Source organism: Lycium barbarum, chromosome 1 (genome assembly GCF_019175385.1).
Source record: "Lycium barbarum isolate Lr01 chromosome 1, ASM1917538v2, whole genome shotgun sequence".
NCBI lineage: Eukaryota > Viridiplantae > Streptophyta > Magnoliopsida > Solanales > Solanaceae > Lycium > Lycium barbarum.
Window position 1 is genome coordinate 141,128,167 of NC_083337.1, and position 72,089 is coordinate 141,200,255.

Consider the following 72,089-nt stretch of genomic DNA (forward strand, 5'->3'; position numbering starts at 1 on the left):
ATTTTTTTTTTTCCGATTTTTGCTTTGGTTAATGAAGAATTTTGAGATCCAAATCTCTGTAGATTGTCTACGAGCTATATTTGTTTGTGTGTTGCTTGGCATTCAATAGTATTGAGGTGTTTGTGTAATCGGCACAGGAGGCAGTTTTGAATAATGGACAAGAAGAAATATATGATTGGATCCTAGCTTTACCCATTCTATGAGGAGGTAGGGGAAGGAACAGGTGCCTCAGTTCATTGCGCTCTTTGTATCATCTGAATGAGATTGTTGTTGTCAAGATCCGACTTCAAGCGCGATAGTTGCGATTTGGTAATATTTCTTCATTTCTTTTTCCTTATTTTGTAAACTGCTTTATCTAGAAGGTTAAGTTTTTGTTAGAAAAGGGACATACATTTATTTATTTGATAGATGGAAGTAAAGCTCTATGCGTTTGTGTACTTCTTCCTTTTCATATTCTTAAACATTTAACATGGTGTATACCAAAAAATAACAATGTTAGAGTTATGTATCAAATATATGGATTTAAGCGAGACAACAATCCAAGAGTTTTTATAAAATAACAAATTAAAATGAAAGAAAACTAGGAAAAAAGATTAGATTATTAACAAAAAAGATCAACTATACGTAGAAAACTCAATAATACTACAATGATGAAAAATTAGAGAAAAACTTAAGTTATTCGATAATTATAAGATTGATTGAAACTTGAAATCTAATTGAAACTTGAAATCTAAAATTGATTGAAACTTGAAATCTAACATATTTTGATTTGATGGCCAATTCTAACGTTCGAAAATTTCAAAAATAAGTTTGTAATGATCGCGCGAGTAAATTAACTAGTATTTATATAGATTTGAAGTTTAACTTTTTAAAAATTGATAATATTTGTTTGATTTAATTTTAGTGAAAAAGAATTGATCGAGAAATTACATTCTTAAGGTTTGTACTCTAGTTATACTCATATGCTACAATTAAATTATTTTATATACTTTTTATCAATTTTATCTTTGGGTTAATTTTATCTTTGGGTTAATTTTCTTTACTAGGCTAGTCGCCCTCAGGCCTTAAGTTAAGACATATTTCTTAAAAAAGAAGAAATTTAAATCCAAACCAATTTCAAAAATAGATAATCTGACCTCAAACAATTTTCATTTTCCTGTTTCTATTTGTCTGATTCCAAGAACTTCATGATCAGTAGAAATAAAAAAGATTGTGAGCATGTACAAATTAACTTAATAGCTTACTATATCTGCTTAGTTTTACATACTATTTTATCCAGTCATGAATATGCATCGACAACTAGTCTATTGTTTATTGATGACAATCCTGAATAGTTTGCTAAAATCAGATTTTGATACATGTTTCAACGTTGGATTAAGTATCTAATTACTTGTTATTTATTATATTGTTAGTTGCTAGTTAAAAATTTAAGTTGGTAAATATAAACAAAAAAATAAAAATGACAAAACCCGACAATAATAAGCAAAGCGATAACAGTATTGTTTGATTTGGTTGAAACTAAAAAGTTGACTAATTAAATTACTTGTTTTTTATTTTAACAAGAAAACAACTAAATTGAACATGAACCCCTTAATAGTAGCATACTAAATGAAACAAAAGAAAAACCAAAACATACAAAATTATAGCTTCTCCAGTCTAACTGGAACTAATTACAAAGACCTCATTCACAGAGTTTCCAAATTTTGATTTCCGAATAAGTCTTATTCTCAACACTTATTTCTATTGCACTTCGAGAGTTGCCAAATTTTGATTTAGAGTTTTACTATTAGCTAAACTTCCACGCTATTGTAAAACAATTGCAAAAATAAGCTAAGCAACTCACCCGGCCTTCTCATTTTATTTCTCATGAAAAGCTTGTTTAAGCATTTGTATTTAATGAAAAGATTTTAACAATCACACAATTACATATTATATTATAGCACCTTTAAGGTCACAAATTAAAAAGTTCCATAACCATACAAATAATGTCACATTTTAAACCACAATTTTAGAAGTCCACATTTCCCCCTAATATAATTAATTCAAAGTAGCAGTATATCACAGCGAAGAGTGAGTGTGTCTACTCTCGGAAATAGACCTTTTTGTCATGCAATTGTCTTCTTTCCTCATAGTAGGTCCTTTTTTTTTTGTTTTTGTCTTCATTGATTATGGAAAGCATTTTTTCCTTGTAAAGAATTAGTAAAAGAGAGTGGCGTGAGACAAAACCGGTCGATTTACCCCCTGCGCCCCACAAGTATAGGTGAGGCCTAATTCAAATGAACAACCGATTACCACAATTTTGTATCCTGTCGGGCCGAATTCGATCGAGGCCGCAGTACCGAGTGTTGTTGTGATGAGTTGTTTACTTTTTTAACTCCATCTCAGTATTGATATTGTAAAATTTGTCTTAACATATATTTATCATTTATCTCGAACAACATCTGCCAATAAAAAGTTGTGCATCATCAAAGGTCTTCCTCCATTTCTCCAAAAACAGAAAGAAAAAAAAAAACAACTGAAATTACATAATCAACAAATCAAAGCACACTTATCACTACGGGCTGCTATTAATTCCCTGTATTAATCAGATATGGCCATGAGAAGGAGGGTAACCTCCAAGAGGGTATGCAGGAGCAACAGTACCAGTAGTTGGAACTGTAGTACCCACTGGATTAACATGGTGGCCTTGACCACCAACCGTAGGACCATGATGGTGCGGCCCTACAAGTCCGCCAAGATGAGCTTGCTTCGATTCCAACTTCTCTGCCGCATGGCGTGCTTTGGCTTGATGCAGCTCCATCTTTGCTTCTGCTTCTTTTGCTTTCCTTACCTCTTCTGCTATTGTTTTTTCTTCCCTTGTCCTTGCATATGCTTTCTCCGCCTGTTCATTAAAAAAATGATTATCATCCTTCACGGGTATGCGAGTTTTGAGTCTATGTATTCTGAATTCTAGAAAAGTAGTTAGTTAGAATTCAAAAAAAGGTAGCATAATTATTGAGTTTCGAATAAATCATACATATTCTATAAATTCTTTAATAAAATACTCCCTCCCTCTCAAAATACTTATCTTTCCTTACTAAAAATATCCTCAAAATGGAGTACTTTCAAGACAAATTAATTTCTTTTCCCCGCTTTTATTGTTAGTGAATTGTTCTAAACTACAAACATGAGAAAGTATATCTTATTATTGCGATAAATAAAGGTAAAATAGTCAACATCACCTAATTAATATTTTCTTCTAATTAATATTTTCTTTATAAGAACGTGTAAATGAAAAATAGGACAAGTATTTTGTGCGGAGGGAACATAAAAATTTTAACTAGAAACACTGGATTTTAGTCAACTCCGAGGTAGAACTCTTAAGTCATTAACCCCGATCTGCCTAATTAATTTTTTTTTCATTAACAGGAAGAACACTTAAGTTATACTCTCCTATATGAAGCATAGTCCTAACATTGAAGAGTATTTTGGGAGTACCTTTTCTTCGGCTTTGGCTTTGAGAATGTCAACATGCTCTTTGCCAGCGGCAGCTGCGTTGCTTACTTTCTCCTTTACAGAATGCATCTTTTCTTTCTTCTTTGCCTTACGTTGAATAATACAGTAGACAATATGGAATCAGTTATTGAAGGTTCTACAGATATATATGCTGTATTTGCAGGATAAGTCTAATTTGTAAAGAAGCAACGGATTTTGCCACACGTTCACCATGCAACCCCTGAAGTCCTTGTTTGCTGCCACATGGACCCGTCATTTTAAATTTCTTTTTCTTTTACCTTGTTGGTGAGTCTTGGCCGAATTAAAGTTTAAGAAAGAAATCTTACGTGTTACTTTATTCATTTTAATTTTAGCATCTTATCTTTTTTTTGTCTATTTTAAAAATATCTTTTTTGTCTATTTAGTAATTCTATAATTTAACATTTTATATGAATAATTTAAGACCACAATATTTAAATTAGATTTTGCTATATTACACACAAGTCTAGTTTAAGGCTTGCAGTCTATAAGTTATTTTTTGTTTAAATAGTGCTATTAAAAAATAAAAAGAAAAGGATTTTTGTACGAATACTAGATTTGCTAACTCAATTGATTTTATTGTGTTTAGATATAGAGTTTTCGTCTTAGAAGATTGTTATTCACATAACATATAACCCTATATTAAAAGGGAAATCGTGTCTTACTAAGAGTTTCATTCCCTAGACTCAGATCCACAACTTTTAATTAATACATTTTTATAGTCAAAACTCTTTATTTTGATCAGAATTTGTATCATGTAGGACGGCCTATTAAAAAGAAAAGCATCCTATTTAAAATCTCTCCATTCACAAACTCAAGACTTCCGCCACAATTAAACCATTAATTAAATGAAAAAATTATATTGTATGTTCATTGGGGCAACAATGCTATCAAAATTGATTCATTTTTTTTAATTCTTATAAAAAATAACTCAAACTTTTCTCTCTCTCGCTCTCTCTCTTTCTGCCTTTGTGTATATATATTTGTATATGTTGGTATAAGTGTTTGTATATGTTTGTATATGTCTGTATATTTTGGGCTATTTTTCGCAATGTAAGTTTTGGGCTATTTTTTTGCAATGTACGTAAGTGACCAACTTGTATATTTCTGAAATTTTTCCTAATAATAAAAAAAATGGGTAAATTACGTAATATACATATTAAGGAGAAATATTTACGAAACGTGACGATAGTTTTCTATTTGCAAAACATGACATTACAAACCCTATAACAAACATACTTTTGTTTGAATTTTATTTTTATTTTTTATTTTTTTCGCTCAAAAATTTATGTATGAAAGTTGTATGAAATGTGTATACCTCGCTCAAGGCTTAAAAAGTTCGCTCAAAATTTAGTGTATGAAAAGGTATGAAAACTGTATGAAATGTGTATATCTCGTTCATGGCTCAAAAAATCACTTCAAAATTGTATGTATGAAAACGGTATGAAATGTATATCTTGCTCAAGGCTTAGAATTTCGCTCACATTTTCGTGTATAAAGTTCATGTTAGATTTCTCTCTATTAATACAGCTACAACAACATTGTATACAACTTTGATACAACATTCAAGACTTAAAATAATCGCTTAAATTTTTATGTATGAAATGTGTATATCTTGCTCAAGGCTTAAAAAATTCGCACAAATTTTGTGTATGAAAAATGTATGAAATGTGTATATCTCGATCAGGGATTAAACATTACGCTCAAAATTTTATGTATGAGAATGATATGAAATGTGTATATCTCGCTCAAGACTTAGAATTTCATTCACATTTTGTGTATGAAAAACTATATTAAAAAATTCGCTTATACATACACATTTCATACACAAAAATTTGAGGTAAGTTTTTAAGCCTTTGAGCAAAAAAATTTAAAACAATATAAAATTGTTTTTTTTTAAAGTTTAAAAAAATATTTTTTAAAAATAAAATTATTTTCTGAAAATAAAATTAAAAAACGAAAAATATATGAAAATCCGTCATGTTTCGTAAAATACTGCTATATTTTGTAAATAAGGAAAACTATCGACACGTTTCGTAAATATTTCTCCTTAACATGTATATATACGTAGTTTTCCCTAAAACAAATTCATTCATCTTACCACTCTTTGGTAATGCACTCACAATGTGCAGGTTTTAAATAATCGTTACATTAAAATGCCAACAAAACTACTTAAATTAGTTTTAATTTATTAAACTTAAAAATGAAGTGAATAACATGCGTTATAATAATGAAACATTTATATGCTACCATCCTAAATTAGTTAAATCGTTCTGATAAATTAGTACTATTCCAAAACTTTAAGAGAAGTTGTAACTAAAGGAATTAGATATGTCTCTAGGAAAATGTTTTGATGGATTCATCACTTTAAACAATTTTCTCTATTATGCATTCCTGGGTTTGGTTTTTCAACTTCTTGAAATTTGGTGTAATTCCCAAAAGGTTACCCATGTATTGAGAATTGCCTACAAATATCATTTTTATTTTTTTAGGACTATAATATCCCCCAACTAGCACTATTTTCATCAGAATATACTAAACATACAAAACCCTCATTCTCTCCTAGTTGGCATGCCATGTCACATAAAACTCTATTTTTTAATAATAAATTTATTTAACTCATCAAATCCATTGAACTCAACCCAAGCCCATTTAATTTAACTAACCACCTCATGTCTTATACCCATTTAACCCGGTTAGAAAACATCAAAGAAGCATAATTTTTATATTTAAATTATATTTTTTGCATTTTGCACCCTTAACGTATATTTCGTTTTATGTTATTTTGTCCAGTACTACTCAATTGAGTATTTTATAGGGAAAAGAGTTCAAAACACACTCAAACTTTGGCCGAAATTGCTATAACACACTCCAACTATGCGGGGGTCCTATAACCCCCCTGGACTATTTTAAACTGAAATATTGACACCATTAAAACGTCATCCCCAAACATTTGTTGCAATGTGTAATACACGCTCCTATTTTCTCTAGTAGTACTTTTTTATTTTTCTTTATTTCCCTATCTTTCATAATTTATTTATTTTTCGTCCTTTTCTAGTTATCATTTCATTCTGAACAACAACTAAGTTATTATCAAGAAGATTTCCATTACAATTTTGAGGATCTTTCAAAACTTGAACCATGAACATCGGAAGTTATTTAATTTCATGTAACTTTGCTTTGAATATTGAATTTTGCTCTGAATCTTTGCCTGTAGGTAGATCAATGTCACGACCCAACCTAGGGCCATGACGAGTGACCGAGCTTAACCTGCCCGATAACCCAACTTATGTTACCTGTACTCAAACATGGCATTCAATAGGGTTTATTTAACTAAGTCTGAAAGTTGTAAATAGAATACCAAAGTCGACCTGTAACTCAAAACATCCCAAAACATATTTATATATATATATGTAACGTATCACAATGCAAGCCAACGAGGCCGCCGATATTTCTGTACAACAAAACAATGGCCGGCAAGGCCAAACAATATCCATGACACCCACGCTGTCCGCAGACTACTAGAAGAGCATGACCGTGCATAAGTGACGGGACAGGGCCCCGTCATGCCCATAATGTATACACACAAAATTATACCAAAACAGGAACAATCTCGATGCTGACTCCTCCTAGGTGGCTGGATTGTCTGACCGCAACCCTGAACCTGCGGGCATGAAACGCAGCCCCCCGAAGAAAGGGGGTCAGTACGGAATATGTACTGAATATGTAAGGCAGTACTGAATCATAAAACAAGGAAAAACGTAACAATAAGCAAGTTTAGAAAGCAACCCGGGAGTAACCTGTTACGGCAATTTGAACCATGACATGTGGTCCCTTACACAAATTCTAGCATACACAATATAAATATAGAATATCCTACTCGTAGCCGCTTCCGGCTAGTAACACAGTAGCCCCTTCGGACAGCCGTTTCCGGCTAATAACACAATAGTCCCTTCGGACGGCCGCTTCCGGCATAATAATGATGGCCCCTTCGGGCAGCCGCTTCCAGCTTAATAATAATGGCCCCTTCGGGCAGCCGCTTCCGGCTTAATTATAATGGCCCCTTCGGGCAGCCGCTTCCGGCTTAATAATAATGGCCCCTTCGGGCAGCATTTCCCCTATATATTCGCCTAACCCGAATTTCCAATTGCCCTCCTGTTGACACAGAAATACCCACAACAACATAGGGACATAATCATATCTTCAATTCTTTCAATTCAACAAGAATAACAACATGTTCATATCAACACAACTTCAACCTTAACTTTCTAATTCTTTTCATTTCTTCACTATATAATCCATGACAACAACAACAACTATAATGCAACTTAAAATTAATTTACCACACCTAATTAGAACAGCCCCCTACACTGCTCAATTTACATTTCAACACCAACATCTACAACTTCTTATATTCATCACATATCTACCAATTTATACAAGTTTAAATTGTCTCCAAAATGTGTATAAAAAGAGATCAAATATTACCTTAATCAACTTGGCTTCTTAACCTTGCTAATCACTTGGATGCTACAGCAATTTCACACCTCAAATTCGTTTTTTCTTCAACCTCCCCCTCGGCTAGAAATCTCCCATGGCCGAGAGAGTTTTTTTTTTTTCCTCTTCTTTTGCTTTGTTCTTGCTTCAACAATATGAATGATGTTTAGCAAGTCATTTGATGGTGTATATATGATGCTCTCCAGCCCTACACGTGCCCCCCTTATATGGCATGTGTTTTAAAAAAAAAAAAAAAAAAATCGGGTGGGGCCCACTTCATTAATTAATCTTATTTAATTTAATTAATTACAATTCCCACTTAATAATCTAATCACACTTAATTAATTCCTAATCTCCAATAATAATATTTTTACACTAAATAAATTTTATAAACAATTAATTCTAATTTAGAAATTAAAAATTAAGGGTTTCTATTCCGTGTCCGAGAATGATCCCGTCTTTTAACTTGAGTCGATTCTCTTGCGAATAACTCGACGTATAAAAATACGGGGTATAACAATCAAGTGGTGGAGAATCAGCTCCAAGTGTTGAATCAACACGAATTAACCCAGAATTGGAGAGGGAAATAATTCTTTGTGCCAAACGCAGTTGCCCAGGTGAAATTGCTACAGTGATCGCAGATTACTTTTGCAAATTCGTGGCTTCTTGGACTGAATTTGTGGATTGTGATTCCTGGGGTTTCTGCACAATTATATTGTGCTTCAAATGGTTGTGGCCCGGTGGTTCAATTCCACCAGACGGTGGCACGGTGGCCAGATCACCACTAGTGGGCTGCTTGTCGCCACTGGTGGTTCAATTCCACTGGTGGGAGAAGATGAAATTTAAAAAAAAAAAAATTAACTAGTGGGACCATGACTGAGTTGCAGAGATGTAAGAGAGGGAAGGGGCTAGATGGAGAGAGAGAGCATGATTAAAGTTAATCAAATTTACTTAATTGTATAGTTTCCAATTAAGAAATGACACTTGTCAAATTAGTTTTTTTCTTATTTACTTTTTTTCCTGTCACTTGCTCACAAGAGAGTGAGCACACTTGCTGTGCCACATCATCATTTATGGTGTCAATATTTCAGTTTAAAATAGTTCAGGGAGGTCATAGGACCACCGCAAAGTTGGAGTGTGTTATAACAATTTCGGCCAAAGTTTGAGTGTGTTTTGAACCCTTTTCCCTATTTTATATATGTCATGTGTTACAAAACCAGTCCAGTACATAACTTAAAACGTCACTATGATTTTTTTTTAAACAATGAAATCTGGAAAATCCATTTTGGTAGATGAACTAACTATAACATAGTTCGTGTAAATTATTTGTGTTATAAATACACCGTGTTGTGGATGTCCATTCAAATATACAGTCAACTGGATAAGCTTACAATTAAGCAGGCAGCTTGCAAGTAGCTCAAGCAGATAGCTTGCAAGTAGCTCAAGCAGGCATCTTGCCAGTAGCTTCCTGAAAAGCCTTGCAGCAGCTTCCTCAGGCTTGCAATCAAACAGATAGCTTGCAAGTAGCTCAAGCAGGCAGCTTGCCAGCAGCTTCTGAAAAGCCTTGCAGCAGCTTCCTGAAAAGCCTCGCAACTGCTTCTTTTCTTCTATAAATAGGATGTCAATTCAGTTCATTTGTATATCAGTTCAAAGTTGAATAATATATCAGTCTCTCTCTATTTACTTGTCTCTGGTGTATTTACTTTATAGTCTTTATTTTATAACACGTTATCATCACGAGATTCTATCTAGAGCAAATACTTTAAAAGCTTCGAAGGTATAGCCTTTCTCTTTCTTAATTAATAGGAAATCTTTCTAAACGTGAATTTGTTGCCCTGGATATATCGGGCAAAAGCTACCTATCTTGGGTGCTTGATGCTGAAATTCATCTTGATGCGATGGGTCTGGCAGACACCATCCAAAATAAAAATCAGGCATCAAATCAAGACCGTGCCAAGGGAATGATATTCCACCGCCATCACCTTGATGAGGGCTTGAAATTGGAATATCTCATTATTAAAGATCCTCTTATGTTGTGGAATAATTTAAAAGATAGATATGACCACCTGAAGATGGTCATTCTTCCACAAGCTCGTTTTGATTGGATCCATTTGAGGCTACAAGATTTTAAATCTATTTGTGAGTATACTTCCTCAATGTTTAGAATTATATCTCAGCTGAAATTATGTGGTGAAAATATCACTAATAAAGTTATGCTGGAGAAAACTTTCACCACTTTTCATGCCTTGAATGTGCTCCTGCAGCAGTAATATCGAGAGATGGGGTTCAAAAGGTTTTCTGAACTAATTTCACATCTTCTTGTAGCCGAACAAAATAATGGGTTATTAATGAAAAATCATGAAAGCCGACCTACTGGTTCTAGTCCATTCCCCGAAGTGAATGAGACTAACTTTCACCAAGCTAAGCGTGGAAAAGGTCGTGGCCCCAATCCTCGTCGTGGTCCTAGCAGTAGTCATGACCGTGGTTGAGGGAAAAGCTATAATCATGATGATCGCCTTGCACCAAATAAATCTCTTCAAAAGATGGATGAAAAGCATGAAGCGGTGCAAAGGAGAAACCCAGAAGACAAATGCCACAAATGTGGTGGTAAAGGGCATTGGGCACGTGCTTGTCGTACGCCAAGACACTTGGTTGAGCTTTATCAAGCCTCCCTAAAAAGGGCAGAAAATAATGGTGAAGCAAATTTTATTTCTGAAGATAATGATGACTTCATGCATTTGGATGTAGCTGAATACTTTGCACTCCAAGAAATAGATCCTGTAATCAGAGATGAATCTATAGAAACTTAAATGTTTTAATTCATGTTGTTTGTATTATCTAGTATAATCATGTTAATACTGTTGACACCCAATTTTGTCCCTCCTTTATTTCAATTTATTTCCTTGGGCTTATAAATTTATTAACGAGCTAAATACTTTATTTTCACTACTATTTTTTATTTCTACTACTATTAATATCGTTACTTTCATTTTCACTATTTTACTGTCAACATTACTAGCATTATTTTATCTCAATTTTTATGGTTCGTCATCATTTCATTTTCGGATTTTGTACTCGTTAAATTAATTATAAGTCAATACTTTAGTAAGTCCTTTACTTTCTACATATTAATTACTAATTATCTTCACATAATATATATTGTACTAATTATTAAGTTAGAAGTCCAAGAATAATTAAAATGAAGGAGGAAAGACCAATACTTCAGCCAATTAATGGCCCAAACAACAAACATAATATGCTCCAACATTGAGCCCAAGTAATCAGCCTACAAAACTCTTTCGGATCAGTCCCCTACAATCAGCCCATTACCCGCTAAGCCGACCCGACCCACATCATTTTTTACTCACATTAGGGTTATCTCCCTTTTCCTCATCAGCCGCACAACCATCTCTTTCCTTTCTCAACAAGATCCAAATCTTTCTCAGCCATGGCAGAACTTTGCCATGCTATTTTCGTACAAATTTCTCCTTTCTCTTTATCTCAACGTTCACAAACTTCTCTCTCTCTCTTATCTTCGACAATCAAGTCAGTGCAAGAGGACAAATTACTTTTTCTTCGATCTGAAGAATCCACAAACAACTTGGTTCAAAATTCAAACGGCTATTCACTCAAAATCCCGCCCAAAAACGAGTGACAAACCCCAGTTTTCGTCTACTATAAATACGACCATAAGTCCTTAGCCGAAAGGGGAGATTTTTTTGTCCGCAGCATACCCCATAAAATTTCATATTACTTGATAAATCATTTCGATTTGCTCTTTCACACTTCTCATAGAAGAATTTCTGGGTTTTGTTTCAATCCGAGATTTGAAATTGTTCGTGAGTAAGAGAGTAGTTTCGACGCCGACGACCCAGTTCGCTGCACTCGGATAAGGTAATTCTCCGTCCTTAGTGATTTCAGTAGTCATTTAAGTGTTTTGTATTGTTTATGTAAACATTTGTCCTCACATTTATTTTCAGTAGTTTCTTAGTTCTTGTTTGTTGAGTGTGCTAGCTTTGTTTGTGATCCATGTTTGGTTCGGATGTTTAGTTTGCTGTTGTAACTTAGCTCAGTCATTATAGTTGCTATTCCAGATTAATATTTAATTATGTATCTATTCAGTCATTAATATGAGTATGGTCTGGTTATGACTTCATTACTTCTTAGTTATGTGGTTTGCAAGATAATTAGGCTCACGAGTCTATTTACGATGTATTCTTGGTCTAATATTATTTAGCGACACATATGATTGGGTCAGATTCAGGTCTGTTTTTTCATGTATTCATTTTCCCTGAGGTATGATTCATGTTGCATATATTGAACCATAGATAGCTTGTCTGGACATCTATTAGCCTAATATTTGTCTAACTTAAGTGGATATGATATACACAGTGTATGATTTAATCACCTGCTTTAGTGTGGGCATCTGTTAGTTTCATTATAAGACTGCTCTACTAAATCTTGATTGTCCAAACCTCGTGCTATATGGACCTGGTCTAAGATAAATGTATGTGTTTTGAGGAATCAGGATGTTTGCTAAGTTTTGTTTCTGAGTTGAATCCCAACCAACATGCTTAAGTTTGTGTCTGATTAGTATGGTTAATTGATATACATAATTTATATAACTCAAATGATTGTTTGAGCCTCAGCAGGGCTAGTTTCAACTGTAAATAAGTAATTTTTGTATGGGGATTTTCTATAGTTCATAACTTAAGCTTAACATAGAAATGAAGCTGTTTGCAATATCAGTGTGTAGAAAATAACAACAACCTTCCAGTCCTTTCCTTTTTATTTTATTTTTCTTGCTTCAGTCTTTGTTTGATTTTGTGATTATGTGTTGGTTTTGAATAGATTAGTCCAGAATATATAGTTTAATATGATTAATGGCTGTCCAAATTCCCTTTTTGCAAGTCATGAACCTGCTCCCTTATTTCATGACTGCTTTGAAGTATTAGTTAAAATTAGGGACAGAAATGGACTGTTATGTTCAGGTTCCTTCATGATAAATCTTTAGTATAAAGGAGATTATTTGTTTGTATGCATAAGGATTAATTCCATTCGAGTTAATGCATTCCATTCGCTTCTCCTTCGTTTTCGCTTTTCTCTCAGAGTCACGGTTTAGTTTTAGGCAATTTTGACCAGTTTCATCTCTGTTTGGATTCTTCATTGGTATCTATGTTAATTTATGTGACTGGTGAGTTTCAGTACTTATCTGCTTGGCTGCTTGAATTAGAATAGGTTAGACTATCGAGATTACTTATCAGAAAAACAAAACTGTTTGTTTGTGCACTAATTCGATGTAGATATTGGTGTAGCATAGTTCCAGTTTTGAGTAACTCGTTAATGATTGATATGAATCTGACTTCGAATTAAATACCATTAGGTAGTCTCTAGCTAGTGGCTGCCCTGTTCAGTACATTTTGATAATTAGTCGAATTTGTGAATTGGTGGTTACAATATTCTTAGTGTGGTTGTCTCAATCTCACTCTGCTCTAACTAAAGATAACAACTAAATATGGACCTAGGGGGGATAATCAGTCGCTTAAGTTATGGTTTAGGATTTTCCTCTATCTCTCCGGGTCATCATGTTTTCTTTAACAACTATCCTCTCTGCATTCAGTTTTAATCACATGCACTTGTTTCTCTTAATATGAATTGGTGATAGGCATTTGTTAAAATCCTTTCCAGTTTTCTTGTTAAATTATTATCTTCATTTGGTCCCTGCAATGTTGATAGAACAGACAGGGACATCAAAACCCCATCAGGGCGTGATGATTTGTCGATGGGAATCTCTCTGATGGGAATTCCTGAATGTTTGCTTGTCTCGCTGATTTAATTTGTGTTCCGTAAATGATGTAATACAATGTGATAAGAAATCACGAATGAAATTTTCTTTGCTTCCACCTAGATCTGCCTATATGATAAAATCAAAATGGGTCACTGATCTGTTCTTTCTTTTGAATTTATATTATATATGTTTAGCCTTATTTATTGATTACGTACTAATCCTTGTTCCTTCTTTTTTTATGCATGACCCTTTCATACGAGTCCAAGGGACTCGTCTTCTTCCGCATTCGGTGTTGGGCTAGGGCCCAACGCGATCTCTCTCCTGTCAGCCCCAATCCGCAGCGTATAAAAAAATTCTTGGGCCAAAGCCCATATGGCAAAAGAAAAACTGATTGCAGCAGTGTTTAAATGGGCTAAGCCCATTTAATTATATTTGCTCTTCTACTTTATTGTGTGTATTTGATTTGTATTGTACGACTAGCACTTTATCTTATTTTGTTTTCTTAGCTTAGATAAATCCTAGCGGGGTTCTTGGGAGTTGTAGTTTGGAAGATTAAGTATGATCGTTTAAAACTTAGAACGAAATTAAATGTTAGTATTTACAAAAATTTTGGGCTAAACGAAATGATTCCTCAGAAAGACGCCAAAGGCTAAATAATAACCATACCTTTCAAACAAGTCATGTTGATTTCAAATTATTTTAAAATAATGAAGACTTGGTTCATTTTTTTTAGACATTAAAATCGCCTCAGACTTCTGACGATTTCGTCATATTTTAATACCATAAAACCTTAAAATTTTATTAATATTAATATCATAATGACTCTTTTCAATTTGTTAGTTGGTATAACTTATTTTCTCCAAATATTTATAAAACGTTACACCATCCCGCGCTTTCTTCAGTTTATTTATAACTAAACTCTTTTATGCAAATTATTATTTTTCTACAAGTCCTATTTTAGATAGCATTATTATATTTCTATCTATAACTTTAGCAATACTTACAAGATATTTTCTTAAATGTTGTAAAATGTTATATTTGCATTTTAGCCTAGTTAATTGTAAGTCCGGTCGATTAACCATTGTCAATGGATTTTAAAGGGTGCCTAATACCTTCGCTTTAGATTAGTTGAACTCCTACCTAGATTCTCGGTTTCGTAGACTTTAAAATGGAGTTAACTTTAGAAAATAACTTTAATAAACTTTAGGTGTCCTAATTCACCATAAGTAATTAGGTGGCGACTCCCTAAATTTAATTAACCCCGGAATTACCGGAATGCTGTAAACCATTTTGACTCCGGTTAAAATAGGGTATAACAAATACTTAAAGATAAGTCATGTTTTGTTTTAGTAATCTGGTTTGTACGGTTATGAGTCTTGTAAATCAAATGTAAATCATGTTTTGATAATAATATTTACTACAATGTTCACTTTGTGCATATTTTTTCATTTTGAAGAAAATATGGACGTTCCTAAAATATTGTTTGGATCAATGATCGAAGATATTTGTGTGAATAATAGCGGAACAACAACGCATGCCATATTCAAAGACGAGAAATATTTTGCTTACTTGCTTAGAAAAAAGGCAAATGTCACTATAATTTCTGGTAATTGAAAACTGATTGAAGGCTCTGGAAGAGCTACTATATTTCTGCCTAAGGGGACGAAACTTGTTATAGAAGATGCATTGTTGTCTTCTAAATCCCCCAGAAACTTGTTGAGTTTCAAAGATATCCGTCGGAATGGGTATCATGTTGAGACATTAAATGAAATGAATGTTGAATATCTTAGTATTACCAAGAATGTCTCCGGCCAGAAATATATTTTGGAAAATTACCAACTTTGTCTTCTGGCCTGTATTATTCAAAATTAGTACAGTTGAAGCACACTTTATCGTAATCCAGAAGTTTACTGATTCAAGTACTTTTGTGCTTTGGCATGACCGAATGGGTCATCCTGGATCAATAATGATGAGGCGAATCATTGAAAATTCAAATGGGCATCCACTTAAGAACCTGAAGATTCTTGGAAGTGATGAATTTTCATGTGCTGCTTGTTGTCAAGGCAAATTGATGAAAAATTTGTATTGAATCTCCTGCCTTTCTAGAACGTATACATGGGGATATATGTGGACTTATAGATATTTTATGGTCCTAATAGATGCATCTTCAAGGTGGTCCCCATGTGTGCCTCTTATCATCTCGCAACCTGGCGTTTACGAAATTATTGGCACAAATAATAGGCTTAATGTCACGCCCCGAACCATGACCTGGGCGTAACACGGTACTCGGTGCCTGTCATCATGTGACCGAGCGAACCAACTGGCTGACTGAATCAACATGTGATATCAAACATACTAAATGCGGAAATAACATTGACACACACTGATCTACTAAAAGTCTGACTGAAATATCATAAATGCAGAAATACTGAATAAGTCTGAAAGTTTGAATAAGTAGCCGACAAGGCTAACACAAAAGCTGCTAAACATCTGACTGACTGGACTATAGTCTACGAAGCCTCTAAAGAGTACTGAACTACTAACTGTTTACCGGGACAAGGCCCCCACTATACCTCACTGACAGAACTACTATAAAGACTGAAAGTATGATAATGCCCCAAGGGAACTGGGCTCACCAAGCAGCTGATACGAGAAGGTCCTAGAAAGAAGAATCGTCAACCTGTAAATCCTTACCTGCATCGTGAAATGTAGGCCCTCGGGCAAGAAAATGGGACGTCAGTACATTTGAATTGCACTGGTATGTAAAGCAACTGAAAAAAAGAACTGTAAATATTGAAACTAAAATTGAACTGATAATTGATAACTGAACTGAAATAAGGAAGTAAAGATATGAATACTCCCTGTTCTGAATGACGAACCACATGTTTATTTGAGTAAATAATCTGCGGCCTCAGGCCCAATATATTTGTGCACAAGCTGCGGCCTCAGGCCCAAGTATACGTATACATAACTGCGGCCTTAGGCCCAATAACACAAGTGTTCATCATTAAGCAATTTACATAAAAGAACTGAGAATCATGCTGAAAGATACAATGCTGACATACTAGGCAATGATTCACTCATACATGTATTCATGAACTGATTATGAGAATTGAAGCTTTAACTATTTATAAACATGCTGAGTATTCTAGACTGAGACTCATGGGTATCAAACACAAGTCTATATTGATTACGTACTGAGCTCACAACATTCGGAATGAAAGTCATGAATGAACTATGAAACTAGAGAATAGAAGGTCTGCAACTATTCAAAGAACTAAGCTTAACTATATTTCTGAGGCAATTGGTAACGTTGTAAACGAACGTGGCGTAGGGAGAATCATTAACATTCCCAAACGTAGAGAGTTAGTCTCACATACCTTAATTCCGGCCTTTGAGTGTAATACAACGTTCTTCAACCCTTTCAACTTTAATCTATAGCAACACAAGTCAAAGGGATTCCATATTAGCAATAATAACCATGCTTTGGTCACCCAAGAATTTTATCAAATACTTAGTGGTCATAAAGCTCCACAACCTTCATTAATGGTGTTTTCTTCACCCAATTCCCATTCAATTATTTCTAGGTGATTCTACAATCTCAATTTGATGAAAGTAACATCATTCTTCATCACCCATATGACTACAACAATCCTAAGTTAATAATCCAAAACCCTAACATAGTTCATATGATACTCTCTATCAAAACCATTTACGATTCTCCCAAGAACTCATCAATTCACAACTATAAGTGATTAAAGAGCAGAAGTATTACCTTTTTGAAGTTCAATCCTCTTGAATTCGGATTCTAGGGTTCTTTTGTCCAAGAAGAAAATTCAATCGATAATCTATGGAATAGATAGGGATTCTAGCGTTAATCTTTGTTAGATTGATGTAATAATCAATGGGGTTTGAGTAGGAACTCACCTTGGATGCTTTGTGGAAGCCCTAGGGTGTTTTCTCTCCAAAAAGACGGTTTAGAATGAAGTGGGAAAAGTTTTTCGGAGTTAGGTACATATAAAATTAAAAAAAAAAGGCGTTTCAGGCATAGTTTGGCCTGGTGGGGGTGACGCACTAGGCCTATATTACAGGACCTGATGAAAATTACATTTTTAAGTGATTTTGTCTTGGCGCGGCGCCCTAGGCCATTTCTGACATCATTCGTAAAATGGGCATAACTCCTAGCACAAAGCTCTGGTTAGCCTCCACAACATATCGTTGGAAAGGTATTTCAAATATCTACAACTTTCATGTTTTAAATTTTCTCAAATTCTCAATGGATTTTCACGAAATTGGGCTGGAAGGAAGACGTATAGAAAACTAAGCCGATTCTATCAAATCTTAAGCGCCTTACTATTAGCCATCTTGCGATAATCATATCTACCTTCTCCTATCTCTAATAGGACTGTTCCTTATATGGTTGGAAAGGCATTTCTACGTACTACAACTTTCATTAAGAGTACTTTCCTAAATTCCCAACTAATCAAGGGCTTATGATTTCCCGAAATAGGCCTGTCAACCATTTTTGGAAAACGTTCAAACCTTCAGTTTTTCCACTAAAACTCTAACGATAAGAGTCTAATCTTAGTTCTAAGATACGGTGTGTAACACTTAAGGGCATAGTTCCCAGATTATCCCATTAAATCTATACGTCTCGATAATGCTGGAGAATTTACATCCCAAGCCTTTGATGATTATTGTTTATCAGTTGAGATAAAAGTTGAACATCCTGTGGCTCATTTTCATACTCAAAATGGCCTTGTTGAGTCATTTATTAAGCGCCTGCAATTAATAGCAAGACCACTACTTATGAAAACACGGTTGCCCACTACTGTTTGGGGTTATGCTATCTTACATGCAGCATCACTTATTCGTCTCAGACCGACTCATTATAAAAAATACTCTCCGTCACAATTAGTATTTGACCATGAACCAACTATTTCTTATCTTCGAATTTTTAGTTGTGCTGTATATGTACCGGTTGCACCACCACAACGCACTAAGATGTGCCCCCAAAGAAGGTTAGGAATATATATTGGGTTTGAATCACCCTCTATTATTCGCTACCTTGAACCTTTGACAGGAGATTTATTCACTGCTCGATTTGCAGATTGTCAGTTTGATGAAATGAATTTCCCACAATTAAGGGGAGAGAAAAGGGAAATCAAAAGAGAAATTGCGTGGAAAGTTTCATCGTTCTCTCATTTTGATCCACATTCCCCTGTTTGTGAAATGGAGGTCCAGAAGATCATCCATTTGCAGAAACTAGCAAATCAGATGCCGGATGCATTTTCTGATTTGAAAAGGATAACTAAGTCGCATATTCCTGCCGAGAATGTGTCTATCCGAATTGATGTCCCAAAAGGACAATCTTCTAGTGTCATAGCTTCTGAATCCCATACACGTCAGAAGCGTGGAAGACCATTAGGTTCCAAGGATAAAAATCCTAAAAAAAGAAGCATGAAAAATGATCAAAATGACACTAGAAAAGGATCTCACGGTGAGATTCATGATCTGATTAATCTTGATATTCCTGAAGATATCAGTGAACCCGAGACTCAAGCGAATAAAGAACTATTATTAAGTTCTACTGGTGATGAGATAGACTTGAATAGATAGAAAATTGTAGTGGATAATGTTTTTAAATATAATGTTGCATTGAACATTATGAAAGACTATGAGGATCAGGAACCTCAATCTATCGAAGAAGGTCGACGAAGATGTGACTGGCCAAAATGGCAAGAGGCAGTTCAATCAGAATTGAACTCACTTGCTAAACATGAGGTTTTTGGACCGGTAGTCCAAACGCCTGGTGGTGTAAAACCAGTTGGTCACAAATGGGTCTTTGTGTGAAAAAGAAATGAGAGAAATGAAATTGTGAGATACAAGGTACGCCTTGTTGCACAAGGATTCTCTCAAAGACCCGGCGTCGATTATGAAGAAGCATATTCACCCGTTATGGATGACATAACATTTCGATATCTCATCAATTTAACTGTACATGAAAATCTTGAAATACATCTAATGGATGTGTTTATAACTTATCTTTATAGATCACTTGATAATGAAATTTATATGAAAATTCCAGAAGGATTTAAAATGCCTGTAGCATTTAGTTCAAAGTCTCGAGATATGTATTCAATCAGATTACAAAGACCATTATATGGTTTAAAACAATCAGGGCGCATGTAGTACAATCGCCTTAGTGAGTACTTGATAAATGAAGGTTATATAAATTATGTCATTTTTCCATGTGTTTTTATTAAGAAAACAAAATCAGAGTTTGTTCTACTTGCTGTTTATATTGATGACATAAATCTCATTGGAACTCCAGAAGTGCTCCAAAAGGCAATTGAATACTTAAAGAAAGAATTTGAGATGAAAGATCTTGGAAAGACAAAACTTTGTCTTGGTCTGCAAATTGAACATTTAGCAGACGGAGTCTTTATCCATCAATCTGCCTATACTGAGAAAGTTTTAAAATGATTTTACACGGACAATGCACATCCATTAAGTACTTCTATGGTTGTTCGCTCACTTGAAGTGAGTAAAGATCTATTCCGACCTTAAGAAGAGAATGAAGAGCTACTCGGTCCTGAAGTACCATATCTTAGTGCCATTGGTGCACTTATGTATCTTGCTAACGCTACAAAACCTGATATAGCGTTTCTGTCAATTTGCTATCAAGATATAACTTATCTCTTGCACGGAGACATTGGAATGGAATTAAGCATATACTGCGATATCTAAAAGGTACTATTAATATAGGTCTGTTTTATGCTAACAAAAGGTAGTACAAATCTCGTTGGTTATGCAGATGCAGGTTATTTATCTGATCCATATAAAGCTCGATCTCAAACAGGCTATTTGCTTACATGCGGAGGTACTGTTATATCATGGTGATCTACAAAGCAGTCCATGTTGCTACTTCTTCAAATCATACTAAGATAATAGCTATTCATGAAGTAAGTGGAGAATGTGTGTGGTTGAGATCAATGATAAATCTCATCAGAGGAAGATGTGGCCTGAAGTGTGATACCAAAATACCCACATATTATATAAAGACAATGCTGCATGCATAGCCCAATTAAAGGGAGGATTCATAAAGGGTGACAGAACGAAACACATTTCACCAAAGTTATTTTTCACACACGATCTCCAAAAGAATGGTGATATTGATGTACAACAAATTCGTTCAAGTGATAATCCTGCAGATTTGTTCACTAAATCTTTGCCGACTTCAACTTTTGAGAAGATGGTGAACAAGATTGGAATGCAAAGACTTAGACATCTGAATTGTGGTCTTCATCAAGGGGAGTAAACTATGAGTTGTACTCTTTTCCCCTTAACCAAGGTTTTGTGCCATTGAGTTTTCCTGGTAAGGTTTTTAATGAGGCAGATTGTAATGTGCATTACTGGATGTGTACTCTTTTTTCTTCACTTGGATTTTTCCCACTAGGTTTTTCTTAGTAAGGTTTTAACGAGGCACAAATCTATTAATGAACATCCAAGGAGGAGTGTTATAAATACACCGTGTTGTGGATGTCCATTCAAATATACAGTTAACTGAATAAGCTTATAATTAAGCAGACAGCTTGCAAGTAGCTCAAATAGATAGCTTGCAAGCAGCTCAAGCAAGCAACTTGCCAGTAGCTTCCTGAAAAGTCTTGCAGCAGCTTCCTCAGGCTTGCAATCAAGCAGATAGCTTGTAAGTAGCTTAAGCAGGCAGCTTGTCAGCAGCTTCTGAAAACCTCGCAGCAGCTTCCTGAAAAGCCTCGCAGCTGCTTTTTTTCCTCTATACATAGGATGTCAATTAAGTTCATTTGTATATCTGTTCAAAGTTGAATAATATATTAGCCTCTCTCTATATATACTTGTCTCTGGTGTACTTACTTTATAGTCTTTATTTTATAACAATTTTTTTTTTTTTTTGTCTTTTCTTTGTTTACTCTTTTAATTTAAACATTGAAAAGGCATAATTGACCATGAATAATGAACTTAATCTAAACCATTAATTACCAATTGTATACATGACATATATCAAGTACTGGACAAAAGATCACTGGAGGGTTCCGTGAACTGAATTTCTCATTTTTACCTTTGTAAATAATAAAATAAAATAACTTTGTAAGAAAATACAGAGATTAGGGTGCATGTCGTTAAAAAAAAAAAAAAAGGACAGGAAGGAAATCATAAAATGTAGTATATGTTAAAGGATGCAAAAGTGCAAAAATCCAAAATCGGGTATAAAAATTACGCTCCTTTGATATTTTCTAATCGGGTTAAATGGGTATAAGGTATGAGTTGGTTAAATGGGTATGAGTTGAGTTAAATGAATTTATTATTAAAATAGTAAAATCTTATTATAGTCTTAAAAGAAATAAAAGTGATATTTGTAGGCAATTTTCAATACATGACCTTTTAAGGAATTTGTGCTGAAATTCGTTACCTAATTTTGAATTGCAATATTTTATGTCAACCGTAAGATTTGATATCATGTCAAATCAGTAATGCTTACATATATATTATATTCCTTTGTAGCAAACCATCAAGTGGTCGTGCCGGAGTGGTTATCGGGCATGACTAGAAATCATGTGGGCTTTGCCCGCGCAGGTTCGAATCCTGCCGACCACGTTAAGTCTTTTTCTCGTCTTTTTACTTAATTTACTGCACTTTCCAAATTCTCGTCCTTTTTACTTAACTTACTGTACCATATAGTAATCATACGGCAGTGAAGTTAGCTACCAGTATTTGTTATTTATCACGTTCGATATTCACAATGATACTATGCAAAATTGGTCAATCGAATCAAAGCATCTTTCAGCCGAAGGATCATTGCTTTACCTATCAAGGGGGAAAGGATGAACAAGTCTACACATAATTCATATCCTAGGTCACTATCACTTGTCTAGAGTTTTCCTCCTGCTATTGAATATTGAATAATGAACAGATAACTCAATTATCAAAAGGGAATTAGAATAAAATGCTCCTCAAACATCCGAGGGAAAGATATTCAAAACTGATGGAGTTATTGATGTGAGGTGTTAATTATGAGAAGAATCCCAACTACCACAAAACTAGTATAAATAGATGTCAGATGAAATGGTATATAAATCATACATCAAATGAAAAAATTCAAAGTACTAGTATCTTTTTTATTTTTTTTAATTTATTTTATTATGAACTGTTTCTTCTTCCCCAGTAAAACATGAACCATATGAAGACGTTATTATAATAATAAAGCTACGGGTTGATGAGTGAAGGATTAATTAGTTCTTTAGCGTACTTGACTCATTCGCCCAATGCTCGATGCATAGGTATGTTTAATGCCTCAATATAATATTGGGAAGCACACAAAAATCAAGACAGCATCCGCGGAAACCTATGATAAATCTACAGAAGTAAGATCGAAAAGTTAAAGAGCAAAACAAGACGAAAAAAGAAGAAGAGTAGGGGGGTTTGGTATTGTGCATCTGATAATGGTGAAATTAGCAGAAGTGATTCTCGTTCCATGTCCACCAATGGGCCATGTTGCTCAAATGGTTGAGTTAGCAAAACTCTTAATCCATCGAAACCATCAGCTCTCAATCACCATCCTCATCATGAAACTCCCTGATTACATCGATGTAGTCAGTGGCTCTTTCGTCGACACTGTTGCTGCTTCCTCTACTTCCAACCGCCTTCGGTTTGTCTATTTACCTGATGCGGATCCAACCCCTGAATGGAGCTCCAAAGCCAGAGTACATTTCTTCTACAGATTACTACAAAGCCAAGAATCTCACATCAGGGACTTCTTGGTAAATCAACGTGGCCCCATGGCGGGTTTCATTGTTGACATGTTATGTGCTCATCCATTGATTGATTTAGCTGAGGAGCTTGGGATACCAAGCTATGTGTTTTTCACTTCACCAGCTACTTTTCTTGGATTGATGCTTCACTTCCAGGTTCTAGAAGATGAGTGCCACGTGGATGTTCCCGAATTCATCAGAAACTCCGACAGGCTGTTGTCATTTCCGTGCTTTGTCAACCCACTTCCTCCAACCGTATTGTCGACGAATTTTGTCGACAGAGACATGTGGCTAATAAGTGGATTCCTTGAATTCGCTCGTGGATACAGGAAAGCCAAAGGCATCATTATCAACACTTTCGATGAATTAGAAATGCACGCCTTGGATGCTTGCAACAACTTATCAAAGTCTGGACGGGTCCCATTGATCTATCCAGTGGGTCCAATTATGAACCAATCAAAGTCGTCTCGGCCAGAGGTTGAGGCAGAAATAACAGGGTGGCTGGATCACCAGCCACCGTGTTCTGTGGTGCTACTCTGCTTCGGAAGCCAGGGGAGCTTACCAGTTGAGCAAGTGAAAGAGATTGCTTTAGCTCTAGAGAAAAGCGGCTGCCGGTTCTTGTGGTCATTACGTCGTCCCCCTGAAGATAGCAACACTCAATTTCCCCGCGAATACACGAGCTACTCTGAAATCTTGCCAGAAGGATTTTTAAAACGAACAGAGAAGAAAGGGAAAATTGTGGGATGGGTTCCGCAATTGAAGGTGTTATCGCATGAAGCAATTGGGGGATTCGTGTCACACTGTGGATGGAATTCGATACTGGAAAGCATATGGTTTGGTGTGCCTATAGCGACATGGCCGTTGCACTCGGAACAGCAAGGGAATGCGTTTCAGTTAGTGAAAGAAATAGGAAATGCAGTGGAGATTACTTTGGATTACTGTGAGAGGAGGAGGAGTAGAGGTGATCAGCCCATAATAACTGCACAAGCCATAGAAAAAGGGATAAGGGAATTGATGAAAACTAATACACAAGTCAGAGATAAGGCTAAAGAGATGAAACAGAAGAGCAGGGCTAGTGTAATGGAAGGTGGATCATCATACTTGTCCTTTGAGAAACTCATTCATAAACTACTGCAAAATGTAAACCAAATTATATGCCAAGGTTTTGTAGGCAAAGAGGATGTTCTTAACTAGTATTATCTTCTGTTAGAGTAAGTCCTAGTTAGGTTTCAATTGTTTCAGTTTGGTCCCTGTAATGTTTCTCTGTTGTCAGTTAAGTCCTTTTTAGGTGTTACAGGTTTTTATGGAATTCTATTTTCCTGGCCATTCGATGCGCTGTGTGGACAGATGTTTCATTTGCATAATAGGCTTGACTTGTGTAACTTCTTCAACATTACTACCAACTGGGTACTATAGCTAAGTTTCGTGTGGGGTGACACCTTGGCAAATGTGGAAACTACCATGTGGAACAATGTATACTGCTGCTTTAAGAATTAATTGGGGGGACTTGAGTCGCACGAGAAAGAACACAAAGTCAAATTTCCATCGTCCAGGCAACTGTTTTAGGAACAGCACCACATATGATCTTTAATTTGTTGAAACCACAACTCGCATTTTATTAGGTTAACAAACAAGAACCAGAGAGCCAACCCAAACACGCTTTTCATGATCTTCCCTATCTATTTTCTATTCGATTTAATCATGTGCATGGTATTCTCAATTTACTGTTCAATTAATTTGGATTCACCTTAGATGGGTAAAAACATTCCCTATTAAAAACTTTTTCATTCTCATGGGTTAAACCTAAGACCTCTAGCTAAGAGTGAAAAAATTATAATCATCTCGCCTACGTTTTTTTATCTAACTGCTCTGCCGATATATCAACTTGATCGAAAATTACTCCTTCCATCCCAAAAAGATTGTCTTAATTACCATTTGGACAGTCAAATGATATTTTCTTTGGCCATTATTTTTTTAAAATATTTTGAATTGTTAACTATTGTGACTTATAAGTAGTACTTTTTACGTAGTTTCTAAATATATAACTTTTATTTCAAAAAAAAAAAATTATGTCCAAATTCACACCGAGCATTAACTAATTTGACTCTCGTAATCCGAATCAGGACAATGGTTTTGGAACATTAGCTAGTAATTGGAACCAGTTATGCATTTTGTAAAGCTCACGTGGCCGGTTTCTCCTAATTTTCTTTAGTAGCACGTTAAGATCAACCACCTTTAGCCTCGTCACGGCTAATAACAATTTACCCAACGGCAATAAAAGTTTTCATTTTTGGTCCTGCAATTTGAACACATTGAAAGGGATGGCAGTAGGCACTGTGTTGCAAAATGCAGTTAGAGCTAAATTATAAGTTTGGTCAACCAGCAGATGCACCGTCAAGGCGCTTAGCCTGCTGGTTATTTGACACGTTGATAATTTATTTGTCTTTGCATGTGTTATTAATTAGCTGGCTAATTAGTTCGAATATTCTAGGTTTATTTTGACTTAATCAGACTATTGTAGTCGAATGGACGTACCTCTCCTTCTTGATAATCATTTGATCTCAGATCAGAGTTAATTTATTAACCTCTCCGTTTCTTTTTAGTTGTCCACTCGACGCTATCCTTAAAAAAACTACGGTACTACTTCCTCTATCTCAATTTATATGAGGGTGTTTGACTTGACACGAAATTTAAGAAAGAAAAAAAGACTTTTGAAACTTATGATGTAAAATGAACCATATATATTTGTGTGATTGTAAATCATTTCATTAGGGATTTTTTTATTAAATTATTCTTATTAATTATACTTTTAAAATCTAAGTTTAATTATCCATACTTTATGTAGTTCCTTAATGATAATTGTAATATTAGAAAAAAAACTAATAAAACTTTCTTGATTAGTTAATACAGACAAGTTAAAAAAGAAAATTTATTTTTAGTATAACTGATAGAAATAAAAATAAAGGAAGAGAGTTTTTTCGGTGCTTCTTAGCTTTTTACGTCCCACAATTCACATAAAGTTATTTACACACACTACAAAAAAAAAAAAAAAAAAAATCTCTAAGTAGGTAAACTTATCTTTCCAACAAAATTCATTTTGCTTCTCTTTTTTGACTTGATGACATTTGATAATTTGAAAAATCTCAAAGTACTTCATTAAGAAGCCTGTTAATGCACCTTCTATATAAAGTAACATATACCCTTTCGCTATATATAAGGCGGAGTGGCCTATGATATTCCCAACAGCAGCCTTCATAAAACTATTGCTTCATCTTTCTATGCATGACCTCATTTCTCCATAGTAGAAGTGGAGGTCATGAGTGGAAAAAATATTTCTTTCTGGCTGAATGGTCTTGTGGAGAAAATGAAGAGGTTGCCAAGATTAACATGGAGAAAAATCTGGAAAGTAGGGAAAGAAGATAAAAGAAGGGTAATTCACTCACTAAAAATGGGAATCTCCTTAACATTGGTCTCCTTGTTATATTTAATGGAACCATTGTTCAAAGGCATTGGAGAAAATGCTATTTGGGCTGTCATGACTGTTGTGGTTGTTCTTGAATTCACAGCAGGTAATTAATTTATATTGGTTTTAGTCATGTTATTATGTTTACTTTAGGTGATTTTATGCTCTCTAGAAGTGTTCTATCTTTATTAGAGATTTTCATACCAGTAGGAAATTAAGTATATACTCTACTCCTTCTATCCTAATTTAATTTATGTGACATATTTTCCTTTTTAATTCCACAAAAGAACATCATAATTTTTTTATTTTAAAAACAATTTAGCTTTAAAATTCTTATTCATCTTTAATGAGATAATTTATAAATGCATATCCATGGATTGTTTTAGACTACACATTTGAGAGATTTTTTCTTTTTTTAACTTCGTGCCTAATCATATAACACCACATAAATTAGGACGGAAATAGAGAAATAGTTTTCATTTTAATTCCTTACGTTGTATAATGTTTGCTTAAAATGAATTGATTAAAGGAGTAATACTTTCCATGTTAGTTAATTCTTCTTCTTCCTCTTAATGATGACATGTTTTATTTTTTATTTGATTTTATATTTCCAACTTATATGGATAGGGGCAACATTATATAAAGGGCTCAATAGAGGACTGGGGACAATATTAGCAGGATCGTTGGCATTCTTGATTGAGTATATTGCCAGAGAATCTGACCACATATTTCATGCTGTTTTCATTGGGACCGCAGTTTTTTTAGTTGGTAAGCTTCACTTATTGAATTACCCTTTCTTTTATTTGATTATCACTTGAATAAAAATGAATATTCTTTTATCTAATTCTTTTTATTTCTAATCTTCAGGAGCTGCAGCTACATACATGAGATTTTTCCCTCACATAAAGAAAAACTATGACTATGGTGTGGTGATATTCCTCTTGACGTTCAACTTGATCACAGTGTCAAGCTATCGTATTGATAGTGTGTTGAAGATTGCCCATGAGCGATTTTACACCATAGCCATTGGCTGTGGTATATGTCTCCTCATGAGCCTATTGGTATTTCCAATTTGGTCAGGAGAAGACCTCCATTTATCGACTGTTGCCAAGTTCGAAGGCTTAGCAAAATCAATTGAAGGTAGGACATAATTCAAATGTAACAAGCAAAATAAAAATTCATTCTTTTATGTGGTACGTGTAAAAATTATTGCACAATTAGATTACTCATAGGTTGATTATAGATGAGTTTCTATGATAAACATCAATTAGTAGCCTAATAAAGATGACATCTGATCTGTTATAATAGTTTAATTACATTAATAGTGTAAGAAAGTCTTTATATTGTTACTACATATAACTTAATTAAAATTCGTTGTTAGTTTAGTGAATAATATATTGTGAAAATAGGACTATGGTTGCATATATATATATATATATATAGCTCAATCATCACATCAGAATATTACTCTTCATTTATTCATGCAACCTTGAATTATATATACACTATCCCATATATATATAAATTAACTCAAAATATGATCTCACTTTAACAAAACCTTTTAAGAGTTACACTGTATATAACATAACTAATCTAAGATAGAAGACTGATAGATCTTTCTAACTAAACAATAACATTGCAGCTTGCATTGACGAGTATTTTAGCGATAATGAGGAACAAGAAAAGGCCAGAGAAAATTCAATTGAAATGGAGGATCCCATTTACAAGGGCTATAAGGCTGCTTTAGATTCCAAATCAGCTGATGAAGCTTTGGTAAGTACCTGAATTAATTATCTCAAGTCCAGCACCATTTAAGGTAGAATTCTTACCATTACTTCAATTAGAAAATTACATTTGCTCCTATATAGGATAACTTAAAATTAATTGAGTCTAAAATGTGAATGGATCAGGCACTATATGCAAGTTGGGAGCCAAGATATTTAAGACGTTGTTCCAAGTACCCGTGGCAACAATATGTTAAATTAGGGTCTGTTCTTCGTCATTTTGGATACACATTAGTAGCTCTACATGGATGCCTGCAAACTGAAATTAAGGTAATATTCCTTCCATAATCATAACATTTTTTTCGTCTTTTTATTTTTTACAGTATAATTTTTTTCTGGCTTTAGGCATAAGATATTCTAAATCCACCGGCTCAACTTATCTAAATTTGGGGAGGATAGATCCATTAATTAAGAGGGTTAAAAACACTTTCTCCCAAGAGCTCTTCTACTACTGATCTCAAACACTAGACCTCTGGTTGAGCTACAAGGATTCAAACTATTCCACCACATTGATTTCTCAATAATTTTTCTTGTCTTTCCTTTTTGACGGGTTCATGTGCCTAGTACATTAGCCTCGGAGACAGATTCAGGATTTGATGTTTATCGGTTCCTACAGCGCGCAATGTCAAATTATTAGAATCCATACCATAATAATAGTAATAGCTGCGTTCACAATCAAATATTAACATATATTTAATGAATTTTTAAAAATACATATAGAATATAGGCAAAAGCTATGACCAGTTCACGTGAATTTATAACTAACCCTCTAGATGCATGTCCCTTGTTAGCCCTGTCTTGATTATATGGACCATTAGCCAATATGTAAGTGGAAAGTAGACCATGGATGAAGTTTGGAGGTTACTCAAAAAGGGTAGATGTTGGATATCCTTTTATCTCTAGAGTCTAGACTACCACAATAAAGTAACCATATTAAAAAATTGTTCTAAATTTTGTGTTAACTGAGTCAACAGGAGCAACATGTGATGCCTAATTTTTATGCTCTCTTAAGTCAACCGGAGTAATATGTGATGCTACTTGTCTAAAGAAGGCTAAACATACAAAACAGCAAGTTTAAAAAAACTTTCTAGAATTCTAAAGAATTCTTGATGCAATAAATTGTTTTCTAAATTTTAAAAATACAATATCATTGATCATATTGTTTCCTTTTTGGAACTGTTTTCCCAATTCCCTCTACATTATTGCCGTAAGTGTGCCTCAAATTGATAGTCAGCTTAAACTTTTTTCTTGTTTTTTTTGCAGACTCCTCGATCAGTTCGAGTACTGTTCAAAGATCCATGCAGTCGACTTGCCAGAGAAGTGACAAAGGCACTAAGGGAACTAGGCGACAGCATAAGAAATCGTCGTAAATACAGCCCAGAAATCCTATCTAACAATGTCCATGAAGCCTTACAAGACCTCATCAATGCCTTAAAATCCCAACCAAAACTCTTTCTTGGCACTAATAGTAATACTAACATATTATTAGCCTTAGCAACATTAGCCGCTAAGCAAAAATCAGGTAAAGATTTTGTAGTCTCTTTATCGAGAGTAAATACTGACAAGTCTAATGACGGTCCTGCTCGTCTTGGACTCGGCCATGACTTTTTGAAAGAAGATGATAAAAGGAGTTTGAGGCCCACATTAAGCAAGATTGGCATTACTAGCCTCGAATTTTTGGAGGCCCTACCATTTGCAGCCTTTGCTTCTTTGCTGGTTGAGACAGTTGCAAGACTTGATCTTGTTGTTGAAGAAGTTGTAGAATTGGGAAGGGTAGCGCATTTTAAGGAATATAGTCATGATGATGATAATGTGGTTATTGATGTAATTTGTGAGAATAATTCTAGAGTGGAAGATGAGATTGTTAGCAAATTACAAAACCAACTCCCCTCCCATGCAGCAGCAGAGTGAGTGTCGACTTTCGTGGTTTTTTCTATAGTTTCTTTTTGATAGACTAAAAGAAACTATAGAAAAAAACAAAGAGGGTTTCTTGGTTGATGATATATACATTAGTTAGTGAGGATATTATACATGTAGTTATTTTCATTGTTTCTTTTTCATGGTTGAAATGATATAATACTTCATATTGTTAACAATTTTATACACCTCGTTTTAAATAACATTATGTACGTGTGAGTTGCTCTGTGATGGTAGCTAAAGTATTTGCGTGAGCTCAAAAAGAAAAAATGGTAGCTAAAGGGTGAGGATATTATACATGTAGTTATTTTCATTGTTTCTTTTTCATGGTTGAAATGATATAATACTTCATATTGTAAACAATTTTATACACCTCGTTTTAAATAACATTATGTACGTGTGAGTTGCTCTGTGATGGTAGCTAAAGTATTTGCGTGAGCTCAAAAAGAAAAAATGGTAGCTAAAGGGCCCAACCGGGTTCGAACCGGTGACCTCTTGATCTGCAGTCAAATGCTCTACCACTGAGCTATGGACCCTTGTTGTCTCGGTTCAATAGCGATATTAATGAAGAAATGAAACAAAACGTACATAAATATGTTATTTTAAAAATAGGATTATGTTTTAGAACTTTTGCAGAATTAGTAGAACTGGAAAATATTTATTTGAACAAGATGTCAAATTTCTTTTTATCTGATACATAATGAATTAATTTACAAGTTAAATGGTTAAAAGATAGAGCACAAAGTTTCAAATTTCATATATGATGGCTCCACAAATACTAAGGATAAGGTTGCATATGTTATTTTAAAATAGGATTATGTTTTAGAACTTATGCACAATTACTAGAACTAGAAAAGATTTCATTTCAACAAGATGTCAAATTTTCTTTTTATCTGATACATAGTGAATTAATTTATAATTAGTTAAATGGTTAGAAGATAGAGCACAAAATATTCAAATATCATACTATGATGGCTCCACATATACCAAGGATAAGGTTGTGTATGAAGAGAATAGTGCGAAATAAAGTGAGTGAACGAGAGTGCTCATTCTTCATTAGCCATCTTTCAAATGAGTTGCTCCATAGCAATACTAAATTCTGTATCCAGTCCTTATTGTAAATGTTCTCCAAAGAGCTTATTTAAGTGGGATTTAGGGAATGACAAGAGTAATGATGATAAGCCACAAGTCAGATATCATGATCTTGATCTTCCTTTCCCTCCTTCCCTTGTCAGTAAAACATTCTTGAAAGGTAAATCTTTCCTTCTTTCTATTTTACGGATAATTCAGTTACTGAATCCCGAAAAGAAATGAAAAAAAAAAAGATTCAGAGGCGGATTCAGAATTTACAGGTTGTGAATTTTGAATTAGGGGAGTGAATTCTGAATGTATCTAAGTCTATCTATACTTAATTTGGCACGCTCGTATATAATTATTGACAGTGGCGAATGTAGTCTTGGTGTTGCGGCTTCAACCAAACTCAGTAACGTTGACACGAAAATAGATATATAGTGAACACAGGTAGAGCCAGAATTTGAACATTATGTATTCCAAATTTTAGGATAGTGATATCAGGAGTTAGTAACTGCCTTTTGAATTTAATTTTTGTGCATATTTAGTGAATTTCTTATTGCATTACATGGTCTAGACTAAAGCTATTGAGTTCATTCGAACCAATACATAGCCTTCTAGTTCCACCACATCAAGCTAGCATTTCGCATAGATTTTGGATCAGGTTTTGAAAATTTATCTTCAAAAATCTGTTTGGCCATAAATTATGGATCGGATTTTGAAATTCTATCTTCAAAAAAATTTCAAGTTCCAAAAACTAGTCTAGACAAGTTTTTGGGACTTCCACTCACAAAACTTCAAATTTTTTTCAAATAAAATGCATATCCCAACACAGCTTCAAAAACTCAAATTTTCAAGTTTCAAATTTCAACTTCAAAATCTATGGCCATACGGGAAGTTAAAATTTTGATTACACGTCTTTGTCTCAAAAAAAAAAAAAAAAAAACAGTGAGTTGTGCGGAACTCGTGAACAAACTGTTACATCTACCATAGACAACAAAGCATATATGTTCTTTAATTTTTTTCTATTTGGCTGATGATAAATAGGAAGGGAACTGAAATGCTGCTATAAGGCATCAGTGGATGGATATAGTGCAACTGATTTCCACAACAGCTCTGATTTCAAAGGACCATGTGTGATCATTGGCTACACAACAAAGGCCTTTAAGTTTGGAGCATTTAATCCAGAAGGCTACAGAAGTACAGATGATTATTATGACACTTTTGATGCATTTCTCTTTTACTGGGCTGAAGATGATCAACAACCAATAACATTGCCTAAAGTAGGGGGAAGTGGTGCTGCCCTTTTTGATTATGCTAGAGGAGGGCCACAATTTGGTGCTGATGGATTGCTAATTGGACCTCCATTGGCTCCTGTCATGGGTGGATTTGCAGGACCTGATACTAATTCCGGGGTTGGTGATTTAAGACAAGCTAAATCAAGATTGGGACTTTCTTATGCTAAAAGGCCTGATGGTAAAGAGTCATTATTTGGAGATGAGTCTAAGGCTGTTATTGATGAAGTTCTTGTGTTTTGCAGTCCTCAAATTGCTAGCTTGTATTGATTCATGTTGAGCATGAAAGTTTGCTCTTTCTGGCAAAAATGGATGTCATTACCTTAGGGAAGACTAATTAAGTTTCAGTGATCTTGAGGTGACTAAGGAAAACATTTATTACTACACTAGGCCATAAAGTGTAGCACCGTAAATTTCGCATTTGTTTGTATATATATGGGCTGCAATAGATTATCTAACGAGTCAATACTGTTCGTGCCTTTATATATATATCTAGTGCAATATATATATATACTAGATGACCTATGCCCGTACTACGCACGAGCCCAACACTTCGGATTATAGTGTATTTATGTATATGTAGTTGTGTTTAGATAGTGATAATATATATATATATATATATATATATATATATATATATATATATATATATATATATATATATATATATATATATATATATATATATATATATATAGTTTGTGCTCCGTATCTAAAACTTTATTTTATTCGTGTTTGCTACGAAAATTTATTAATACTTTTTAAAAGAGAAGACTTGTTTAAAAGAAAACTATTTTTCTCTCTTTGAGATAAAATAATAGCAATATTTAAGCACCAGTTCATACTTTCAATTTTAAATCGATTAATTTAAAAGTGTAAAATACTTATTATTTTTTATCAAATTTTGATTTGGATAATTCTAATTCAAATTATTAAATTAATTTTACATGTTTAAAATGGAACAAAGTAGAAATTAATTTTCTATTTAAACGAAGAAATGCTATTTTTTAATTTTTGGTAAATATTCTCGGTTTAACTCATTTTACTTGTCATGTTGTCTTTTGCATGGTGTTTTAAGGAAACGTGAATTAGAATTATAATTTGACTAATTTACCTTATTCATTATTTGATCTTCATTTGATATTAATCTCTTTTCACATTTATTAGAGGAAGAATAAAAATAAAAAAGTAATTAAATTGTATCTTATTTTTTAAATATATATATATATATATATATATATATATATATATATATATATATTTTAAGTATATTTACTTTAGTAAACATAACAAATAAATGACATGGCGGAATAGCAAATACAACAATTAAATATTTTGAAGAAAAGTAATAATATGGGGTTCATATTTTTTGCTGTGCAATAATTTCATTTGCTCTCACTAATGGGTTAATATGCATGTAGCAATGAATCCACTATTATTGACTTGATGGGGATACTTTGGGAATTACATGAATATTGTTTGATTTTTTAATATATGGGGTGCACGTTCTTTTTTTCTTTTGACGTTGCCTTTTTTCTTTTTTCTTTTTTAATATGGGGTCCACTTTTTTTTCATGAGTTTGGAGAGGGTGGGATCCACCCTTTTTTTTTAAGAGTGACTGTCGACGAAGCATGGGTAAACCAATGCTTCTATATAGTAGAAAAAATAGAAATATAATAAAGTATTTCTATCTACTTTTTAGAAGAGTTGGCAATATAAAGTATAAAACGTCATTGTTTTGCCCTTAAATAAAAAAGTGGGTGGGACCACAAAGGATTTTTTTACCCTTAAATAAAAAAGTAGGACCGAACACGGACGACGATCTTGCCTCTATAAACCGGCTCTTCTATATAGTAGTAATAGTAAAGTAATACATATAATTTTGATTTGGATAATTCTAATTCAAATTATTATATTAATTTTACATGTTTAAAATAAAACAAAGTAGAAATTTGATTTTCTATTTAAATGAAGAACTTCTATTTTTTAATTTTTAGTAAATATTTTTTGTTTAATTCATTTTACTTGTCATGTTGTTTTTTAAACGGTTTTTTAAGGAAACATCAATTAGAATTATAATTTCACTAATTTACCTTATTAACTATTTGATCTCCATTTAATATTATTTTTTCTTTTATGACATTAATCTCTTTTCACATTTATTAGAGTAAGGAAAAAATGAAAAGTAATTAAATTCTATCTTATTTTAATATATAAGTATTTTAAGTATGTTGCTGTACAATAATTTTATTTGCTCTCACTGATGGGTTGATACGCATGTGGCAATGAATCCATCATTATTGATTTAATTGTTTGATTTTCTAAGAACTTTTTTTTTTTTTTTTTAATATGGGGTTCACTTTTTTTTTTTAATATTGCTTGATTTTGTTAATATGGGGTCCACTTTTTTTTTCCCGTGAGTTTTTTTTTTTTCCCTCCCATTTTAGGAGGATTTATAGTGTTTCCACACTTCCCCTCCAGTGTGACTCGAACCCAAGACCTACCGGTCGTAGGTGGAGGTGCTTAACCACTGAGTCATCCCTCACTTGTCTCCCGTGAGTTTGGATGTGGTGGGATCCACTTTTTTTTTTTTTTTTTTTTTAGTACTGGTTGGTGTTTAATATGGGGCCATGAAGAACTTCTATTTTTTAATTTTTAGTAAAGATTTTTTGTTTAACTCATTTTACTTGTCATGTTGTTTTTTACACGATTTTTTAAGGAAACGTCAATTAGAATTAGAATTTCACTAATTTACCTTATTAATTATTTGATCTCCATTTAATATTATTTTTTCTTTTATGACATTAATCTCTTTTCACATTTATTAGAGTAAGGAAAAAATGAAAAAGTAATTAAATTCTACCTTAAAGTATGTTGTTGTACAATAATTCATTTGTTCCCACTAATGAGTTGATACGCATGAGGCAATGAGTCCATCATTATTGATTTAATTGTTTGATTTTCTAAGCATTTTTTTTAACATTGTTTGTTTTTTTAATATGGGATTCACTTTTTTTTTTATAATATTGCTTGATTTTGTTAATATGGGTCCACTTTTTTTTCCCGTGAGTTTGGATGTGGTGGGTTCCACTTTTTTTTTTCTCTTTTTTTTTAATACTGGTTGGTGTTTAATATGGGGCCCACAATTTTTTTTAACATTGTTTTTTTTTTAATATGAGATTCACTTTTTTTTTTTAATATTGCTTGATTTTGTTAATATGGGGTCCACTTTTTTTTCCCGTGAGTTTGGATGTGGTGGGTTCTATTTTTTTTTTTATTACTGGTTGGTGTTTAATATGGGGCCCACAATTTTTTTTAATATTAGTATATATATGGGGCCCACAATTTTTTTTATTTTAGTTGTTGTTTAATAAATATGGGGCCCACAAATTTTTTTTAATATTAGTTGTTGTTTAATATATATGGGGCCCACAATTTTTTTTTTTAATTTTAGTTGTTGTTTAATATATATGGGGCCCATAATTTTTTTTTTGGGGCCCACAACGGACGACAAAAAGGGATCCCAACCGGCTCTTCTATATAGTTAGAATATATATGTAAAAATAATAATTTTTTGCAACGAAGGTTGTTTAGAACGAACACCCTTGTACTATGAGCTAGCAGATACAGTGAGTAGCTAATTTGGAGAGATTGTACTTTCTTGGCTTGCTAAATTTCCAGTTTGTTACTGATGGGGATGTTTTCTATTCCTGTAATTACTGGTATTGTCACCTTCATGCCATCATTTTTCAATAGGACGAAGTGTTCGGTGTGCGAACAAAGTACCACATTAGTAGCTGAAAAGAAAAATGAACTACTTATAAGGAGCTAGATACTCTTAATGATGTGAGGCCTTTTGGAGAAAACCGTGCGGGCTTGGCCCAAAGAGGACAATATCACATCATGTTAAGAGTATCTTTGGGCCGTTTTAACCCAACAACTGATTGTTGGGTGTGCGAACAAAGTACCACATTGGTAGCTGAAAAGAAAAAAGAGTTACTTAGGAGTTGGATACTCTTAATGATGTGAGACTTTTTGGGGAAAATCGTGCGGGCTTGGCCCAAAACGAACAATATCACATCATGTTAAGAGTATCTTTGGACCGTTTAGCCCAACAATTGGTATCAGAGTCAATGGTTTGGCGGGACGAGTATGAATATGGCGGAGTGTAACACCCCGCATCTTGGAACTAAGTTTAAGCTCATATCATTAGAATTCTAGTGAAAACACTGAAGGTTTGAGCGTTTGCGAAAATGGTTGATAGACTTATTTCGGGCAGTGATAACTCCTTGATCCGTTGCGAATCTGGAAGAACCTCCTTGATGAAAGTTGTATCCCTATTGAATAGCTTTCCAATATATTATGGGGATTAAACGGACATCTGTGCAAAGAGTTATGCCCAGTTGAGTGAAGCCTGTTCGCTGGAAAATTCGTCTGCGTTACGGTGACGTTACGGACCGTAACTCGTGTTACGGGCCGTAACAGTGAGCCGTAACATGGAGAAAATTTCCAGAGACTCACTGGAAATTTCCTCCAAGATACGGTCCCAAGATACGGTCCGTCCTTCGTGTTACGGGCCGTACCTTGTGTTACGGACCGTAACAGTGGACCGTAACACAGGGAAAATTTCCAGAAACTTACTGGAAATTTTCACCAAGGTACGACGCCAAGTTACGGTCCATCCCTTGTGTTACAGCCTTACAGGACCGTAACTTGGGAGTATCTTGGTCCGCAATTAAGTTTCGGGTCACCTGACTTCGGGAGGCCATAACCATATCGTAAGTTGAGAATTTGGGAGAACTCAAAGAACGTAAGTTGTAGATAATTGAAATACCTTTCCAACCATAGGTCGTGGGTTCACAGGTGACATCGGGATAGGGAGATATGGACGTTTTAAGACAGATAGGTCCCAACCCGTTTTCAAGTTGGCTCAACCCATTTTCCCCTTAGTATTTAAGGGAAATGAAAACCCTAGCAGCCTCCATTTCCCTAAAATTTCAGATTTTTAGAGAGAGGAAGTGAGAGAGAGGATAGCTAGAGAGATAAAGTAGAAAATCAACCAAGTTTAAGGCCCCAAATCCCGAAGCTCGTGAAGGACAAAGTGTGGTACAAATTGTTGCCGTCATTTTAAGCTAAAGATCGGACTTGGGGGTGTTGATTTCGTTGTGACTACCCAAAAAGGTAATGTTTATACTCCCTAATCATTTATAGTTGTGAATTGATGAATTCTTGGGAGAATAATAATTGGGTTTGTTGAAGAGAATTATATAAACTATGCTAGAATTGTTGGATTGTTGATTTGGGATGGTTGTATTCATATGGATGATGAAGAATGATGTTAATTACATCTAATTGAGATTGTAGTATTAGCTAGAAGTAAAAGAATGGGGATTTGGTGAAGAAAACACCATTAATGAGGGTTATAGAGCTCCATGCCCACTAAGTGTTTGATAAAATGCTTAGATGAACAAAACATGGATATTGTTGCTAATATAGAATCCCTATGACTTGTATTGCTATAGATTGGAGTTGAAGAACATTGGGATACGCTCAAAAGCGGGAAGTTAAGGTATGTAGAACTTCCATCCACATGTGGGAACCTCTACGTTCTTCCCCATGATCCGTTTCGTAAAATCTATGAAGTTCAAATCCTAGGGCATTAAACCCAACATATTGGTAGCCCGTAATTATGTATGTATGTACATGAATCCCGTATATATGTTCGTTATTGTATTCCTAACCTTCCATTACGGACATTAGGAATCCTAGCTTAATCCATGAATCATGAATTCTTCCTCATGTGTTCTCATTATGTTCATATGAAACTGCATGAGTTATTTTGTAAGTTATAAACATGTTTTCAAGTCAACTACAAATATATGATTATGAACTATTGTATTACTCATAAATCAAGAACATGTTTACAAGCTATTTCATGAAACCATGTTTACAAGTTATTTCGTGAAATCATGATTCCAAGACAAGTACAAGTAAATTCACGAAAGTCATGGGCTTCTTAGCCAAATATATTATGTTCATGTTTTTGGGAGTTGCACAAATTACCGAGAAGGCTCAGATAGCCTGAAACTACGGAGCCACCGTAGGATAAGGATCGCTCCGCCCAGATAGGACGATACCTTAATTTTACACTGAATGGATCCATCAGGTACCTTACTACTTTATACTCAGGCAAGGTATGAGGGCTCTGCTGGTCCGGCGAGGTACCAGACTCCACGTACCCACGTGGTAAATTACTACCTTATACTCTGGTAAGGTATGAGGGCTCTGTTGGTCCGGCGAGGTACCAGACTCCACGTACCCATGTGGTGATATGATATGATATGATATGTCGGTTTATGAAATGCTCTCCCTACTTATCATGTTTTACTCATGTTATGTATACATACATGTACTCATGCTCATGCTCATGTTCATGTCCAAGTTTTCAGTTTCAGTCCTTACCATGTTATTTCATGTCCCATGTTGTTTCTTCCGGGTACTTTACATACCAGTACATTCAATGTGCTGACGTCCCCTTTTTATTTCCCGGGGGCCTGTATTTCACGATGCAGGTACAGATTTACAGGACGACGCTTCTGACCATTAGGATTTGCTCGTACCAGCTTATTGGTGAGCCCCATCTCATTCGGGGTTTAGACATTGTATTTCTTTATTTAGTGTTGCATTTAAAGGTATGCTGGGGGCCTTGTCCCAGTAAATATGTTTTTCAGTTAGACTCATGATAGAGGTTTCATAGACTAGACCAGTCAGTTATGTTATGTCACACATTTGGAGTCGTATAGCCATTTTGGCTCACTCATGTTTAAACAAGTACTTTATTAAGTATTATGAATTATTACGTTTTACAAAGGCTCATCATGCATTCACGTTATATTCCGCTTATGTTATGCATCATGATGATTCAGCAAGTCATGTTGTTCGCTCGGTCACATGTAGTCAGGCACCGAGTGCCGTGTTGCGTCCAGGCCATGGTTCGGGGCGTGACAAAGCTTGGTATCAGAGCCTAGGTTCAAGGATCTTTAGGGAGTCTATGAAACCGTGTCCAGTGGGGTCTCTTTTATATGTGTGAGGGCCCCACACATATAAACAGTTGACCACCAAGACATTCAGGATTGTCTCATTTCTTTCATATTCTAGATCGTGCAGTTAGAGAAATATTTTAGGATGATTTCCTAATTCGTGCGTGTACGTGTTTTCAGAAAATGCCTTACAAAAGAACTTACAAGAAGAAAAACACAGCCACCAGCCAAAGGGCTGTCGCCGGAGTAACTCACGAAGATACTGTTCCGACTCAGGCAACAGCTCCAACCGCCTCTACCGTTACACCTCCTAGTGCTTCAGACAGGGAGGTTAGGAGTGCTATCAACATGCTCACCCAACTGGTAGCAACTCAGGCCCAACGTCAGGAATCTGGGTCAAGTTCAGGAGGTAATGGAGATTCATCTAAGACGAAGGATTTTCTCAGAATGAATCCCCCAGTATTCACGGGGACGAAGAAAGATGAAGACCCTTAGTACTACATTGATGCTCTACAAAAGATCTTCAGGGTTATGACAGTTACCGAAACCGAAGCAGCTACTTTTGGAGCTCATCAGCTACAGAGCATTGCTAACACGTGGTATGAATCTTGGGAATTGTCCCGAGGTGAGAGTGCGCCTGATGCTACATGGGATGAATTTGCTAGCGCATTCCTAGACCACTTTATGCCAGTAGAGCTCAGAGAGGCTAAGGCTGAACAATTCCTGAAGCTCAAACAAGATGGCAGGACAGTTCAGGAATACTATTTGGAGTTCGTTAACCTGGCAAAGCATGCCCCACACATGTTACCCGATATGAGGGCAAGAGTGAGAAGATTCGTTGGAGGTCTTGATTCTCATTTGTATGATGGAGCCAATATTGTTGCACAGAATGGGACAATGACTATTTCCAAGATGGTTGCTTTTGTGCAGGGCAAGGAGACAAGGCTAAAGGAGGAAGAAGCCTTACAAAAAGAGAAGGACAATGAGTTCAACAAGAGAGTCAAGTTTACCGGACAGTTCAGTGGAATCGAAACAGGAAATTCTTTAAGAACAGGTCAGCAGTACCGGCTCCGTCCACAGCAAGTGCCCCACTTTCTAAGTTCCGCAATGATAGGAAGCCGAATTTCAGGCCATCAAGTTCGTACCCTCAAGCTAGTAGGGGTCAGTCAACTTATACTTATCCGATGTGCGGCAAGTGTAATAAGAGACACTTAGGTAATTGTCGTGTGGGTACTGATGCCTGTTTTAGATGTGGTCAGAAGGGCCATTTTCAGAACGACTGTCCATCAGCCAGGCAGGGTACTGGAGGTAATGTGACGCAATCCATAAATTCAGCAGTCCCTCGTAATAATCAGTCCCAACAGGGGAGCAATGCAGCTAGGCCTGGAAACATAAGCGGGGGGCGAAACCGATTTTATGCATTAACAGGCCGTCAGAATACAGAAGCTCGAGCAGATGTTGTTACAGGTACTCTAACAGTTTTCACTTTCGATGTATATGCCCTTATTGACCCAGGATCCACCCTATCTTATGTAACCCCTTTTGTTGCTAAGAAATTTGATATTGAACCTGAAAAATTGTATGAACCCTTTGAGGTGTCCACCCCCGTTGGGGAATCACTCACAGTTAGACATATGTATAGGGGTTGCCCAGTTTTAGTCTATCACCGCAGAACCATAGCTGATTTTAGCGGAATTAGAGATGGTAGACTTCGATGTGATCATGGGTATGGATTGGTTAGCTTCATGTTATGCCACAGTATGTTGTAGAACTAAGGTGGTAAGATTCGAGTTTCCTAATGAGCCAGTCATAGAATGGAAGGGTAATTCAGTAGTACCTAGGGGTAGATTCATCTCTTACTTAAAGGCCAGAAAAATGATTTCCAAGGGTTATATCTACCACCTAGTTCGAGTCAAAGATTCAGATGCTCAGACTCCAACTCTCCAATCTGTTCCAGTTGTAAATGAATTTCCGGAAGTCTTCCCAGAAGATCTTCCAGGAGTTCCTCCTGACAGGGAGATTGAGTTTGGAATTGATTTACTTCCCGATACTCAGCCGATATCTATTCCTCCATACAGAATGGATCCAGCAGAGTTAAAAGAATTAAAAGCCCAGTTGAAAGATCTACTTGATAAGGGGTTTATTAGGCCTAGTGTTTCGCCTTGGGGTGCACCGGTCTTATTTGTCCGAAAGAAGGATGGTTCTTTACGTATGTGTATATATTACCGTCAGCTGAACAAGGTCACCATTAAGAACAGGTACCCTCTTCCTAGAATCGATGACTTGTTTGATCAGCTGCAAGGCGCCCAATGTTATTCCAAGATTGACCTCAGAACAGGCTATCATCAGTTGAAGGTTAAGGAAGTTGATATTCCAAAGACAACTTTCAGAACTCGTTATGGCCATTTTGAATTTCTTGCTATGTCATTTGGGTTGACAAATGCGCCAGCTGCTTTCATGGATCTTATGAATAGGGTCTTCAAACCTTATCTAGATTTATTCGCCATTGTCTTCATTGATGATATTTTGGTGTATTCCCGTAATGAGGCTGATCATGCAGAACATCTCAGAATAGTGTTGCAGACTCTCAAAGATCGCGAACTTTTTGCAAAATTCTCAAAGTGTGAGTTTTGGCTTAAATCAGTGGCATTCTTAGGCTATGTGATCTCGGGTGAAGGTGTTAAAGTTGATTCTCAGAAGATTGACGCCGTAAAGAGTTAGCCCATACCCACCTCAGTTTCTGATATAAGAAGTTTCTTGGGTCTGGCAGGCTATTATCGACGCTTCGTAGAAGGATTTTCTTCTATCTCTGCTCCGTTGACTAAGTTGACTCGGAAGAAAGTTAAGTTCCAATGGTCAGATGCTTGTGAGCGAAGCTTTGAGAAGTTGAAGAAGAGATTGACTTCTGCTCCAGTTTTGACTCTGCTAGAGGGAACTGAAGGATTCGTGGTTTACTGTGATGCTTCGGGAGTTGGTCTCGGATGTGTCTTAATGCAGCATGGTAAGGTTATGGCTTATGCATCCCGTCAGCTCAAGGTTCACGAAAGGAATTATCCGACTCATGACTTAGAGTTGGCAGCTGTAGTTTTTGCACTTAAAATATGGCGACATTATTTGTATGGAGTGCACGTTGATATTTTCACAGATCATAAAAGCCTGCAGTATATCTTCAAGCAAAGGGAGCTAAATCTTAGACAGAGGATATGGCTCGAATTGCTTAAGGATTATGATGTGGATATTCTTTATCATCCGGGAAAAGCGAATGTTGTAGCTGATGCTCTTAGTCGGTATTCCATGGGGAGTTTAGCCCACGTGGACATGGATAAGAGAATTATGACAAAGGAAGTTCACCGTTTGGCCAATCTTGGAGTTCGACTTTTGGAATCCGGGGATGGTGGTGTGGTTGTTCAGAATAGTGCTCTTTCCTATTTAGTCGTTGAAGTCAAGGAGAAACAATTTAGTGATCCCTATCTATTGCAGCTGAAGGAAGGGATTCACAAGCATAAGACAACGACTTTTGAACAAGGGGGAGATGATGGTACCTTGAGGTACCAAGGCAGATTATGTGTCCCAAATGTAGATGAGCTCAGAGAGCGAATCATGTCAGAAGCTCACAATTCCAGGTATTCCATTCACCCAGGTTCCACTAAGATGTATCATGATCTCAAGGAGATTTACTGGTGGAACGATATGAAGAAGAATGTGGCAGATTTTGTAGCTAAGTGCCTGAACTGTCAGCAGGTGAAAGCCGAACACCAGAGGCCTGGTGGCTTGGCCCAGAATATTGATATTCCTTTCTGGAAATGGGAAATGATCAATATGGATTTCGTGTCAGGTTTACCTCGTTCAGCTAAGAGATATGACTCTATTTGGGTGATCGTTGACCGGCTTACTAAGTCAGCACACTTTTTGCCAGTCAAGACCACATATTCAGCAGAAGATTATGCCAAGCTGTATGTTAATGAGATTGTCAGATTGCATGGGACACCAGTGTCTATTATTTCAGATCATGGTGCTCAGTTTACAGCGAACTTCTGGAAATCCTTTCAGAAAGGATTGGGTACCAAGGTGAACCTCAGCACAACTTTTCATCCACAAACAGATGGCCAGGCAGAGCGTACTATTCAGACTCTGGAGGATATGTTGAGAGCATGTGTCTTGGACTTCAAAGGTAATTGGGATGATCACTTACCACTCATTGAGTTTTCTTATAATAACAGTTATCATGCTAGTATTGGGATGGCACCATTTGAAGCTCTGTATGGGCGAAGGTGCAGATCACCAATTGGTTGGTTCGAAGTAGGTGAAGCAGAGTTGTTAGGACCAGATTTGGTTTATCAAGCTATGGAGAAGGTCAAGTTAATACAGAAGCGTTTGAAAACAGCTTAGAGTCGCCAGAAGTCTTATACAGATGTGAGACGAAGGGATTTAGAATTTTCAATAGATGATTGGGTGTTCCTTAAAGTCTCACCCATGAAAAGTGTTATGATATTTGGCAAGAAAGGGAAGCTAAGTCCCAGATATATTGGACCTTAATTTTACGAAAGGTCGGTCTAGTGGCCTATGAACTTGAGTTGCCACAAGACTTGGCTACTGTACATCCCGTGTTTCACGTGTCCATGTTGAGAAAGTGTGTAGGAGACCCATCGTTGGTTGTTCCTATTGATACTATAACAGTTAAGGGTGAGTTGACTTATGAGGAGATCCCTATAGCCATTCTTGATCGTCAAATTCGCAAGTTGAAAACTAAGGAAGTAGCCTCAGTAAAGGTCTTGTGGAGGAGCCAGAAGGTTGAAGAGGCTACATGGGAAGCCGAAGAAGACATGAAATCCAGATATCCTCACTTGTTTGAAGAGCAGGCAGATAGACTTCAAGGTAAATACCTTTAGTATTCATGTCATGTCCCTTATGTATTCATGCCTCACATTTCATGTTCAAGTTCATGTATTCGCTATTCATGTCTCATGTTTAGACACTGATGTTTTCATGAAAATATGTCATGTTAGTTTCCATGCCCCATGTCATGTTATGTCTCATGTTCCACGCTCATGTCATCTATCCAGATAGCCATGTCATGTTAGTTCAGTCTCCATGTTTCATGTCATGTTTGTTGACACCCAATTTTGTCCCTCCTTTATTTAATTTAACCGGGTTTCTAAATTTACTGACAAGTTAAATACTTTATTTTTTTACTATTTTTATTACTACTACTAGTATCACTAATTTTATTTTTTAACATTATGAGTATTACTTTATCACAAATTTTAAATGGTTCGCCATCGTTTAATTTTCGGGTTTGAAACCGTGAAATTAATTACAAGACAACACTTTATAAAATCTTTTTTTTTTACCTATTAATTATTAATTGTCTTCACATAATATATATTATACTAGTTGTCAAATTAGAAGCCCAAAAAATAATATTTTCGGACCAACATTTGAGCCCATTTCACTACCCAATCCCAACCAGCCTATTTTTAATCCATTAATTCGGACCAACTAAAACTACCCGGCCCATCAGTTGGCAGCCCAACTGAAACAGCCCACAAATGAGCAGCCCACCTTATTTTCGGTTAAGACCTAATATTTTGAGCAGCCACACCCCTGTTTTCTCCCTCATTTTCCTCTCTCAAGAAAGATTCACATTTTTTACAATAATGGCAGCTTCTAAGTTATCCATTTTTTCGTGCACTGCTCTTTATTTTTTTTTTAAACAAAAGCCAAGCCTCTTTCTCTCTCCTCACGCTCCTCTCCACTTCCCCTTGTTCCCCACGCCGCTCCTCTCTCTCATACGCTCCTCTTCATCCTCACTCTATAAATAAAAAAGAATGATTCAGTTGAAAGGGGGATTTATTGAGTATTTTGGAGGGACACATACCATCTTCCACACTCGATTTTTCCTTTTCCGGTGAACTTTAGCCGTGACCAACAATTACTCTATTTTCATTTTTTCGTTTTGAAACTTTAGTTACTTTAATCGGTCGTTCGAGTTCGAGCATAGATTCGACGACGTCGACGCCCCGTTCACTGCACCGCAAAAAGGTCGGTAAACCGTCCTTTCTTCTTCCATTCTAGTTTTTTGATACATTTATGATTCTCCGTATACTGTGAATCGTCGTTAGTTTCTTTCCAGCGTCGTTTATTTTTGTACTATGAAAAGAGATATCCGACATGTTTATTCTAAATCTTTGGTGTTTTGAGTATGAGTCTACGTTTGGTGTTTGCTGCTTCATTAGGAGTATTTTGTTAGTTGCTGTCCGTATGGAAATGATTTTATTAGGAGTCATATTTTTTTTTTTTTTTAAGCATTTGACTCTTATAGAGAATGCCTTTATTTGAAGTTGATGTACGAACAAGTGCCAATCAATATACTTAATGTCTTTGATGGAATGTACAGTCCTCTGTTTCACCATAATGTTAAAATATTGAACGTCATATATTAGTTCCCATCTTAATGTATTAATATATTCATTGTTTTGTTAGAAGATTTTAGGATGATTCTTTTAGTTACAGTCCTTTTGGTGGAAGAGTTAGACCAAAGTGGAAAGTCAAGTCTATCAAAAGCCTAAACCTCTTTCATGTTTTTTTTTTCCCTTTACTGTTAAATATGATATACTATTTGGAGTATGCATAACCAGGCTTGTTTTGTTAAATGTTTAGGAATCATGTTTAATAAGGTTTGCCTGGTTACATATTCTTTAGCTGCTATGGTTGTAAATCGTCTTCGTATTTGGCTTTGAGTGTTTTGTTCGAATAGCCCTTATGAGTCTGCCGCTAATCTTTATTTATTTTTTTCTCTTTGCATGTACACTTTGGGAGCGAATGGAGTCACAAATCACGACTCTCTCAAAATAGAGTTTCAAAAAAAAAGGAAACTTGGCATTAATACATTACCCGTGCATGGAGTCGACACATGTCCTTATTCCTTAATCTTATCCTACAACAAGAAAGCGATGAAATTCGCTTGAAGCCCGCCCATGGCGATTCCTTTTAAAATTTTCAACTTTTTCACTCTTTTTTTTATTTTGTTTGAATGTGTGTTGAATGATTTCTTTGGATGCGTGTTTGATATTTTGGATACCTGATATAATGACTTAAGCTTAGCATGCAACTACCCTTTAAATGTAGAATTGAATCAATCGAGTTTGCTAAAAAATTAAGCCCAACTTCAAAACCATCCACATAACATATTTTTTCTTCAAAACATAAAAAAATTTGCATAAATGTTAGTTTATTTTGAGAGATAAAAAAGGAAAACTAAATTAATGGATAACTCTTTCATTTTAGTTCCTTTCCAACGCTTGAAATACATATCTATTTAAAACAACTTTCGCACAATATACATTAAACTAATAGTCTTTCTATGAAATTTTTAAAATTTATTTAATGTTAATCTTACATTAACTCTTTTTAATTTGTGAGTCGGCATAACTCACTTTTTCCCAAATACATATAAACATCACATGTTCCGCATCTTTTAGTTTATTTCAATTAAACTCTTGTATGCAATTACTATTTTCTGTCAATTTTACTTTAAACAACTTTATCAATACTCACAAAAAATCATTTTTTCTTTCGATAATATTACATTTACACCTAGCCTAATTAAATTTTAGTCTGGTCGGTTAACCATTGTTAATGGGTCTTAAAGGATGCCTAATACCTTCCCTTTAGACTAATTGAACCCTTACCTAGAATCTTAAGTTTCGCAGATCTTAACAGAGCTAACTTTAAAAATAACTTTAATAAACTTTAGGTGTCCTAATTCACCGTAAATAATTAGGTGGCGACTCCTTAAACAAAACAAACAAAAACAGGAATTTCCAATATGTCGTACTTATATTTAACCTCTCCGGGTAAAAATGGGGTGTGACAGCTTGGCGACTCCGCTGGGGATTACTTAGGTTCTAACCATAACGGACTTAGTTTAAATAGGCTTTGTGTGCTTATTTGAAATTACTTTATCATTTGTTAATTGTTTTTACATGCTATTAATTGTTTGCTTGATATAAACTGTTTGTTTGATATAAACTGTTTATGTGTTACTGCTTTAATAAAACTGTCATTCCGTTCATATTTCCTTCACTTCTGGAAAACTCACACATATTCACACACTTAAAACGGTTTCGCGGTTCGCGCCCGTTCACTATCAAATTACCTTTTAGTTGGATCGATCTTGTGGATTTAGTCGATCGGCGGTGCAGTCGACGGCCACAGACTTTCCACTCCCAAGTTGTCCGCTTGGGGGAACCTTGTGTCATAGGAAAACAACTCTTAGTCAGCCTAAGATAGAGCTAAACCAACACCCTTTATTAAGAACATACATTTCATGACCTAGGAGGTTTAATACCCTTGGTGTATTAAGCCCATTAGATGACTTTACCCAAACGTCCAAGCGGGTTCACGACCCCAAGAGACACCAATCATACCTTATATGCATGTTTGAAGGATAACTGTGCCTAAATATTGACTATTTGCTCTAATTGATTAAACTTTAGGAAGTAAGGAATGACTAACGTTTCTATGACAGGTATACATTTGCATCGGAGTACAACAAATGACGAAGATCAAGGGCATCACAAATGAAGCTAGAAGTTAGGCATAGAAATTTTATTTACCTTATTTAGATTAGGAAACACTTTATGTTGTATTCAATTGACATGTAATAAATATTACATTATTTTTTACTTTTGAGAAATAGAATCTGTTTAATTAATCAAAGCAACGGGATGACATATTATGGCACATTTTATCCTTTAAACAACGTTAGGCCCACCTCTGGCGCAAAGAGGTCACATGCATATTAGGACGTGCTAGTTGTTTTGATATAATCGTTTACATTTGTTTGACAACTTGTATGACTCTACTTGATAAATTATTCGCTACATGCCTTACTCGACTTTACGTGACCATGACTTTACCTAGATATGTTTATGAGATTAACATCGTTTATACTGTATGTCTATTTTATCTTATTCCCGAACAGAGAGTTGATTCGTGTTGACGCTCGATGGCCGACCATCCTTACATCACGAGGTCAAAGACGTCATCGTTACCTGAACGTAGTTGGGCTGTCCAAGGAAATGAAATTACTATGTCTGATCCGGCCGCATCTGTTCCAACTGGTGTAGAAAACCTCGTGATCGCTAGCGATCCGCCTGAAACTTCCGAACATGGAACTGCTATTCAACGGGATGAACATATCGCCCGTCTGACCCAAGAAATTGAGAATCTACGTGGAGAACTAAATCGGGTTAGGGACTTGACCAATTTATCCATCACACTCCAAAATTCACCTTCTGAACCTAGCAATACTGCACCAGAACCACCTCGTTTCCCATCACTCGAATCCCCAGTTCCTGAGCATTTTCCTCCCCAAAATAATGCACATACTAACAACAACTTGCCTCCGATCACCCCCGCAAATCCACCAAATCCAACATCCGTCTATACTCCCCCACAAAGTCAACCAACCACTTACACTAGCTATACTCCTCCACAAAATCAACCACCCACCTACACTACCTATGCTACTCATAATCCACCACCCGTCAACCCACCAAGTCAATCGCTAGTTCATACTCCCTATGTTCCTTTACCCACCAACACTAATCCACTACCCACGACCACTCCTCTAAACCCACCAAATCAACCACCTATAAACACCAATTATAACACACCACCTCTTGTCCAAAACACCCCCATCGTCCAGACTTATCCAACCCAGCATATGCACGGGGCACACTTTGTCACCCCAAATGCACAATATGTTCCTCCAGTATATGCCACAGAAACACAAACCTTTACCAACCCAGTAACGGTCAGGTTCCAACCCGAGGTAGATCAATACGAAGAAATGGAAAGGGATGCAAAGGCAGGGGCAGATAACATACTGCTAAAAGAAATCCACAGTCTCAAAGAAGCAATGAGGAACCTTCAAGTTGCTAGAGGAACTAAGAATGTAGAATATGAGGATCTCTGTGTCCAACCTGACGTCGATTTACCCGTAGGCTACAAACCGCCAAAATTTGATACATTCAATGGAACAGGCGACCCTCATACACACTTAAGGGCTTATTGTGACAAACTGGTTGGAGTGGGCAGAGACCAGAGCATAAGGATGAAGCTCTTCATAAGAAGCTTATCTGGCGAAGCACTTACTTGGTATACACAACAGGATGTCCGTAAATGGCGTGGTTGGAGTGACATGGCGCAAGACTTTATGGACAGGTTCAGTTTTAACACCGATATCACACCAGATAGAGTTTACATGACTAAGTTAACCAGGAAGTCAACTGAGACGTTCCGCGAATATGCGTTACGTTGGAGGTCAGAAGCAGCCAGGGTTCAACCTCCGATGAATGATAGGGAAATGACTGCTACCTTCATTGAATGCCAGGCTGGCATATTTTACGAGAAAATGATAGGTATGATGGGACAAAAATTCACAGAAGTTGTTCGAATGGGAGAAGCACTGGAAGAAGGAATCAAATCGGGGAAAATTCAGGATCTTATTGCTTTACAAGCAATGAACAAAGCTATACAATCTGGTTCTATCAACGGGATTAAAAAGAAGAAGGAAGATGTCGCTGCAGTCATGAACGCTCAAGGACATGAGCCGAGCCAAGCCATTCCATACTTTAACCACCCACAACAAACTTTCCACCTTACCACTACCCTGAACCCTACCAAGCTCCACTACCTCCTTACCCCGTTTGCAACACCCAAGCAAACTACTACCAACCCCGAGCACCTCCGCATCAAAACCCACGCCCGTATCAACCCAACCAAGCTCCAACTTACCAAAATCGACCACATACTATACCTAGAGCCCGTCCAAACCCTGACACCAAAAACACCCGTAATTACACTCAGATCGCTGAACCCTTGGCTCAATTGTTCGAAAGAATGAAAGCAGCAGGCATAATACAACCGATTGAAGGAAAAATTCCCGAGCCTATCCCAAAATGGTTTGATGGTTCCAAAAGCTGCGCATACCACTCTGGAGTTGTTGGGCACGCCACTGAAGATTGCTATGGGCTTAAAAACAAAATCGAAGCCCTGATTAAGGAAGGAGTAATTCAGCTCGCTGAAGCTAAGCCCAATGTGGTCAACAATCCTTTGCCTGCTCACGGAAATGCCAAGATTTAGAGGAATCCAGTGCGGAAAGAGTCAGATCAACAACTTTGTCGCTCTCGTGGGAACAATCCAATACAACTACTCGCAACACCAAGGCACTGACAATATGGGGCGCCGAACCAGGAAAGACTCTGAAGAATTGGACTTGTACTCCGTCCTCGATCCGTCGGGAGCCTTGGTAGCATGAACATGTAGTGAACTTGTTTTCTTTTATTGATGCTTGAACCGTACTCAAAATTTTGTTTGTTTTGCTTCACCTTGTGGAAGCTTGAATTGCAAAACTATGAATGCATTTCTGATTTTTCTTAATCATCTATTTTCTACTTTATTTATCAAAACTGTCAACTCTACGATTGTGACATGAAATGTACGAATAGACAACACACATTCCGAGAGAGTAACAAAGAAACTAGGGGGACAAGACAAGATTCCACTCACAAGAATTGAAATAGCCGATAGGTGATAACATAAGCCTAAAAGCTAGCAATTCAAGAAGAAATCAAAGTACGACATTAGGTTAGACAACCTAGTTTGCAACCTTTCCTTTAGGTGCGAACTACGCTTGACCTGATTCCTCGGTGGATACGTAGGCAGCCCACATAGGGACTCGGTCATACTAGGTTAGAATTTTTCCCATTGGCATGCATACGAACTACGCTGACCTGATTCTTTTGGTGGGATACGTAGGCAGCCCACAAAAGGTTCGGTTGCTTTACAACAACAACAAAAAAAAAAAAAAAAAAAAAAAAACCAAAAAATATCTTATCCATACGAACTACGTTCTGACCTGATTCTCATGGTGAGATACGTAGGCAGCCCACATAGGGTTCGGTTGCGCTATAACAGAAAATTAAAAAAAAAATAAAAATCCTTACACAAAGACTATCAACATACAGACCCGTCACCCCTAGATAAAATCCAACAAACCCTTTACCCTAGATATAACAGAACTACGCCAACCTGATTCCCTTGGTGGGATACGTAGGCAATCCACATCGGGTTCGGTCCCTTTATTAGAAAACTTCAGACCATTCTCCATTACGAACTACGTTCTGACCTGATTCCTCGGCGGATACGTAGGCAACCTATATAAGGTTCGGTCACACTGCAACATAAATTTAGTACACCCTTCAGAACCAAAACTGGGGCATATTTTTTTTTGAGAAAAAAATATAGATAAAAGAACGGGGACATTGACAAGATTAAGGCTACCAGACAAGAAATATTATAAACCAATTGCTTTAGAAATGTCACAGTCCGAAGTTGACAGAACATTTTACAACTTACATATATTTCCTTACATACATACATTTAAATATACATATTTCACAACTTATATATATATATAGTTATATTTTCTTATACATATACTTACATACCTACCTTTCAAATGAAATACCTTCTTTCAGTCGTTTTCACTACTAATCATCTACCGAGATTTGAACGGAGATCACAAGATCCAAACAAACAAGACGAATGAAGCGTCAACAACGTCAAGCTTCGAGTCAACACGAATCAACTTCCCCCTCCCAAACTAAAATTTTTTCTTTGAGTGCAGGAATTAAAGGACCGCAAGATCAATAGTCAAGTCTATCAATCACGACGAAAAGCATCATCTGGCTCATTAGGGCCTCGTCTCCAAAAGCCAAACGGCTTTATTCCTAACCCTATCTTTAATTTTATTTTATCACAACAACTTTATGACTTCATACATCTTTTTGCAGGTTAAAGACGAATCAAATCAGGATTACGCGTCATTAATTCAGCCTGTCACAATACCGTCGACATCATCAGCCGAACGGCTATGCTATCACTTTACTACCTTCTTTACCTGCTTTAACCACTTTGCCCTGAACTTTACAGGAATCAACATTAAGTCTCCGAAGACAATCGGAGAGATTTATCATCAAATCTCTGAAGACAACCGGAGGCATCATTCGGCTATACAACCTCGCATGCATAAGAATTATCATCAAGTCCCCGAAAACAACCGGAGACACAGCATCAAGTCCCCGAAAACAACCGGAGACACAACATCAAGTCCCCGAAGACAACCGGAGACACAGCATCAAGTCCCCGAAGACAACCGGAGACATCGCATGGCTATACAGCCTCATATGCATACGCCAGACGGCTACACTACGACTTTACCCTCTACTTTATCATTTACTTTACCAACTTTAACAACTTTACCCTGAACTTTACAGGAATTATCATCAAGTCTCCGAAAACAACCGGAGACATCATCCACTTTACAACTTTATCCCGGACTTTACGGGAGTCATCATCAAATCTCTGAAGACAACCGGAGACATATCATCAAGTCCCCGAAAACAACCGGAGACGTAGCATCAAGTCCCCGAAGACAACCGGAGACATAGCATCAAGTCCCCGAAAACAACCGGAGACGTAGCATCAAGTCCCCGAAAACAACCGGAGACATATCATTAAGCCTCTGAAGACAACCGGAGACATATCATCAAGTCCCCGAAAACAACCGGAGACATAGCATCAAGTCCCCGAAGACAACCGGAGACATATCATCAAGTCCCCGAAGACAATCGGAGACATAACATCAAGTCCCCGAAGACAACCGGAGACATATCATCAAGTCCCCGAAGACAACCGGAGACATCGCATGGTTACACGGCCTCATACGCATAAGCCAGACGGCTACACTTTGACTTTACTCTCTACTTTATCATTTACATTGCCAACTTTAACAACTTTACCCTGAACTTTACAGGAATTATCATTGAGCCTCCGAAGTCAGCCGGAGACATCGTTTGGCTATATCATTTATCACCAAGTCCCGGAAGACAGTCGGAGACCTAATCACTATCATCTTCAAATGCAACTAGAGACATTATCACATCCTCAGCATACGCATTCATTCAAGTCCCTGAAGACAACCAGAGACAACATCAGCAACACAGCTTCATTCCCACACTCATATTGACTATCATTTTACACTTTTACACTTTCAACTTTATTACTGATTTTGACATGAATTCCAGTTTTGGCAGAAAATACGACCTGCAGGGACATAGCACACCGTGGAACTTTATCTTACGCAGTGAACTGGGGCAAATTTGCTGAAGAGGAATACCAAACTCACCAGCAAAGGTCACGGATCTACTCTCGAACTCAATTCCGCCTATGTCCACAAACACGTGATACATAGGTTAATATCCCTTTCACATCTCCCGCTAAAACTCTACTGAATCAACTCTTTTCACAATCTCATATTCCTTTATATATCCCCAGCGTTTCCATAACTCAACACTGGGGCATCTTTGAAGAATTTACACCGTGTCTAGTAGAGTCCTACTTATGCGTGTGTTGTGCACCCCATTTATAATTAGGAGGCTATACGCATATGTTACATTCTTGAACGTTCGCGTCACCTGTCTACGATCCCCATAAGATTATGAATCCACAAAAAACTTCCGAACTACACATGGCCTGATTCTCGTACAGCCCGAGATATGTAGGCGACTCAAAACTGAGGTTCGGCAATAATTTTCCATAATTCCTTCTGTCCTCATAATATTTTTCGCCAATTCTCCTAAACAGTACTTTCCTACAAATTCATATTTGTTGGTCGGAACAAAATTGGCTACTACGTCAACTTCTTCGCCCGAAGATTCTTACATCATCTCCGGTCGAAGAGGGGCATCTGTTGACACCCAATTTTGTCCCTCCTTTATTTAATTTAACCGGGTTTCTAAATTTACTGACAAGTTAAATACTTTATTTTTTTACTATTTTTATTACTACTACTAGTATCACTAATTTTATTTTTTAACATTATGAGTATTACTTTATCACAAATTTTAAATGGTTCGCCATCGTTTAATTTTCGGGTTTGAAACCGTGAAATTAATTACAAGACAACACTTTATAAAATCTTTTTTTTTTACCTATTAATTATTAATTGTCTTCACATAATATATATTATACTAGTTGTCAAATTAGAAGCCCAAAAAATAATATTTTCGGACCAACATTTGAGCCCATTTCACTACCCAATCCCAACCAGCCTATTTTTAATCCATTAATTCGGACCAACTAAAACTACCCGGCCCATCAGTTGGCAGCCCAACTGAAACAGCCCACAAATGAGCAGCCCACCTTATTTTCGGTTAAGACCTAATATTTTGAGCAGCCACACCCCTGTTTTCTCCCTCATTTTCCTCTCTCAAGAAAGATTCACATTTTTTACAATAATGGCAGCTTCTAAGTTATCCATTTTTTCGTGCACTGCTCTTTATTTTTTTTTTAAACAAAAGCCAAGCCTCTTTCTCTCTCCTCACGCTCCTCTCCACTTCCCCTTGTTCCCCACGCCGCTCCTCTCTCTCATACGCTCCTCTTCATCCTCACTCTATAAATAAAAAAGAATGATTCAGTTGAAAGGGGGATTTATTGAGTATTTTGGAGGGACATATACCATCTTCCACACTCGATTTTTCCTTTTCCGGTGAACTTTAGCCGTGACCAACAATTACTCTATTTTCATTTTTTCGTTTTGAAACTTTAGTTACTTTAATCGGTCGTTCGAGTTCGAGCATAGATTCGACGACGTCGACGCCCCGTTCACTGCACCGCAAAAAGGTCGGTAAACCGTCCTTTCTTCTTCCATTCTAGTTTTTTGATACATTTATGATTCTCCGTATACTGTGAATCGTCGTTAGTTTCTTTCCAGCGTCGTTTATTTTTGTACTATGAAAAGAGATATCCGACATGTTTATTCTAAATCTTTGGTGTTTTGAGTATGAGTCTACGTTTGGTGTTTGCTGCTTCATTAGGAGTATTTTGTTAGTTGCTGTCCGTATGGAAATGATTTTATTAGGAGTCATATTTTTTTTTTTTTAAGCATTTGACTCTTATAGAGAATGCCTTTATTTGAAGTTGATGTACGAACAAGTGCCAATCAATATACTTAATGTCTTTGATGGAATGTACAGTCCTCTGTTTCACCATAATGTTAAAATATTGAACGTCATATATTAGTTCCCATCTTAATGTATTAATATATTCATTGTTTTGTTAGAAGATTTTAGGATGATTCTTTTAGTTACAGTCCTTTTGGTGGAAGAGTTAGACCAAAGTGGAAAGTCAAGTCTATCAAAAGCCTAAACCTCTTTCATGTTTTTTTTTTTCCCTTTACTGTTAAATATGATATACTATTTGGAGTATGCATAACCAGGCTTGTTTTGTTAAATGTTTAGGAATCATGTTTAATAAGGTTTGCCTGGTTACATATTCTTTAGCTGCTATGGTTGTAAATCGTCTTCGTATTTGGCTTTGAGTGTTTTGTTCGAATAGCCCTTATGAGTCTGCCGCTAATCTTTATTTATTTTTTTCTCTTTGCATGTACACTTTGGGAGCGAATGGAGTCACAAATCACGACTCTCTCAAAATAGAGTTTCAAAAAAAAAGGAAACTTGGCATTAATACATTACCCGTGCATGGAGTCGACACATGTCCTTATTCCTTAATCTTATCCTACAACAAGAAAGCGATGAAATTCGCTTGAAGCCCGCCCATGGCGATTCCTTTTAAAATTTTCAACTTTTTCACTCTTTTTTTTATTTTGTTTGAATGTGTGTTGAATGATTTCTTTGGATGCGTGTTTGATATTTTGGATACCTGATATAATGACTTAAGCTTAGCATGCAACTACCCTTTAAATGTAGAATTGAATCAATCGAGTTTGCTAAAAAATTAAGCCCAACTTCAAAACCATTCACATAACATATTTTTTCTTCAAAACATAAAAAAATTTGCATAAATGTTAGTTTATTTTGAGAGATAAAAAAGGAAAACTAAATTAATGGATAACTCTTTCATTTTAGTTCCTTTCCAACGCTTGAAATACATATCTATTTAAAACAACTTTCGCACAATATACATTAAACTAATAGTCTTTCTATGAAATTTTTAAAATTTATTTAATGTTAATCTTACATTAACTCTTTTTAATTTGTGAGTCGGCATAACTCACTTTTTCCCAAATACATATAAACATCACATGTTCCGCATCTTTTAGTTTATTTCAATTAAACTCTTGTATGCAATTACTATTTTCTGTCAATTTTACTTTAAACAACTTTATCAATACTCACAAAAAATCATTTTTTCTTTCGATAATATTACATTTACACCTAGCCTAATTAAATTTTAGTCTGGTCGGTTAACCATTGTTAATGGGTCTTAAAGGATGCCTAATACCTTCCCTTTAGACTAATTGAACCCTTACCTAGAATCTTAAGTTTCGCAGATCTTAACAGAGCTAACTTTAAAAATAACTTTAATAAACTTTAGGTGTCCTAATTCACCGTAAATAATTAGGTGGCGACTCCTTAAACAAAACAAACAAAAACAGGAATTTCCAATATGTCGTACTTCTATTTAACCTCTCCGGGTAAAAATGGGGTGTGACAATGTTTCCTTCACGTTCATGTAGTCAAGCCATGTCCAACCATATTCTTAACTATGACCCATCATTCGAGGACGAATGATCCCAAGGAGGAGATATTGTAACACCCCGCATCTTGGAACTAAGTTTAAGCTCATATCATTAGAGTTCTAGTGAAAACACTGAAGGTTTGAGCGTTTGCGAAAATGGTTGATAGGATTATTTCGGGCAGCAATAACTCCTTGATCCATTGCGAATCTGGAAGAACCTCCTTGATGAAAGTTGTAGCCCTATTGAATAGCTTTCCAACGGTATATTATGGGGATTAAACGGACATCTGTGCAAAGAGTTATGCCCAGTTGAGTGAAGCCTGTTCGCTGGAAAATTCGTCTGCGTTACGGTGACGTTACGGACCGTAACTCGTGTTACGGGCCGTAACAGTGAGCCGTAACACGGAGAAAATTTCCAGAGACTCACTGGAAATTTCCTCCAAGATACGGTCCCAAGATACGGTCCGTCCTTCGTGTTACGGGCCGTACCTTGTGTTACGGACCGTAACAGTGGACCGTAACACAGGAAAAATTTTCAGAAACTTACTGGAAATTTTCACCAAGGTATGACGCCAAGTTATGGTCCGTCCCTTGTGTTACGGGACCGTAACATGGGCGTATCTTGGTCCGCAATTAAGTTTCGGGTCACCTGACTTCGGGAGGCCATAACCCTATCGTAAGTTGAGAATTTGGGAGAACTCAAAGAACGAACGTTGTAGATAATTGAAATACCTTTCCAACCATAGGTTGTGGGTTCACAGGTGACATCGGGATAGGGATATATGGACGTTTTAAGACAGATAGGTCCCAACCCGTTTTCAAGTTGGGTCAACCCATTTTCCCCTTAGTATTTAAGGGAAATGAAAATCCTAGCAGCCTCCATTTCCCTATAATTTCAGATTTTTAGAGAGAGGAAGTGAGAGAGAGGATAGCTAGAGAGAGAAAGTAGAAAATCAACCAAGTTTAAGGCCCCAAATCCCGAAGCTCGTGAAGGACAAAGTGTGGTACAAATTGTTGCCGTCATTTCAAGCTAAAGATCGGACTTGGGGGTGTTGATTTCGTGGTGACTACCCAAAAAGGTAATGTTTATACTCCCTAATCATTTATAGTTGTGAATTGATGAATTCTTGGGAGAATAATAATTGGGTTTGTTGAAGAGAATTATATAAACTATGCTAGAATTGTTGGATTGTTGATTTGGGATGGTTGTATTCATATGGATGATGAAGAATGATGTTAATTACATCTAATTGAGATTGTAGTATTAGCTAGAAGTAAAAGAATGGGGATTTGGTGAAGAAAACACCATTAATGAGGGCTATAGAGCTCCATGCCCACTAAGTGTTTGATAAAATGCTTAGATGAACAAAACATGGATATTGTTGCTAATATAGAATCCCTATGACTTGTATTGCTATAGATTGGAGTTGAAGAACATTGGGATACGCTCAAAAGCGGGAAGTTAAGGTATGTAGAACTTCCATCCACATGTGGGAACCTCTACGTTCTTCCCCATGATCCGTTTCGTAAAATCTATGAAGTTCAAATCCTAGGGCATTAAACCCAACATATTGGTAGCCCGTAATTATGTATGTATGTACATGAATCCCGTATATATGTTCGTTATTGTATTCCTAACCTTCCATTACGGACATTAGGAATCCTAGCTTAATCCATGAATCATGAATTCTTCCTCATGTGTTCTCATTATGTTCATATGAAACTGCATGAGTTATTTTGTAAGTTATAAACATGTTTTCAAGTCAACTACAAATATATGATTATGAACTATTGTATTACTCATAAATCAAGAACATGTTTACAAGCTATTTCATGAAACCATGTTTACAAGTTATTTCGTGAAATCATGATTCCAAGACAAGTACAAGTAAATTCACGAAAGTCATGGGCTTCTTAGCCAAATATATTATGTTCATGTTTTTGGGAGTTGCACAAATTACCGAGAAGGCTCAGATAGCCTGAAACTACGGAGCCACCGTAGGATAAGGATCGCTCCGCCCAGATAGGACGATACCTTAATTTTACACTGAATGGATCCATCAGGTACCGTACTACCTTATACTCAGGCAAGGTATGAGGGCTCTGCTGGTCCGGCGAGGTACCAGACTCCACATACCCACGTGGTAAATTACTACCTTATACTCTGGCAAGGTATGAGGGCTCTGTTGGTCCGGCGAGGTACCAGACTCCACGTACCCACGTGGTGATATGATATGATATGATATGTCGGTTTATGAAATGCTCTCCCTACTTATCATGTTTTAATCATGTTATGTATACATACATGTACTCATGCTCATGCTCATGTTCATGTCCAAGTTTTCAGTTTCAGTCCTTACCATGTTATTTCATGTCCCGTGTTGTTTCTTCCGGGTGCTTTACATACCAGTACATTCAATGTGCTGACGTCCCCTTTTTATTTCCCGGGGGCCTGTATTTCACGATGCAGGTACAGATTTACAGGACGACGCTTCTGACCATTAGGATTTGCTCGTACCAGCTTATTGGTGAGCCCCATCTCATTCGGGGTTTAGACATTGTATTTCTTTATTTAGTGTTGCATTTAAAGGTATGCTGGGGGCCTTGTCCCAGTAAATATGTTTTTCAGTTAGACTCATGATAGAGGTTTCATAGACTAGACCAGTCAGTTATGTTATGTCACACATTTGGAGTCGTATAGCCATTTTGGCTCACTCATGTTTAAACAAGTACTTTATTAAGTATTATGAATTATTACGTTTTACAAAGGCTCATCATGCATTCACGTTATATTCCGCTTATGTTATGCATCATGATGATTCAGCAAGTCATGTGGTTCGCTCGGTCACATGTAGTCAGGCACCGAGTGCCGTGTTGCGTCCAGGCCATGGTTCGGGGCGTGACACGGAGTGTGGCGTGGGGCCCGGCTTAGTGCTTTTGCCTGTCTATGGGCCAGTTTACAACCTTTACCCGTAGCTTTGAAGACGCATACACAGCCTTTGAGCTTCGGTGACCGTAAATACTCTGACGACGTGGATGGCACATTGACACATTGAATTTCTGACCCGTAATGAGTCATGTGAAACTTAGTTCGAGTTTACAACCTTTACCCGTAGCTTTGAAAACACATATTACAACCTTTACTCGTATCTTTGAAGACGCATACACAGCCTTTGGGCTTCGGTGACCGTAAATACTCTGACGACGTGGATGGCACATTGACACATTGAATCTCTCACTCGTAATGAGTCATGTGAAACTTAGTTCGAGTTTACAACCTTTACCCGTAGCTTTGAAGACACATACACAGCCTTTGGGCTTCGGTGACTGTAAATACTCTGACGACGTGGATGGCACATTGACACGTTGAATCTATAACCCTTAATGAGTCATGTGAAACTTAGTTCGAGGGGGAGATTGTTGGGTGTGCGAACAAAGTATCACATTGGTAGCTGAAAAGAAAAAGGAGCTACTTATAAGGAGTTGGATACTCTTAATGATGTGAGGCCTTTTGGAGAAAACTGTGCGGGCTTGGCCCAAAGCGGACAATATCACATCATGTTAAGAGTATCTTTGGACCATTTAGCCCAACACAAAGTAGAGCATTACTTTAAAGCACTTGCCAAAGAGTACTCTAAAAAAAACATAGGTAAGTCCATATAGGAGATTAGGAGCCCGTTTGGATTGGCTTATAAGTTGCTTATAAGCTGTTTTCAGCTTTTTTGAGTGTTTGACTGGCCAGCTTATAAGCCATTTTGTGCTAAAATAAGCCAAAAAAAAAAAAAAAAAAACTTGGGCTACACCATTTATTTTTTTTTGACTTATAAGTTGTTTTCAGCCTATAAACAGCTTTTTTTTATATATTTTTATTGTGAGATTACTCGTGTAGTGATAAAGGGGCCACACGCTTCTTTGATTCCTCTCCAGCTACCAATGGTATTATGGCTGAACTAATAGGAGGTGGAAAAGAGGAATGTTTAATAAGTTAGCGTACCTATCTTTCTTTCTCTTTTTGAGTCAATGGCTGCTCATGAGCTTTTGGTTACACTTTTCTAGAGCTTCGTTAGAGTTAATTCCTCAGATGGTCATTAAACTTGTCGAAAAGTCATACTAAAGTAACTTTTGAATTTTTTTGGATAATAAGGTCATCAAACTATGCTCATATTTCGAAAAAGGTAAAACATTCCACTTTTGGACATAAGACCACTTGACTTATTTTAAAATTATATAACCCATTTGAATAGTTTTATTTTATTTTCAAAATGTGAAAAATATTAATTCAAACAAAATTTTTAGAATATTGCAAAATTGTGTCTAAAGTAGAAAATAAAAGGATATAGTTGAATGATAGTAGAATTAAGCACGACGCTTAATTATAAATATTTTAACTGATTATAAATAATTTTTTCTGATATATAAAAATTTTTATTATCAAAAAAAATATTTACTATTTTTATTTTCTTGGAGCTGAACTTGTAATAATTTGGTTTTATTTAACTGCTACAAATAAGTAGATTACAATTAATATAAATATTTTATATTTTTAGAAAGTATATATACAACTAATTGTAAAAATATTTTTGTTTTTACGAAGTAGTTATCCAACACGATTTTTTCTTTGAGAAAATTTATCCAAATATTATACATGCATCATGCATCTATATCACGTCTCATGTGTTTCAATTATGTCCAGGCACTTTCATTCAGTAAAATGTTTAACTTCCTGCTTTGAGCATTAGAAAAATATTAAAATAGTTCAAAAGAAGTTGATAGAACAAAGAAAATCTTATAGCATACTTAAAGTTTGAATTGTGATATTTTTTTATTCTTATAACTTGAAATAATACTTTGATTTTTTATTATTAAAACATGAAAATATTATTTGAACAAGAATTTCGGAGTACCGAAAAATTGTGCCTAGATAATGAATTTTGTAATTTAAAAATGGATTAAGGGGATTATGTCCAAAATGGATTGTTTTACTTTATTGGAAATAAGGGCATAGTTTGATGACCTTATTGTCCAAAAAATATTAAAAGCTACTTTAATAGGATTTTTTTACAAGTTCAATGACCATTTGAGGAATTGACTCGCTTTGTTAGGAAGAATAGTTTGGAGGACATCTTTTGAAATTTAGTTCATAGAGAGATAAAGCATCAATTAATTGATTCTCACTTATATGTGGCTGCTTTGTTATTTTTCTTGTTTGATTTAGCAACTTCATCAGTTAAGTTACCTCGTGAGATTACACTGGGCATGGTGGTGATGTTGTATCAGTTAAGTTACCTTGGTTCCTTCCAGCATCAGTTGTGTCCGAGGCAAGAAATAATTACTATTTATTCTTAAGAATTTTGTGAAGTGCTCTTAGTTGATCATGAGCTATGAATTAGATCATAGATGTGACCAGAATGGCAATCATTGTCAATGATGATCAAATTACGTCAAACCTAGCAATCTGAATCATTTTTGTGTGTGAGAGAAAGGCAAGTAAAGCACTTAATCATGTAATTGAATTTAATATGTTGATCCTATGAAAATGACTATGAAAATGATGTTACAAAACTCAAAAACCCTTTTGCTTGCTTTCTTGTATCCTTTGCTTGGGAGTTACTTTTGTGTTCCCTAAAGCAATAATCTCTATGGTCATTTGCTGTAGATTCTTGATCATGATTACTTTGAACTATCAAAATGACATCAATATAGACTTTCTATTGTAAATAAGTTGGAAGAAGTGTAACTTGTTAGGGATATAATTTAGCAAAGAAATGGAAGCAGTTTGCCTGACAAGGGGAAGTCAAACAAATGTCCAAGTTAGTGAGTACAGACATGTCAGTCAAGTTTCATCTCATCCATATACCTTTGAGTGCTATGAGTACAAGTGATGCTAGGTTAATAAATCTCAGGGTTATTGGCAGGGCACTCACTCATTTAAAAATTCAAACAACGTTTTTTTCCTCAAGGGTGTGTTCGGTATGGATGAAAATATTTTCCAATTTTCTCATGTTCGTTTGGTCAAAAATTTTGGAAAACATTTTCCTCAAAATTGGAGAAAATGACTTCCCTAATAAAAGTAGGGAAAACAAGTTCATTCCACCAACAACCCTATCACCACCCAACCCCAACCACTCCCAACCCCTCTCCCCCCCCCCCCCCCCCCCCCCCCCCCAAAATATTTTTTTTTGGAAGAAAATTCACTTATTTTCCACTACTTAAACGAACATTAATTTCACTTATTTTCTCGAAAAACATTTTCCTCCATACCGACACACCCCAAATCTTTGTCACATATGTTTAAACAGTTCAATAGCTTTGAATAATGCAACCAATAATTGCTGAAGAGAGGAACCAATAGTTGCTGAAGAGGGGAAGCTCTGCCGGTCAACATAAGTAGTTCCCTAACAAATGTATTTCAACTTAGGTCGTGTTCGGTTAAAAAATTTTAAAAATATTTTCTTTTGGAAAACATTTTTTTCAAAATTGGAGAAAATGACTTCCCTAATAAAAGTAGGGAAAACAAGTTCACAAGTTCATTCCACCAACCACCCTACCACCATCCAACCCAACCCCAACCACTCCCAACCCCCCACCACCCCATCCCTCCCCCCTCCCCCCGCCCAAAAATAATTTTTTTTTTGGAAAAGGAAATTTTGACATTATTTTTGATTTTTTGCACCCCCCCACCCAAACCCCGCACCCTCCCCCCCCCCCCCCCCAAAAAAAAGTTTTGACATTATTTTCGGTTTTTTTGCACCCCCCACTCCATCCCGCACCCTACCCCCCTACCCCCGCAAAAAAATCAATTTTTTTGATTTTTTGCACCCCCTAACCCCCACCCCGGACCCTACCCCCCCTCCCCCAAAAAAAATTTTTGAAAAAAAAGTTGACATTTGTTTTGGTTTTTTGCATCCCACCCCACCACACCCCCTCCAAAAAAAAATTTGAAAAAAGTTGACAATTATAAAAATTGAATGTTTGCCTGTTTAAAAATTAAAACTTTTGGAGGGGGTGATGGGGTATTGAGGGGGGGGGGGCGTGGGGGTGGGCGGTGAAAAGATTTTTTTTGGGGTAGGGGGTGTAGAAACCCGCAAAAGACAATAAAAACTTCAAAAAACAAAATGTCGGGGTTGGGGGGGGGGGGGTGCTGGTGTGTTATGGGTTCTACGCAAGGGGGGAGGAGGGTGCTGGTGTGTTATGGGTTCTACGCAAGGGGGGAGGGGGGTGATGGGGGAAGTGGTCGTGTAGAAAATTCAGAAAAAATTAAAAACTTCAAAAAAAATGTTGTGTGTGGGGGGGTGCGGGGAGAGGGGGTGGTGTATGGGTTACGGGAGTGGTTGGGGGTGGGGTGCAAAAAACAAAAAATAAATAAAAAATGGAGGGGGGTGGGGGCGTAAGGGTGGGTGGGAGTGAGGGTGGGGGTATGGGGTTGGGTTGGAGTTGGTGAGGCTTGGATGAGTATTTTCCGGAAAACATTTTCTATCAACCAAACGAACATGAGAAAATAAGTAAGAAATTCACTTATTTTCTAGGAAAATATATTTTCCAGGAAAACATTTTCCTTGGAAGACATTTTCCTCCATACCGAACACACCCTTGATGAAGCAGTTTGTCATTTCTGGTACAAGGAAATTCTGATAATTATAATATTTTGTGGCCAAAACCATTAAATTCATACGACATTTTGGCAATGTTTGAAGCAGGAAAGACCATAAATCCATATGGTTCACACATAGTTGGCTCAGTTTTGGCTCCTGATAACAAGTTCATACATAAAATTGATCAGCAAGAGAACATTGCACATCAGAAAGGAAATGGGGGATTCTATCTAAGAGGTTCAGCTACTAACTTGACCATTTCCAAGTGAGATTGTTAAAAATGATCATCACTGGGTATCTCATACTTCAATGACAACACACTAGCTAGATTTGAACTTAGAAAACTAAAGACACTGTAATAAGATAAAATGACTCTTAAGACAGACATTAAAAAGCTGTTGTCTCAGAAAACAACTTTAGATTATTTCAGTAGCACACTGAGATGCATTGAGCTCTTCTTAGTAGATTCTCACATCAGACTACTTAAATTATCTTCCTGTGACCATACACCATTAAGATTTCCCAAAATCCCGTTTTCACTATTCTGTTGCATGTTAGAGCTAATGCTAGACCTATTTCACCTCAATGTTCATCAGAAGAGATTTTGATTGTCCAATAGGTTGTTCTGGTTATAACCTTTAAAAGAAATATCCTCACTGCCATAGAAATCCATGTAGTTTCCATGGACTGAGAAGGGAGATACATAGCCATATCCACTAAGATCACCAGAAAGTTCAACTTCCTCTCTAAAATTGGGGAAAGATGAACTTGATGTGAAGTCATACTGATCACTTGGCTGCCATAAAGTCGAGTTTGAGAACTCATGCAGATAGTTTCCAGATATACTTCTTCCTTGAGGACATTCCTATATCCAGCCACCAAAAAAAAAAAAAATTAGTATGAAGTTCATACGAAATACAGGAATCAATGTAGAAAAATAAACAAACATCAATACCTTTGAAGGATCAAGAATCCTATTCTGTGACATCCATATATTTGCAGCATCAGTTGCCATTGCAGAGTCATACTCCCGTACTTGTGTTGTCTGGTAAGGAGAATTAATAGGAGTTGAATAGTTGCTGTCACTGGACATGCATGTAGCTTGAGTTGGCATGTCATCAGAAAGGAGAAGAGGTTCATTTGAGGTTTCTGCTGAGGTAAAAGCTTCATTGCTCGAATTGCATTCAACCTGTTTAAAGGTTGTTCCTCCATGAACGTCACTTGTCTTTGATGAATTTTCCTTTCTCTTGATGACACGACAAAGAGCAAAAGGCCCCTGAAGATAATTAAATAGGACTAGTTCTTATATAATGATCCTTTTTTTTTTTTTTTTTTTTAAATTTTCATTAAGTTGAATAAGTTCATGATGAGATTTGTCAATTACCTGGAAAATAGGAGTGCCTTGTGAAGCATCATCACAGAGACGATATTCATGCATCACCCAATCAGTTCTATTCCCGAGAGGAGCTCTTCCGCAATAGAAAACTAGAGTCTTTATGTATCCAACAACTGTAGGCTTACAGACAACTTTCCTGTCTTTCCCTGTTGCTTTCCAGTATCCAGATTTAGTGGCTCGATTGGTTCGCAAGCCATTCGGGTATTTCTTGTCCCGAAGGCAGAAAAAGTACCACTCCATGTCACGCTTAGGCAAGAAAGAGTTTTCTGCATCCCAAAGACATTGTATCAGTATCCCAAAATACCAACTTCAGAAATAAGCAAGCTGTATGAACCAAATATAACAAGAAACTTCTGATGCTTTAGACATGTTTTTTTTCTTTTTGATATGTGGTTAGGGTGTGAGTATGAAAATAAAGATGCCCCACAGATGTCTTGTGACAAGACAAAAAAGATTAGCTAAGCTATAAAACAAAGAAGTTTCCAGTAACAACTCATTTCATCGTTAGTTTCACCGATGATCACTAAACTTATTCTTTGTAACGCTAAAGTCACAAAACTAACTTTTGTAACATTAATCACTAAATTGTATGTTAGTTGCTCAGAAAAATCACCAGAAAGTCAAATTTCCGGCATCAGGAAATATGATATGCCATTATCACATCATCATTTTGCTACCATTGTACATGCCACCATGACTTTCTTGCAAATCAATACAAAGACAATATGATTTGTATGTTGTGCAATTCGTCGAAGACATATTTCTCAATGCTGAGGTAAGTTTTCAAGAGAACAAGGTGATCAAGAATGTATACCTGGAAGCTCCCATGGGTCAAATTTGTACAAGTCTATTATTGGTATGACTTCCAACTCAATTTCAAGTTCATCAGTTTTCCTTTTCAGGTAATATCCAACTAATTCCTGATCAGTTGGATGGAAACGAAATCCTGGAGGTAGTGATATTTCTCCCATGAAAGTAAATGTTCCAAAATCCTACTAAACAAAATCTCCAAAACTAGAAACAATAGATCAGGCAGAAACTTCAACAGAAGTTAAAACCAATATATGAAAAACACCTAAGTGCCCCAATTGTACCTATTGAAAATTTGAAATATCCAAAAATAAAAACTTTTGGCTACACTGAATTTTGTCTCAAGAATTGGGATCAATTTACATAAAATGCACCCTTGAGACAACAAAATCATCTTCCGGGGAAAAAAAATTCAAACCTGCAAAAAGCTCCCCTTCCCCCACCAAAAAATCCTTGAAATTTGAATTGAAAGGAAAGTCCAGTGGAATTAAAATGCCCAGAAGGATAAAAGAATTCCACAAAATGTCACTGTATGATTGGTCAAATGTTAAGAAATTGGATCTTTTTTCTAGTAACAAGAAGCCTAAACAGTTCAGAAGTTACAAATTTGATGATTTTGAGTGATCAAAGCCCAAAACTGAGACCAGATAAAGGTTTTTAGTAAGGAATACTTACAGTTTAGAGTCTATATGAAGAACTCAAGTTTGCGTAGAGTAAAAAACAGAGTAGCTTGGATGAAAAACGAAAGAAATGTAGCTTGTCTAGGCTACCAATAAATTACACAAGGATGACCCCACCAAAATCAGAACCAGATTCAGACTAAAAAACATTTATATCCTGCAAAAGCAATCACTGCTGACATTTAAAAATTTGTACGGTGAGCATCCTGGATTTCTTTTTATTTACTTGATTGATCACTTTTAGTATTGGACTATAACTATGCCCCTCAGATATACTTAATAAAATTAAGCAATTAAAAATGTGTTCCTCCAAAATTTAAGCTCACACTTCTATTGGTATTAGAATAGGTAGAGATCTTGTGTTTGAATCTCACCTCCATACCCATTATCATAATGACCTTCGAGGTATTTGGCCCATGAAAAAGAATCAGGTCCGCACGTGAGAGAGTGTGTTGAGATTTAATATAATTAAGTAATTAAAAGTATGTTCACTCTAATAGCTTAAGTTTTTAGATGAGATGGTCATGCACTTAAATATTTGTGTGAGTTTATTCACAATGTCAATCCCAAGCACGGATGAGTGAATGAGGTTATGATAGATTGACCATCACTTTAAAGCTTGTCAATTTATGGTGAATCTTCATGATTCAAAAAACTAAACTCAAACGAAATGACATGTGAATTATAATTATTCATAAAGTCGACCTCAACTTACTTGGTATAGATATTAGTAATCTTTTTCACATTAGTATTAAGCTATAAAAAGATTCTTCCTGTTATAAAATAAAACTATGAAGTAAATACACAGAAGAAATATGTAGAGAGAATATGTAGAGAGATTTCAGATTATATTACTTCTGCTCTTTCAACATTGCATCTGTGCATCCTATTTATAGGAGCAACAGGACATGGGATATTTTGAGATATTTTGGGATATTTTGGGATATTTATAACTTAATGGATATCCACTACTTGAGATATTTATAACACTCCCCCTTGGATGTCCATTAATAGATGATGTACCTCGTTAAAACCTTATTAAAAAAAAACCCTGTGAGAAAAAGTCCTAATGAAGGAAAAAGAGTGCACATATCTAGAAATACGCTTTGAGAGCTGCCTCATTAAAAACCTTACCAAGAAAACCCAATGGGACAAAACTTGGTTAAGGAAAAAAGAGTACAACGCGTATTTCACTCCCCCTGACGAAGACCAAGATTCAGATGTCGAAGTCTTCGCATTCCAATCTTAAATATCATCTTCTCAAGAGTTGAAGTTGGCAAAGATTTAGTGAACAAATCTGCAGGATTGTCACTTGAACGGATTTGTTGCACATCAATATCACCATTCTTCTAGAGATCATGTGTGAAAAATAACTTTGGTGAAATGTGCTTTGTTCTATCTCCTTTTATGAAACCTCCTTTTAATTGAGCTATGCATGCAGCATTATCTTCATATAATACTGTGGGTATTTTTGTATCACACTTCAAGCCACATCTTTCTCTGATGAAATGTATCACTGATCTCAACCACATACATTCTCTACTTGCTTCATGAATAACGATTATCTCAGCATGATTTGAAGAAGTAGCAACAATGGACTGCTTGGTCGATCGCCATGATATAGCAGTACCTCCGCATGTAAACAGATAGCCCGTTTGAGATCGAGCTTTATGTGGATCAGATAAATAACCTGCATCTGCATAACCAACAAGATCTGTACTACCTTTGTTAGTATAAAACAGACCCATATCGCTAGTTCCCTTCAGATATCGCAATATATGCTTAATCCCGTTCCAATGCCTCCGTGTAGGAGAAGAGCTATATCTTGCTAGCAAATTAACAGAAAATGTTATGTCAGGTCTTGTAGCATTAGCAAGATACATAAGTGCACCTATTGCACTAAGATATAGTACTTCAGGACCAAGTAGCTCTTCGTTTTCTTCCTGAGGTCGGAACGGATCTTTGCTCACTTCAAGTGAGCGAACAACCATAGGAGTACTTAAAGGATGCGCATTGTCCATGTAAAACCGATCTAAAACTTTCTCAGTATAGGCAGATTGATGTATAAAGACCCATTTTGCGAAATGTTCAATTTGCAGACCAAGACAGAGTTTTGTCTTTCCGAGTTCTTTCATCTCAAATTCTTTCTTCAAATATTCAATCGCCTTTTGAAGCTCTTCTGGAGTTCCAATGAGGTTTATGTCATCAACATAAACAGCAAGTATAATGAACCCTGATTTTGTTTTCTTAATAAAAACACATGGACAAATGGCATCACTTATATATCCTTCATTTATCAAGTACTCACTTAGGCGATTATACCACATACGCCCTGATTGTTTTAAACCATATAATGATCTTTGTAATCTAATTGAATACATTTCCCGAGACTTTAAACCAAATGCTTCAGGCATTTTATATCCTTCAGGAATTTTCATATAAATTTCATCAAGTAAGCCACATAGGCCGTGACAGCATCCATCAGTATAAATAATGTGACATCTTCTGTTGTTTGGACTGCTGGCCCAATAAACATTACGTTTACCAAGATGGATCATTTTACTTGGTAATTATTCTACGTCAACATGCTTTAAGAGACGTAGAAATCAAATCCTCACAACCTTATACAATATTGCGCGCTATATTGTATATTGTCGACAAGATATCATGTTGTATCGGTTCGCAATTCGACATAACTTACTGAGATCTCATCACTTCATTATTTTCAGGTACCTGAACCTCCTATAAGGTTTATGAAGTGTTATGTCGTAGCTCTTCAAGAGCACATTGCCTCCTTATTATGATCATTTGCTCCTCCCTTTTTCAAGGATTATTATATTTGGAACCGATTGGTCTACCATGCTCCATGCACGCTGTAGACTTTGTCCTTCAGGGACATTAAGAGCATTTTGTAGATGAAATATGAAATAGTTGGGTCAGCAAATGCTTCCAGCATTTGACTTGAATTATCTGAGGATCATACTGATGATAATTCACAACATATTTCTTAGCTGCTTATTCTCTCCCCCTTATTTTAGTGACATATGTCCCCATTTTCTTTGGGAAAATCCATCTATGTGCATCATGGTATATCCATTAATCATGTACCACACATCAAATGCTAAAAGATGGAAATATCTAGTTCCTGACCCTGAACCAAATATGAGGGGAGAATTTATCAAAATTTATTTATCTGAAGCATACAAGTGCTGTTGTATGCAATATATCATATCTCATACCAACATCTGAAACTCTGTTCTCATAAGCAATGGTTTAGCTGTATTATGGAGGCATCCAATGCCAAACCAACTTAGATATAAACCAGCATTATCAAGATGATTGTCTTGATTACATATTCTGAAAATTGTGTTTTCAACTCAATTATTTTGAGCAAGCAACTTTATAAATGTCAAACTGCCAGTTGACAATAAACATACATGTGACTGTCTTAAATAGATGCATCTATTTAAGACATCACATTGCAGGTGAAGGGGCCCACATTCACCTTTTATATTTTTTAGAATTTTGGGGATTCAGTCCCAACATTAGCTGGTGTAATCAACTTATCATGAGAACAAGCAACACAAACAAATTCTTGAAGAATCTTCTAGTTCTTCAATATGTTTTTTTAATACTCAATTAGCACATCAGATTTAAATCAGGACGATCAAAATGGTCTTGTCAACTGATAAAATTATCTGTACCCGTAAACTTCAAGTTTACTATGACGAGTGCTATTTGTTTTAATAAACTTCTGGTTTACTATTGCATGAAATTTTATGTCAAAAACTTCTGGTTTATTGTGGCATGCGATCTCATCATGCTCGGGTAACGCTTTACACACG

The 72,089-nt window shown here is 36.1% G+C and overlaps 5 protein-coding genes and 2 non-coding genes across 7 annotated transcripts; 4 read left to right on the forward strand and 3 right to left on the reverse strand.

Annotated features, from left to right (window-relative positions):
- Positions 1 to 2,393: 2,393 nt before the first annotated feature.
- Positions 2,394 to 3,637, reverse strand: LOC132609322 (late embryogenesis abundant protein 6-like). The gene is made up of 2 exons (XM_060323268.1): positions 3,478 to 3,637; positions 2,394 to 2,881 (listed from the first exon to the last, which is right to left on the reverse strand). Exons 1-2 carry the CDS (start codon positions 3,562 to 3,564, stop codon positions 2,585 to 2,587), a joined length of 384 nt encoding a protein of 127 aa, XP_060179251.1. The 5' UTR covers positions 3,565 to 3,637; the 3' UTR covers positions 2,394 to 2,584.
- An 18,713-nt stretch (positions 3,638 to 22,350) lies between these two features.
- On the forward strand, positions 22,351 to 22,432 carry TRNAS-AGA (transfer RNA serine (anticodon AGA)). The gene has a single exon. It is a non-coding gene; the product is annotated as a tRNA-Ser (tRNA).
- Positions 22,433 to 23,000: 568 nt separating this feature from the next.
- On the forward strand, positions 23,001 to 24,884 carry LOC132609379 (anthocyanidin 3-O-glucosyltransferase 2-like). The gene has a single exon (XM_060323382.1). It carries the CDS (start codon positions 23,278 to 23,280, stop codon positions 24,778 to 24,780), a length of 1,503 nt encoding a protein of 500 aa, XP_060179365.1. The 5' UTR covers positions 23,001 to 23,277; the 3' UTR covers positions 24,781 to 24,884.
- Positions 24,885 to 26,446: 1,562 nt separating this feature from the next.
- LOC132609462 (aluminum-activated malate transporter 12-like) lies at positions 26,447 to 30,970 on the forward strand. Its single transcript, XM_060323475.1, has 6 exons — positions 26,447 to 27,155; positions 27,677 to 27,817; positions 27,917 to 28,189; positions 28,692 to 28,822; positions 28,960 to 29,103; positions 30,097 to 30,970. Exons 1-6 carry the CDS (start codon positions 26,903 to 26,905, stop codon positions 30,742 to 30,744), a joined length of 1,590 nt encoding a protein of 529 aa, XP_060179458.1. The 5' UTR covers positions 26,447 to 26,902; the 3' UTR covers positions 30,745 to 30,970.
- Positions 30,971 to 31,214: 244 nt separating this feature from the next.
- TRNAC-GCA (transfer RNA cysteine (anticodon GCA)) lies at positions 31,215 to 31,286 on the reverse strand. The gene has a single exon. It is a non-coding gene; the product is annotated as a tRNA-Cys (tRNA).
- Positions 31,287 to 31,745: 459 nt separating this feature from the next.
- On the forward strand, positions 31,746 to 33,582 carry LOC132609523 (uncharacterized). The gene is made up of 2 exons (XM_060323593.1): positions 31,746 to 32,002; positions 32,869 to 33,582. Exons 1-2 carry the CDS (start codon positions 31,822 to 31,824, stop codon positions 33,384 to 33,386), a joined length of 699 nt encoding a protein of 232 aa, XP_060179576.1. The 5' UTR covers positions 31,746 to 31,821; the 3' UTR covers positions 33,387 to 33,582.
- Positions 33,583 to 65,423: 31,841 nt separating this feature from the next.
- Positions 65,424 to 68,388, reverse strand: LOC132640620 (NAC domain-containing protein 71-like). The gene is made up of 4 exons (XM_060357292.1): positions 67,569 to 68,388; positions 66,743 to 67,020; positions 66,314 to 66,634; positions 65,424 to 66,223 (listed from the first exon to the last, which is right to left on the reverse strand). Exons 1-4 carry the CDS (start codon positions 67,723 to 67,725, stop codon positions 65,951 to 65,953), a joined length of 1,029 nt encoding a protein of 342 aa, XP_060213275.1. The 5' UTR covers positions 67,726 to 68,388; the 3' UTR covers positions 65,424 to 65,950.
- Positions 68,389 to 72,089: the final 3,701 nt, after the last annotated feature.

Coding starts and splice junctions, on each gene's coding strand:
- LOC132609462 (XM_060323475.1), top strand. CDS start 26,903: ATGAGTGGAAAAAATATTTCTTTCTGGCTGAATGGTCTTGTGGAGAAA. Junction 27,818..27,916: donor GACCGCAGTTTTTTTAGTTG/GTAAGCTTCACT, acceptor TCTAATCTTCAG/GAGCTGCAGCTACATACATG. Junction 28,190..28,691: donor CTTAGCAAAATCAATTGAAG/GTAGGACATAAT, acceptor ATAACATTGCAG/CTTGCATTGACGAGTATTTT.
- LOC132640620 (XM_060357292.1), bottom strand. CDS start 67,725: ATGGGAGAAATATCACTACCTCCAGGATTTCGTTTCCATCCAACTGAT. Junction 67,021..67,568: donor TGACCCATGGGAGCTTCCAG/GTATACATTCTT, acceptor TTTGGGATGCAG/AAAACTCTTTCTTGCCTAAG. Junction 66,635..66,742: donor AAGGCACTCCTATTTTCCAG/GTAATTGACAAA, acceptor AATTATCTTCAG/GGGCCTTTTGCTCTTTGTCG.
- LOC132609379 (XM_060323382.1), top strand. CDS start 23,278: ATGGTGAAATTAGCAGAAGTGATTCTCGTTCCATGTCCACCAATGGGC.
- LOC132609322 (XM_060323268.1), bottom strand. CDS start 3,564: ATGCATTCTGTAAAGGAGAAAGTAAGCAACGCAGCTGCCGCTGGCAAA. Junction 2,882..3,477: donor AAGCCAAAGCCGAAGAAAAG/GTACTCCCAAAA, acceptor TTTAATGAACAG/GCGGAGAAAGCATATGCAAG.
- LOC132609523 (XM_060323593.1), top strand. CDS start 31,822: ATGAGTTGCTCCATAGCAATACTAAATTCTGTATCCAGTCCTTATTGT. Junction 32,003..32,868: donor CAGTAAAACATTCTTGAAAG/GTAAATCTTTCC, acceptor GATGATAAATAG/GAAGGGAACTGAAATGCTGC.